This window comes from Pistacia vera, unplaced genomic scaffold, assembly GCF_008641045.1.
Source record: "Pistacia vera cultivar Batoury unplaced genomic scaffold, PisVer_v2 Contig186, whole genome shotgun sequence".
Taxonomy (NCBI): Eukaryota; Viridiplantae; Streptophyta; class Magnoliopsida; order Sapindales; family Anacardiaceae; genus Pistacia; species Pistacia vera.
This window is the reverse complement of record NW_022195959.1, coordinates 94,405-166,493: the sequence shown is the minus strand read 5'-3', so window position 1 is coordinate 166,493 and position 72,089 is coordinate 94,405. Positions and strand designations below refer to the sequence as shown.

The 72,089-nt window shown below is 35.4% G+C and overlaps 5 protein-coding genes and 1 pseudogene across 7 annotated transcripts; 2 read left to right on the top strand and 4 right to left on the bottom strand.

The window, feature by feature from the left end:
- Positions 1-17,652: 17,652 nt before the first annotated feature.
- On the bottom strand, positions 17,653-19,367 carry LOC116126909 (GDSL esterase/lipase At4g18970-like; the record flags this gene model as incomplete). Its single annotated transcript, XM_031412588.1, has 4 exons — positions 17,653-17,687; positions 18,474-18,714; positions 18,798-19,043; positions 19,260-19,367. Coding segments are annotated over 4 exons (630 nt in total), but the record flags the coding sequence as incomplete, so codon positions are not given.
- A 1,006-nt stretch (positions 19,368-20,373) lies between these two features.
- LOC116126907 lies at positions 20,374-29,183 on the top strand (annotated as a pseudogene).
- A 1,971-nt stretch (positions 29,184-31,154) lies between these two features.
- On the bottom strand, positions 31,155-35,649 carry LOC116126906. The gene is made up of 3 exons (XM_031412586.1): positions 35,404-35,649; positions 34,601-34,976; positions 31,155-32,283 (listed from the first exon to the last, which is right to left on the bottom strand). Exons 1-3 carry the CDS (start codon positions 35,647-35,649, stop codon positions 32,012-32,014), a joined length of 894 nt encoding a protein of 297 aa, XP_031268446.1. The 3' UTR covers positions 31,155-32,011.
- A 7,547-nt stretch (positions 35,650-43,196) lies between these two features.
- Positions 43,197-48,439, top strand: LOC116126914 (U4/U6 small nuclear ribonucleoprotein PRP4-like protein). Its single transcript, XM_031412592.1, has 7 exons — positions 43,197-43,362; positions 43,880-43,940; positions 44,331-45,249; positions 45,777-46,230; positions 46,346-46,543; positions 46,650-46,731; positions 47,959-48,439. The coding sequence occupies exons 3-7, from the start codon at positions 44,336-44,338 to the stop codon at positions 48,045-48,047; spliced, it is 1,737 nt and encodes a 578-aa protein (XP_031268452.1). The 5' UTR covers positions 43,197-43,362; positions 43,880-43,940; positions 44,331-44,335; the 3' UTR covers positions 48,048-48,439.
- Positions 48,440-51,590: 3,151 nt separating this feature from the next.
- On the bottom strand, positions 51,591-57,064 carry LOC116126910 (UDP-N-acetylglucosamine--dolichyl-phosphate N-acetylglucosaminephosphotransferase). The gene is made up of 11 exons (XM_031412589.1): positions 56,640-57,064; positions 56,068-56,155; positions 54,539-54,630; positions 54,278-54,396; positions 53,992-54,107; positions 53,791-53,918; positions 53,614-53,700; positions 52,736-52,796; positions 52,605-52,645; positions 52,380-52,500; positions 51,591-51,897 (listed from the first exon to the last, which is right to left on the bottom strand). The coding sequence occupies exons 1-11, from the start codon at positions 56,993-56,995 to the stop codon at positions 51,838-51,840; spliced, it is 1,269 nt and encodes a 422-aa protein (XP_031268449.1). The 5' UTR covers positions 56,996-57,064; the 3' UTR covers positions 51,591-51,837.
- Positions 57,065-57,862: 798 nt separating this feature from the next.
- Positions 57,863-70,447, bottom strand: LOC116126904 (DNA-(apurinic or apyrimidinic site) lyase, chloroplastic). Of its 3 annotated transcripts, XM_031412584.1 has the most exons (14): positions 70,184-70,447; positions 69,843-70,038; positions 69,548-69,580; positions 69,485-69,496; positions 69,288-69,388; positions 68,949-69,028; positions 68,511-68,762; positions 68,030-68,286; positions 67,697-67,807; positions 66,843-66,980; positions 66,704-66,751; positions 58,776-58,856; positions 58,440-58,599; positions 57,864-58,247 (listed from the first exon to the last, which is right to left on the bottom strand). In XM_031412584.1, the coding sequence occupies exons 1-14, from the start codon at positions 70,231-70,233 to the stop codon at positions 58,126-58,128; spliced, it is 1,641 nt and encodes a 546-aa protein (XP_031268444.1). In that variant the 5' UTR covers positions 70,234-70,447; the 3' UTR covers positions 57,864-58,125. The 3 variants fall into 3 exon arrangements, with proteins under 3 accessions (XP_031268442.1, XP_031268443.1, XP_031268444.1); XM_031412582.1 differs by having other exon boundaries at positions 57,863-58,247; positions 69,485-69,580; XM_031412583.1 differs by having other exon boundaries at positions 57,863-58,247; positions 68,030-68,265; positions 69,485-69,580.
- Positions 70,448-72,089: the final 1,642 nt, after the last annotated feature.

Sequence of the window (72,089 nt, the reverse complement as noted above, 5' to 3'; positions counted from 1 at the left end):
CCAAAGGATTCCATATGGTTGGTAACCCCAGTGTCTATGGAACAATCCTCTAACGAATGGTGGTGCATGTGATCCATAGACTTGAGATCACCAGAGCGCCTTGTGCACCGATTGGTGTAGTTTGACACTAGCCTAACGCAGTTCTATTCAGGTAGTGATTGGCTGCATCAAGGATTGTATCAAACTATGTGGATTGACAAGGATTCATCACTCCCCATCAGGAGAAGTTATCTCATGGCCCAATTCAATAAATGGCATTGACACTAAAACTGTGGCCATAGTGGCATTGAGTTTTTGCTCGATCCAGTTTATAATTCAAGTCATTGGTCCATAACTAATACATAATATCGAGAGTAACTGAGGTTGACACTATTTATATGCCTCGGTCTCGTCGAGATAATGAATGATGAAGGATTGGATTGTACAGTAACCATATCATTGACAGGTAGCTGCTTCGCTGAATCCGAATCTATCGGGTGCCATGATGCCTTGCTGGAGGCCAATCTTGGTATGTGTGTAGTGAGACGATTAATTGGTGTTAATCGCGATACTACACACTACCGATATAGTGAGAAGCCTACGGGTCACACACATAGAAGATATTTGAGAACTGTTTATAAAAGGGTGTTTTCGTCATTTTAGGCGAAAAGGTATTTGGTACTTTCACAGTGCAATTAATTTGTTGAGGTCATAGCCTTTATTCAATTTGTTAATAAAATTAAATAAGTAAATTTAAATATTTGTTCGCATATATTTAAATGAATTATTGTTATTGTTAAATGTTAATATATGAAAATATATTAATTGAATTAATTGAAATAATAATAATAAAAATATCTAAATGGGGCGGTTTGGACATAGGGGTTGTTTGAGTTGGTGCCTAAGCCTATTCCTGATGGAATAGGGAAAAGTGTGCACTATATAGTGCAACACTTTGTGAAATTAAAATGAATTTCATTTCAATCATTTTTTAGAAAAACCCTAGCCCATTTCCTCCCTTCCACCCCAGATTACTTTGGTTGTTGAATCAAAATACTTTTGATTTTGTTCTTGGTTCTTAAGGTAAAGAGGATCTAGCAAATCTATCTTTAGTTCCTTGGGGTTATCTTCATGGGGACTAATGGTGGTTCGATCCTACCCTTGGATCGGTAGCGAAACCCATTCGGTGTTAAAGTTAGAGGAGCCTCCAAACGTGGGTATGGTTTCTTAACTTTAAATGATTTTCTGCAGATTCTAATATATGTTGTATAAACTGTAAATTTGTGCCCTAATCTTGGTTCTAAGAAACGATCCTTTGTTTTAGTTTTTTGTTTCTGCTACCATAACTTGATCGTTTCCTAACACCTACTAATACTTTGTCAGGGCATATGCACAAGTACTAATCATTCATTCACATGAGTTCTTCAAGACTAAAACATAACATATGTCTAATCTCAACACATACAACCTAATAATTCACACTAAGGCCGTCACCCAATAATGAAAATTAAAGATTAAGTTAATGACATGAATGAATCAAGGTTTCCAAAATTGATAACAATAATTGATGTTCAACATAGACCTTCCAATTTGGCTACATTGGATCCCTAGAGAAATTTAGTTACACATTGACATAGAAAACAAACCTCAATTCCCCCAAAAGCATGAAATCCAAAACCCTAGGAAGAATCTCCTTCTCTTTCTTGCCACAAGTGTTTCTCAATTTAGGTTAAAAAGAATCCCTAAAATAAATTCAAGTCTTATTTATACAAAGACAGAAAGAGTAAGGTTGTCATCAACTTGGTAGTTCAGATTTTGTCAGTGAGTGGCTGGAGTCGCCCACTTTTCCAAGCCTTGCGCGATTTAAGGATATCTCTGTAAGTAAGTGAACAGATTTGCGCATCGGAAAAAGACGATCCTTTCATCATACTAACCACCCACATCAGGCAAAGATTAAACATCTTTGCATATTATAATCAAAAACATTGTAAACAAAAATCTATATAAATCTAAACAAATCCATACAAGGATTCAGATACATTACCAACTTTGGAGGCTCCTTCAATATCTCTGATTGATCTTGCTCCCGATTCAAAGTAGAATTGCACTCACATCGTCCATGAAGATAATCCTAGAACCATCAAGGGATTTGCTGATCTTCTTGATGGCTCCAAGAATTCAAGAACAAGATTTTCCCTCCACCAAGTCAAAACGTGAGAGGGAGAGAAGGGTGGCTAGGGTTTTATTTCTTGAATGAATTGTTCTATTTTTTTAATTTTAAGTTGCACTTATATAGTGCAACAATTAAAAACCTATTCACTTAGGAATAGCCATGGCTCCAACCCTAATTCACCATTGCACCAACACCCTTTAATTGGTATTTTAAAAATTAATTAATGATTATTATAATTAAAATCAATTAATATATATAATAATATATTAACATTTAATTAATTAATAATAATCCATTTAAATATATGCACACATATATTTAAATATAATCTCACTAATTTTTAATTTTAATATTAAAATTAAATACAGGCAACTACCTCAGCAAATTTAATTGCATTGTGAGATTACCAAAATACCCTTTCGTCCTAAAAGACAAAAATACCCCTTTCACAAAAAACGATTCTTAAATTATCTTCTAAGTGTACCCATAGGCTCCTTATCATATCGGCAATGAGTAGTATTGCGATTAACACCAATTAATTGTCGCACTACTCATAGACCAATATTGGCCCCTAGCAAGGCATCATGGCTACCCGATAATTCGGATTAAGCGAAGTAGCTACCTATCAACGATATGGTTACCGTACAATCAAATCCTTTCATCATCTATTATCTCATCGAGGTTGAGGTACAAAAATAGTGTCAACCTCAGTTATCCTTGATATCTTTGTAATTAGTTACTGGACCAATGACCGGAATAATAAATTAGATTGAGCAACAACTCGATCTCATTGTGGCCATAACTTTAGTGTCATTGCCATTCACTGAATTACGCTATGAGATAACTTCTCCCAGACCTAAGAGTGATGAATCATTGTCCATCCACCATAGTCTTGATACACTACTTGATTCAGCCAATCACTACCGTATTGATAGCTCTGAATAGAACTACATTGGGCTAGTGTCAAACTACACCAATCGGTGCACAAGGCACTCCGGTGATCTCGAGTCTAGAGATCACATGCACTACCATTCGTTAGAGGATTTATTCCATAGACACTAGGGTTACCATCCATATGGAATCCTCTGGTGGGTCTGTCTAGTGAACTTGCCTACAACAAGCACCCATGTGTTGCACTCGGTTGTCGGCAAACAACCTTGACAAGTGAGATCAGTCACTGCCTTTCGACAGGGTTATTAAACACTATAATAGCTTTACCATATTATCTATGTCCTTGGTCAGAATAATAATGGGGCTATGCACATTTCTATAATGGCCACCATATGTGATCATAGGGTTCTCACTATCAAGATTTGAAACACTTGATACCCTCATCACGATTTTACCATCCTAAGGACATATATCAATACATATAATATGATTTACGTGATATAGTGGATAATGCCTTTTATTGATTAATAAACATTACTACAAAGAGTCAATTCCACAATAATTGATTGGCTTTAGGGCACATACTCTAACAATCTCCTATACAATCAGCCAATGGGAAGCATGGTAGGAACTGTATAGCACCTGCTCACTTGTAGATTTGTAATCATTACCTTGAACTCCTGTAATCTCTCACTAGGCAAGTATTCACTGAGTATCCTATAGAGAGAATCCAGAGAATTGCTAGCTTAAAAAGGGTGTTCGTCTAATTTTTTTATCCTTAATCCAGTTATAAAATACTATTACACAATGACTATTTCTCACATATATAAAAATAATAAGAATCATTTTCTAATGAACCGTAAAGCGTGAAGATGTTCTCTAAATATTATTACTACTAAAATACATACATAAATCCACATTAATTCCTTCACTAAGATAGCATGTGCAACCTTCTCGCCAGCTTAACATCTCCCAACCCACTACAATCTAATACTTGCAAAAATAAAGAAAGCAACGGGGTGAACTATAAATGCTCAGTAAATAAATCAAATCTAACTATGCTCTTACTTTGCTGTCCCCGTTTTTGCTGTACTGCTTCTAAATTTCTGCTCGCTTTCTCCCTTTATTCTCAAGCGTACTACTTAGCAGTCTTCTATTTTTCTCAAATCTTTCTTAATCTTTCTAGTGCTATGCTATTCTTTATCTTATTTCTCTTATCTACTAGATTATATCTTTTTTTTTTTTTTTTTTTTTAACAGATCGCTAAGTTTCCTTATTATTTGTCATGTTTCTAATTTCTATTCTTTTCTAGCATATATATAATTTCTGTTCCTTTCTCGTATATCTCTAATTTCTTTTCTATTCTCATAGGCTTCTATTTTCTTTTCTTCTCTATTTTCGTGGGCTTCTATTTTCTTTTCTTCTCTATTTTCGTGGGCTTTTATTTTCTTTTCTTCTCTATTTTTGTGGGCTTCTATTTTCTTTTCTTCTCTATTTTTATGGGCTTTTTTTCTTAGCTAGTCAGACACGCAATAATAAAATAAAGTCTTTAATCTATGCATAAATGCATAAAATGCAATGCACATAAAATGTGTGATGCATATGCAAATGATCATGTTTATATTCTTTCTAAAAATTCTTTTCTAATTATTTCTGAAATTCTTTCTGTTTTCTATTTCTTATTCTATTTTTCTCTTTTTGTATTCTGTTCTGGTTTGCTGATCGGACTAGGTTGAGGCATGGATTTGGAACCCTAGCCGTGTGAGCGTATTCTAAAATTCTTTCTAGGTACAATCCTCATCCACATGTACTTCTATCAGACTGTACGATTCTGTTTTCTATTCTGAGGCCGCTCACTGATGGTGGCGTGCATGTGCGAAACTTCTACATCTTTGTCGCCACTAACTAACATATCAAATGCTCATAGGTTCCCCATCACAACAACCCTCTAAAAACATGCTCTGTAGATCTGAAAAATAACTAGCTTGGCATTTTCCAATAATTTTAAAATTTATGAAATACATGCTATGCTATGCCATGTATTTATATGTTGTCTATGCATGATCCCAAAATACGTGTCTGACTCTGGCATGTATTCTATTAATTCTAAAGCTTTTATTTCTATACTTTTCTAGAAAGCTCAAGGTTCTATTCTAGCAACACGCTTAACTTAAACATTTTCTATTTTATTCTTTATTTCTGAATTCTATGCATCGTGTGTACGTACGCGATTCTATAATTTCTACATAATTCTATAATTCTTCAATTCTATCATGCTATGTAAAATGTACACGTACACCATTACATTATCTCTCACAAACTCTACTCTTCTATAATTCTATTAGTGAGATACTAAAACGGCACAATTCAACTAGGGAATGAATTCTACATTTTGGGCAATCTAATTTCTTCTATAAAAATCTGTGCAACAACTTAGGTATTAAGTCTACTAACTTGCCCAATTATGCTACTATATTTTCTCAAATATATATATATATATATATATATCACATAACCATGTCATTAAACTACTCTTTAATATTTTCTAATGTTACAAACATGCCTTGTACAACTTTCTAAATACAAATTTTAATGCCATAAATTTGCATTCTCTTAACATGACCATCAACGTTGTTATACATGCCCTTCTTTCTTCTTTTCTTTTGGCTACATTCTATACATTAATCTATATTGCCATATTAATCACTGTAAATACAATCTAACATATAGCACAACATGTATATTTTGGCTAAATTCTAATTTCTTTCTAACATTCTTAACTAAACTTTTGGCCAATACAACATATTCTGAAGATCTTCTAGCATAATTCTATAGCTTGTAATATATAATAAGGCATGAAAACTATACTCATACCAATCAATTTCTAAAATGGTCACGTATTTAATACATAAACCAAACTTCTATTTCTTTGATGTTTCTTTTGATATCTATACTTGGGAAAGCTTTTCTATTCTTTATACAATAAAATCACTTATTACATATTGTTTATAACCAATCTCAAAATAAGAAACAACAATATCCTCATTTGGCCAAGCCATTCTTGGAATAATCTTTCTAATTTCAAGCATACAAGCTTGACAATTTATTGTGGCATATTGTAATATTATAATATAATCATCTATCTTTTACTACCATCAATACTACACTATTGCAACAATTTAATATGCAATTCTTGCCATCACTTTTCTAAAGTCATAAGTTTCAAAACTCATAATTCAATGACTAAATACAATATGCCATTCAAACTAATAAAAGTTCAAGCAACTTGAACCATGCACTAAAGGCCATTCATTTCATTGAACTAACATAACCAAGTACTATTCTAAATTTTGGCATAACAAAATGCACTCTTAAACACTTATACTTGGTCAAGTCTAATACAACCTTTTAACATCAGTTCTTTCCTTTATCAAACAATATATTTAACAGTATTTGATAAATTCATGCATGAATTTCTTTTTGAAATTTCACCAAACACTTTACATGCACATATAAGTACATGGCTGGCCACATCTCTCCAAATACCTTAAAGTTGAAAGAAAATTCAACAAAAACTCAGCCCCTATTCTGGCCGAATTCAACACTTCCAAATTCCAACATCAACTCTTCAAAATTTCATCATGCCTATTCTCTTGTGGTTGCATTGCCTAAGACCCAAAGGGGAAAAGATTCCATCATGGTAGTGGTTGATAGGTTCTAAAAAATGGCCGATTTCATATCATGCCATACCACACATGATGCCTCCAAAATTGCCGAATTGTTCTTTAGAGAAGTGGTGAGACTTCATGGCATTCCAAGGACCATTGTCTCGGATAGGGATACAAAATTCTTGAGTCATTTTTGGGGTAGATTAGGGACAAAATTAATGTTTAGCACCTCACACCACCCTCAAACCGATGGTCAAACCGAAGTGGTGAATAAGGTGTTGGGTAATGTCCTAAGGAGTTTAGTGAGTAAGCATTTAAAGGATTGGGATTTGCAATTGGCACATGCTGAATTTACCTACAATAGGAGTCTTAGTTGTACTACGTGTCACACTCCTTTTGAGGTGTTGTATGGAGTAAACCCACTTATCCCTTTTGATTTCACTTCCCTACCCCTTGATTTTGAGCCAAGTGTGAATGCTAACGAGAAGTTGAAGCAAATGAAGAAACTCCATGAAATCGTGAGAGCTCAAATAGAAAAATCAAATGAAAAGATCAAGAATAAGGCAAACAAGCATAGAAAGCCCAAGCTTTTCCAACCGGGGGATTTAGTTTGGATTCACTTGAGAAGGGAGAGGTTTCCAAGTAAGAGAAAGAGTAAATTAGCTCCTAGGGTTGATTGACCTTTTGAGATTGTTGAGAGGGTAAATGATAATGCTTATAAAGTGAAGTTGCCTAGTGAGTATGGGGGAGTCTCGGCCACCTTCAATGTGGGGGATCTAAGCCCATACTTGGAGGATGATTTGGATTTGAGGGCAAATCCTTCTCAACCCGGGGAGGATAATATGTTTACAAGTCCTAAAACACTTGTAAACATGAGTGGACAAGGAATTACAAGTCCTAAAAGACTTGCTAATTCGGTTGAATCAAAAAGTTTCATTCCAAGTCCTAAAACACTTAGATTGTGGAATGTGGAAAACGATGGAGGAAATTTGGCCCAAGCAAGATCCAAGGGGGGAGAGAGCCCAAGCATTTCGGCCCAAACCATTCCAAGTCCAAGCCCAACAAAGGAAGCTCAAGCCTACCAAGAAAGAAGCCCAAGTGTTGAAGTGAACCCATTCGGCCCAAGTCTCATTCCAAAAGGGAAAGCCCCCATGAACCCTTATTGGATCCATTTGCAAGATCCTCAAGGCCCAAACTCTTACACCCTTATTAGTAGACTTGATTAGGATCATTGATCAAACTTTAAGCTAATAAAGTGAGCTTTTTCAACTAATGGGGTGGTTAAAGACATGGATCCTAGAATTAGGGAATCATGTCCCTTGTGCATTAAATAGGTATTGTCTTGATTTTTGAATGAATGGCTTGTAATTATTTGTGTAATATTTGTTAATTTTATTTCTTGTATTGTATTTGTGGATTATTGTAACGACTCCATTCTATTCATATTCTTTTAAAATATACATGGTAAAAATACATGTAAAATAGCATAAAAAGTTGGGCCCAAATTTTTCTTTCATTAAACATATACATTCTTTATACAAAATTCGTATCATGTACAAAACTATCAAAAACAAGGTGGACAGTGTAGCCATTTCCCTTCGCTTGCCGACGCCCATCCGACCGTGTCCTCACCTAGATCTTGTAAAACATACGAAACAACGGGGTGAGCACTAAAATAATGCTTAGTAAGCAAATCCTCTATTCATCTAACCCCGTAACGCTCTCTCTAATTCTTTCCTTACAATGCTCATTTACTCTTTCTCTTATACTTCTCTCTATTTTATCTTTCTCATAACCCAAGTCATGGCCTCATCTTACCGGAGGCACGGCTGGGACTCGCTCTTGCTCTACGTGACTGCTACTCATGTTAGCTGATCGGACTCGGTTATGCATGGATTCGGAACCCTTGGCCATGTGAGTATATAATCTCTCTCTCTCGGGTACTCTTGGGTATAGCCCTCATCCGTATGCACTCTCACAGGCTACATCACTTCTCTCTCACATACTCATGCCGCTCTCTCAATCCGGCGTACATGCGGGAATATTCTACTCATTACTGACAGGTTCCCCATCGCACAACGTACTCAAACCTTTCGTTTAGCGCTACTTTCTCTTAATTCTCTAGTGCTCCTTCTCTCTTTCTCTTTACTCTTAAAGTAGCTTATACTCAAATCCTCTACTATTTCTCTACTCTCTTTTGCTAATACAATTAATGCATATGGATGACTCATGCTCATTAATGCAATTATGCCATGTAGCAATAATTAAGATTCTCTACTCTTACTCATGCCTTACTCAAGCATTTTATCATACAACTCATGAGCATATAAAACTCTATTGTAACAATAACTCTTCTCTTCTCTTGAACCTTCCCAATATGGGAGAAAACTCCCTCATAAACTCTAAATTCCTGTCAATGAAAGAAACACTTCTATAGGGTTTACTCAAACTCCCTTCAACTTCATTCAAAACTCAACTCAATACCATAAAATCTCAACACTTCTCATATTCCAATACATTCCATACTCATCACCCTTTTTTAGCTCATATTATAACCATCCTTTCCCATTTTGCCCTTGCTTTTCCTTGGAAATTCCATCTATATCCTTTGATTCATTACACTCACACCCCCACACTAACCTATTCTCCATGAAATTTTCTTACATTTAACTCCCCACTTTCCTACTAATTAGGGGTAGAATGGTCATTTTGCCCTTATGGAGAATTCTCTAGAAACCTCATTAAACTTTTCAACTGGCTCGTCACCGCGGTAAAGAAACTTCTGTCACCCTGGCGAAAAGTTACAGAGTCGACACCGCCTTACTCAAAGCCAACGTCGTCGCAACAAAGACTAGTCTTCGCCCCGACGAAGACTGTTCTTCCAAAATTCCTCAAATCTCCACCAAATTCAAGGCAAACACTCAACCAACTTAACATACAAACTCAATTAAAGCTGAATCAAAGAACATTTAAGCAATACAACAAATCTTAAGTATGTACCTCAAGTGGGGCGTTACAATTACCTAGTTAGCCTTGTAATTGCCTATATAAAGGCAACTATTCTCCTTTGTAATACTTAGTTTTATGAAATATAAAAAATTTGGTTTAACCATTGAGAGAACTTTGTGTTCTTGTTGTGTTTTCTTTATCCAAGTCTTGGCAAGGAGATTTGGTGGTGAATCAATTCAAGTTGGTGGTGAATCAATTCAAGTTGGTGGAGAATTCCTTTATGCTTGAAGTGTTTTCTACTTGTCTTAACCCAAAATTGCAAGTAAGTGTGACAAATTCCTTTATGATCTGGATACATTGCTCCTCTAGTGTATTTGGCCAAATTTAAGCTTGAATTTACAGCTTTTTTTGTTGTGTTTTGTTGTTGCAAATTGGTTGGAATTGGATCACAAGGATGGGAAGCTTCTCGAAGCTGAAATAGTCCTCAGGGATATGAAAGGCAGAGGGATTTTTTCTAATGCTCAAATATATAATATGCTTATTGATGGTAGCTGCATAGTGGGGAGGATTAAAGATGCTTTCAGGTTTCTTGATGAGATGGTGAAAAGTAAAATGGGTCCAACACTTGTAAATTGTAATACCCTAATTAATGGCCTTTGTAAAATGGGAAGGTTAATGGAAGCTGAAGACTTGCTTCTCCAAATAACTAAAAGTGGTCTTAGTCTGAATGTGATTACGTATAACACACTGATCTCAGGGTATTCTAAGACAGGAAATGCTTAGAAATGTCTTGAGCTATACGAAAATATGAAGAAGTTGGGCATTGAGCCTACTCTAAAGACTTATCATCCTCTTATTATTGTATGTAGCAAAGAGGGAATTGTAGCTGTAGAGAAACTATGAAGTGAAATGTTATAGACTAATTTGGCTCCTGATCTGCCTGTGTATAATGCACTTATTCACTGTTATGTACTGCATCAAGATCTTCAAAAGGTATTGGCATTGCATAGTGAAATGGTGGACCGAGGAATTCGTCCAGACAAGGTGACTAATAATAGTTTGATTTTTGGGTTCTTAGAAGAGGGAAAAGTATCCGAAGTAAAAGATCTTGTCAATTCCATGAAGGCCAAAGGATTGATCCCTAAAGCTGACACATACAACATACTGATTAAGGGCATTGTGAACTTAAGGATTTTGGTGGAGCATACATTTGGTACAGAGAGACGCTTGAAAATGGTTTCCTCCCCAGTTTTAGTATATGCAATGAACTTATCACTGGTCTTAAACGGGATGGGAGGTTGGAAGAGGTCCAGATTATATGCACTGAAATGAGTGCTAAAGGAATAGATGATTGGAACATTACTGAGGATAAAGCACTGTGATTACTTGGCAATTTTTTATGCTTCTGCCCAACCTGGCCCTGATATTCTCTTGTACACCATCTCTCTTGTTCTCAATCCATAATTTGCTCTGGTTCAGACTTAGCTGGAAATTTTGGTATGAACATTCTTGCTTAATTCACACTCAAGTATTTTGTGTTTTCAAAATCATTGGAATTGTTTATATTGTTGCACATACCTGAATCAATGTTTAGTCATCAACAATTCTTTCTTTTCTTTTTGTGGTTTGTATGGTAAATATGTACTGCATCAGTCAATCTATTGAGGGCAAAGTGGATCCAATCTCATGGATCTATCATGTCCAAACCTTGCTGTCTGTAACAACTACTGAAAACTAGTACAATGCATGCATAAATACAATATAAAATTGGGCCCAAAAAATTTCTTTTCATTAGAAATCATATGTCTTTTATACACAAAGATTACTGTTTACAAAAGTGCAGTTTAAAAGACAAAATAGGGGAAACAGTGTAGCTATTCCTCTTCGCTTGCCGACGCCCCTCCGACTGCGTCATCACCTAGAACCTGCATCCACAAAGGAAAATAANAAGAGTGTTTGAGTTCTTAGTAGGATTGAATAAGGAGTTAGATGAGGTGAGGGGTAGAGTTTTGGGAAAAGAGAATTTACCCGCCATCTAGGAAGTCTTTGTTGAAGTGCTAAGAGAAAAGAGCAGAAGAAGAGTGATGATGGGAGAATCGGCAGGTATAGGTAGCCAAAATATGCAATCAAAGTCTGAGTCTTCAGCCCTTGTTTCAAAGGGTTGTAAGACATCTAATAGTTCTAGTGGAGATCAACAAATGATGCGGAAAGGAGAGAAAGTGTGGTGTGAATTTTGCCGTAAGTCGTGGCATACCAAAGCAACCTGTTGGAAGCTGCAGGGTAAACCTGGAAATTGGAAGCCTAATAAATTGGGTGCTAAGGGGATGTATGTGGATGTAGAAAAGGGTGTACCTACGAAATCTGATGAACATTCAGGGGCTATGCCGTTTAGCAATGAGCAGCTTGAGCACCTGTATGAGTTAATTAATCAGTCCAGAGATGGTTCTTCAGTCATTCTTATTCCATTGCAGAACCAGGTAATTGCCAAACAGCTTTACGCACGAGTTTGGATGCACACAAATCTTGGGTTTTAGACTTAGGTGCATCACACCATATGTGAAGTAATTATGAGGTTTTCATATTTTATAGTCCATGTTACAATAATATCCGGGTTAAGACTGCTGATGGTTCTTTGGCAAATTTGGCTGGTAAAAGGACGGTTCGAATTTCCAAGGATCTTATATTGCATTCTGTACTTCATGTTCCTAGTTTAGCTTGCAATCTTCTGTCTATCAGAAAGTTAACGAAGGAAGTGTGTGGCTAAATTTTTCTCCTCATTCTGAATTTCAGACTTTCTTCTTGGGGAGATGATTGACAATGTTAGAGAAAAAGGAGGACTTTACTTCTTTGATGAATTGGATACCGAGAAGAACTGGGATATTGAGAATGTTGGAAGTTGACTCTAATTCTCTAATCAATCTCACATTCAATTCACCACAACAGCCAATAAACAGCAAACAAACATACCAACACTCGATATTCAATCAAATAAACTGATATTTGTATTAAGAGATTAATAAACTGTATTACAAATGGAAAAGAACGTAAAAGGACATCAAAGAAACAGATAGCAGGCTGATCTTCAAGGGTCAGCTCCTCCTTTACAATTACCCACTTAATTCCATGATATCACACTTATCCAGCCTTCTCTCTTTTATTCTACTCGGTTCCCACTCCAACTAACTCTTCACACTCATTGTACTTATGTGCCACCTGTCAATCCTTGCTTTTCCCTTTCTGCCCTTTTCAGTTATACCATTTGGTTATCGAGGGTCCATCAGAGAAGAACTCTGTTTTAGCTCCTAAGTGTAATTCTGTATCTGTTTCGAGTAATGTAGAAGTAAGAGTTCTGAGAGTACCAGGCTAGAAAAAGGGCTGACACTTGGTTTGATAATCCCTGAGGCCATCATCTCTCGAACAATCTAATCTATCTCGTTCTTCTGGTAGTATGGGTACCGGTAGGGTCTGACATTAGGGACTGGAGCTTCCTGTTCTAGCCTGATGGCATGATCATGCGCCCTTGCTGGCGGGAGCCCTGGTAATGGTTCAAACAAAGCTTCATACTCTCTCAGCAATTCAGAAATGCTACTGTCCACCACTGTTTCACCCACTTCCTACAGCTACAGATTTCCCAATTCTAGCAAATACCTTGGTCCCTTTGTCTGCAGTGTTTTAATCATCTTCTTCAACGACACCCTTGTCTTACTCGTTGAGGGATCCTTAACCAAAGCTACTATTTCCCTGGATTGGTTAAACTTCATCATTGACTCCTTCTAGTTCGTTGTGGTCTCACCCAAAGTTTCAAGCCATGCAATGCCCAAAATGAAATCGACGCTGTTCATGTTGAAAGGGTAGAAGTTCTGAATCATGGTGATGTTCTGCAGCTTCAAACTCACCTCACGACATTCCCCTTGACAACTCACTCTGTAACCATCCCCAACTCTGACTCCAAAAGGTTTGGTTTAGACCACTAAGATTTTTAATTCTTCTACCACCTTTCGATTGATGAAGTTGTGAGAAACCCCGTTGTCAATCAATACTATAACACTCTTCCCTCCAATCTCACCTTTTGGTTTCAAGGTTTTGGGCCCATTTATGCCTTCCACCGAACTGATTGAAAGTTCAAGGGTCCTTGGTACTTCTTCCTCAACTTTATCTTCCACTGAAAACATTTTGTTCATCTCTGGATCGTCATCTTCCCCTAACAACATTTGGATTTTCTTGTCCCCACATCGGTGACCTGGTGAGTATTTGGCGTCACACTGGTAGCATATACCCTTCTCCCTTTTTCTTTGGATCTCAGCTTCGGTCATTTTCTTGTAAGGAGACTCTCGTTGGAATGGATTTGGTTGGAAGTTGACCGATGAGGATGAGTTGGGACTGGAATGAGCATTGCTCTGGTTTCGTCGTAGGGATGGATTTGGGGTTGAATATCGGGTTGGATCATTTGGGGTTTGGGTCTTATTAATTTCTTCGGGTCGAGTTGGGTAGCTATAAGTTTGTGGCCGTATAGATGATTGAGCCCATTTGTTCTGCTTGCCTGGTCCAAGTTTGGCCTCATCCACAAGTTGGTCCTCTCTTCCACCCTTTGGGCCAGCTGGGTCACATAAGTTAGAGAGTTGGGCCGAGCTATTATATTGGGCTGCTGAAGCTTTATTTCAGCTTTTTTTTCTTGCCTGAGCCCATTAAAAAACACATCAATCATCACCTTTTCCCTTTCATCGATAGTTAGTGCCGCCACCTCCTCAAATCGGCGGCGATACTCCAACACCATACCATTTTGCTTCGTNTTTTGAACCACGGTGATGTTCTGTAGCTTCAAGCTCACCTCTCGACATTCTCCTTAACAACTCACTTTGTAACCATCCCCAACTCTTATTCGAAAAGGTTTGGTTAGGACCACTGGGATTTTTAATTCTTCTACCACCTTCCGATTGATGGAATTGTGAGAGGCCCTGTTGTCAATTAACACTATAATGCCCTTACCTCCAATCTCACCTTTTAGTTTCAAGGTTTTGGGTCCATTTATGCATTCCACCGAACTGATTGAAAGTTCAAGGGTCCTTGGTACTTCTTCCTCAAGTGTGTCTTCCCTCGTGGACATCTCGTTTATCTCTGGATCATCATCTTCCACTAACAGCACTTGGAATTGCTTGTCCCCACATCGGTGGCTTGGCGAGTATTTGGCGTCACATCAGTAGCATAAACCCTTCTCCCTTTTTGTTTGGAACTCGGCTTTGGTCATTTTCTTGTAAGGAAACTCTCGCCGTAATGGATTTGGTCGGAAGTTGACCGATGAGGATAAGTTGGGACTAGAATAAGCCTCACTCTAATTTCTTAATAGGGGTGGATTTGGGGTTAAATATCTGGTTGGATCGTTTGGGGTTTGGGTCTTATTGATTTCTTTGGGTTGGGTCAGGTAGCTATAAGTTTGTGGCCTAATAGATGATTGAGCCAATTTGTTCTGCCAGCCTGATCCAAGTCTGGCCTCATCCACGATTTGGTTTCTCTCTTCCACCCTTTGGGCTAGCTAGGTCACATAAGTTAGAGAGTTGGGCCGAGTAATTATATTGGGTTGTTGAAGCTTTATTTCAGCTTTTATTTCTGGCCTAAGCCTATTAAAAAATGCAGTATTCATCACCTTTTCCATTTTTCCAACAGTTTATGCCTCCACCTCCTTAAATCTGCGACAATACTCCAGCATCTTGCCATTCTACTTCGTTGCCATCAACATCTCCAAAGGACTCACCTCCTAAGTTCCATTAAATATTTAAGAGAAGGCTACCTTGAATTCTTGCCAATTGGTCATCGCCAATCGGGTCTTCATCCATTGGTACTAATGGAGGGTTTCTCCCTCCATACACAGCGCTGTCACCGACACTCGATGCTTGTCGGCTATTTGGTTGAATGTGAAATAGAGTTCTACCTTGAAAATCCACCCATACGGGTCTTCGTGGGAAAAGATAGGCGACTCCAGCTTTCGACCACTCCAGTCACGCCGATACCACCCCTTTCCACCTTGATTCCATCTATCCCCTGATGGGTTCTCTCCTTGATGTCCCTAGTTTCCGTGAAGCCCATTTTCTGGTTGACCTCCTCCATTGGCTCTGCCCTGATTTCCCAAATTTTCGTGGAGTTCTGGCTCGTTGTGACTTTCCCTACCACGACTCGAGTTCCCAGTTAAGTTTCTTCTACGTTCCTCCTCTTCTTCATCTTTTTTACGCATCCAATTCTACATATCCATCAATATCTCCTTCATTGCATTCACCGTCTTTGTTACCTTTGCAACATCTTTCTCAATGTTGTCTAATCTATTTACCATCCTTGTACCAACTATACCCTGAATTCGTCTAGCTTTGATACCAATTTGTTGGAACCTGACTCTAATTCTTCAATCAATCACACATTAAGTTCACTACAACGGCCAATAAACAACAAACAAGCATGCCAACACTCAATATTCAATCAAATAAACTGATATTTGTATTAAGAGAATAATAGACTGTATTACAAATGGAGAAGAACATAAAAGAATAGTAAAGAAACAGATAGCAGGTTGATCTTCGAGGGTCAAATCCTCCTTTACCATTTCCCATAAATTCCATGATATCACACTTATCCAGCCTCCTCTCTTTTAGTCTACTAGGTTCCCACTCTAACTAACTCTTTACACTCACTGTATTGATGTGCCACCTGTCAATCCTTGCTTTTCCTGTTCTGCCCTTTTCGGTTATACCATTTGGTTATTGAGAGTCCATCAAGTTCCAAGGTGGAGAGCTGCTTGCTAAAAAGTCCTTGAGTTTCTTTCACCTTTCTGGGATATGTTTTTCAGTGTTCTTGCTGGTAATTCAACTGTCATTTCTTCGTCAGACAAACTTACCTTTGCTGGCTAGAGGCTGGTAGAATAATTAAAGGATCTTCACTGAGAAACTAGTAGACTCTCACGAGGTTAAAGATGCCATCTGAGCATCTGAGAATCTTCAGATTGAAGGCTGGATTCTGGTATTGATCCTCAACTATAACTGACACCATTGTTTTATATCATGTTTTTGTGTTGGCAGACTTCCACTGCTATTGTTAAGGTTTAACTCCTCTTCTATGACTATGCATTGCCTCTGGAAGAAAAATACCAATACCCTTAATGGGCAAGTGATCCATTTTCTCTGCTGGAGTTGTGTTTTGTTGGCACATCTGACCCATAGTCTTAGGGGAGTTCAGTTTACAGGAGGGAGTTTTCTTTAATTTAATTTAATGAGATTTGAGTTTCCTTTGCCAAAGTTTCCATGGTGGTTTTTACTTCTTGTCCGGTTACGAGATGAACATGAACTTGCGGTCGATTGAAGAATGTTTGCGCTTTGAGTGTCTATAGTTGCTTTATTGGTGATACGGTTAATCTATATTAGATGTGGTCAAAACTGGTGTAGTGTATGGGTTTGGAGAATTGACCTTTGGCCATTAGAATTTGACGGTGTTGGATGCTGGAACTGTTATTGGGATGGTTGCTGGTACTGTGTTGGGTGTGTATGAGTTTTGTTAACTTTAATTTACAAAAATTTACATAATTTACTAGGTTTGAGATGATTTTTTTTTTTTTTTTAAATAAAACTAAATTATGTTGATTGGTATATTACTATATTATATCTTGTGGTTGCAGCCTGGGTGAGCCTATTTCTCCCTCCACCCCTGAGAGAGAGAAAAGCTGATATGGTAACCAACATGAACTCGATGAAAATCCTACTCTTATATAAGATAATGAAAATAAAATTGGGTGAACCTCGAACTTTATTCGTTAAAATTTAAAATTGAGCAAGGTGATGAATATCATATGGGTAGCAATCTGAAGGAGATTGAGCTTCGTATGCTCTTTCTGCCATAAAGACTTGAGTAATTTCAGTTGGATGCACTCCATCCCAAAATGCGTGGTTAGCTCTATTAGGACATGAAGCACCAAACTGAGTGCATGTCAAAACCCCACGTTCATCTTTGAATTTTCTATTCATAGCATAGAGTCTTTATCACCGTAACTCCTGAAATAATGAACACCCAGAAGATTAAAAAAAAAAACATTGATGCAGCCAAGAAATTGTATTTCTTAAACTGAAGTTTAAAGTTTGATAAAAAACGGCTACATTTTATCATATGCTTAGGGGGAGTGGGGACTACATTTTTACGGGGTGAAATTGATATGCTTATATGCATATTTCATAGACTGTTTTTTTCCCACCCAAATAATGGTTTAATGACACATTCTCACCCATAAACTTTTAAAATATCATTTTACTTCTCAAATTTATATCATGTTTTCAATTCCGATATCGTTGCACCTCACATTACCACCATTCTCTTCTCTGATCATCACTTGTCAAAACCCCTCAAACTCTACTCTTATCGATCCTGCCAATTGCCAACAATCGAGCAATTAGGGTTTATGTAGCCGTTCCTCCCAAGTCAAATTCTAATCAATCCCAACCACTAAAATCTAATATTCCACCATCAAAAGACTCATTAACCTCCCATTTTCAAAAGTCTCAATAGCTTAAACCAAGTTTGCTCTCTGTTTACTGTTGAAATATAAATTTGGATAGTAAAATAGTATTTTAAAAGTCTGTGAGTGAGAAAATATTATTAAACTATTATTTGGGTAGGAAAAGCCGTTAACTCTTATGAATGTTAACAAAACACAATTAATACAACCGTTAAAGAACCTGAGTCCTATGTGTTCCATTTACTTTATGGTTGAATACGCCGAGCATTAAAATTAAAAAAACAAAACTACATAACAAAGCTAAAACCATTAAAAATTATGTTCATACCAGGTATAGGGGTAGAAGAAATCCCAAACATGTTGACACAGATAAATTTGGCACCCGGAAGATTGTTATTGAGTTCATCAACTAGCCGTATGAGGTTATCGTTAAATATTTTGACTACCAAGTTCTTGGAGTCTACACATTTAATTTCATCTGTGTTATCCATTTCAAAACTTCCTGGAGTACAACCAATTAAACCTGATCCGAATATGGCTATCTTCCTCGCTCCATAGTTGTATAAATCCTGGTAATTTTGAAAACATGACTTGAGAAAACATTAATCAAACTTGTATTTTAAAAACATTAGAGAAATGACGACAAACACACCTTTAGATGTTGTGAATATTGCTGAACAAGAACTGTGGCGTATTGCTCAGGTGTATATTGGTTCTTTGTAGTATAAAAGACAGGCAAGAAGTAATTGTTCATGTAATCGCTACTGCCCGTTCCGATTGTATATATGCACTGTCCTAGATGATCTGCTGCTGATTTCTTGTCTCCTTTTATTCTCATAATTTCTGAGACAATTTTTCCGTGATTCTGTAACTGCTGGGCCAAGCTAATTACTTCTCCCTACAATGCATGAATATGGGTAAAAAGTTGATGAAAGAACAAAGAGAATGTGTTATTCCATTCCTAATTAAATTCAAGATTAGTTATGTAAAGAACATGGTTAATTAACATTATCTGAAAATTGGTCATTTTATGCCAATTAATATTGATAATTTTGGCAATGTCATAATAAATAGTTTTTACATAATGGAAAAGGGCAGTGAATGTTTGTATTACAAGGTGGTTTTTGGAAGTTTCATTAAGAATTCCAGATCCTGCAGATGCATAATTTAGGCCTCTGAGAATGTCTTGTTGACCTTTTTCAGTACTTGCAAAAGATGCATATAGCCGTCAAATCCTAGAAGTTCAGCTGCAAGAACAATGCTTCAATGAATTAGGTTGATACTAATTAACTCCATAAATGAGAAATTAATATGNGAACCCACCGTCGGTTGGACCAGTGACATCATCACACATCATGATGACGTCAACACATTTTTAAAACACACAATAATATGTTTTCTTTGTTTCCTTATTCATGAACCCCTTTTATATCTAACATATTCCTTTTCTAGTTCTCTTTTTAATCCATTTGTACGTATGCTTATAAGTAAGATCAATCACAGCCCTCCATTTCAGTATCTTTTTTCCTTTGTTTTTCCCACATCAACTTTGGCTTTTAGTGTTCTTTTTTAAGATTTCGATGGTGGTTAAACCAAAGTATATAATGTAGTGGATATGGTTGATGAGATCGATTGATAAAGAAAGAAAGAAAGGCCAACTGCATGAGAAACCAAAGTATATAATCGATTGATCATGCAACATACGGTCATCATAAGTCTTTATTCCATCCACAAACATACAATAGAAGTAAAACATAAACATTCAAGTACGGAATTCAAATACATAATCTGGGTTATCTACATGATGATTTTGGTTAAAGCAATATTGCACATACAAACTTCAAATACATAATCTGGATTATCTGCATGATGATTTTGGTTAAAGCAATATTGCACATACAAACTTCAAATACATAATCTAGATTATCTACGTGATGATAATTTTACTTCTATCAATTTCGTCCCGATCTCACTGCTTCCAAAACCAAACTTCAAATGGGCATGCAAACTTCAAATGAAAGGATTATCTACATGATAATTTTGGTTAAAGCAATATTTGATAATATGGAAAAGAAAAACAAAATCAAGAGTAGGAGCAGGGTGAATTCAAATACATAATCTGGAAATACATGCACATACACATTGCTCCAGATAAAGTTTGCAATTAAATCATTATTGATTATTGAAGCTGGATTGAGGAATGACGTGTTTATTACCTGGATCGAGGAATGGAGTTGTCGTCAACGAATGGAGCTATCGCCGTTGATTTCCAACGAGGAACGGAGCTGTCATCGTCGATTTCCGACGAGGGAGGAAGACGTCGTCGTCAATTTCAGAGAGTTCAGATGCGGTTTGGGTGGGATTTCAGAGAGAACAGAAGACAGAGGTGAAACCGTGAGAATTTTCGCAGAGAACAGACAACAGAGACGAAGCTAATAAATTTTCGCAGAGAACAGAGTGTTTGCTGAGAAATTTTCGTAAGAAAAACTGAGAAAGACTGAAAGAGAAGAAGATGAGAAAGGGCTACGTCGCGTCGCGTATTAGGGATTTTTAATATTTGGACTGGTTTATCCGCCAGTCCGGTTGGACCGGCGGTTCACTAATATTATTCGGTTTTCAAACGGTTTGAAGTAGCTCAATATCTAATAATGGTTTTGGGGTTGACTTGAACCGGACACGTGACCGGTTCCCGGTCCAACCGGTTGGACCGGCCGGTCTGATCTGGTTTTTAAAATAGTGACTCCAGCAGGAATAGATCCTTCTCCATATAACATTTGTTCCAACTCCTCATAATTAAGTTCACTGACCTCCTCTTCATTGTCAACTATCCAACCTTCAGTTTTATCAATACTTTCATAATCAATAGGATCAAAACTTATTCTAAACCCCACAAATCACAAACTCAATTAACCCCACAAATTGCTGAACCGTAGAAACAACAAACATCATTCAACCCAAAAGAATAAATAAAACCCATACGAAAACCAGGAACTTAACCACTTCAATACAAATTCAAAACGCAATAAAACCCAAATAGCAGCCCTAAAAGTAAAATAAAAAATCGAACCAAACTGAATGTAAACTGATCCCAAAAACTAGTTTTTCGAAGTAATTGGTTCGGTTTCAATTTTCAAAATTGACCAGACCGGATAACTAGTTCGGGTAATGGTTCAAAGGTAATTTTAAACCAGTTAACCAAACCGATTTTGTAAACAAGTTTTCCTAAAAGTAAAAACCTTAATATCTCTAAAAATCCTAAATGTAAAATCTATCGACATTTCAAATCCCGTTTGCTTTGAATCCTCTCCGTCTCCAACTCCTAAAGGCTGAACCACTACCGTGACACCGTCTAATCTGTCTCGGCATCTCCATAACTCCATTTTCTGGCCTAATCACCACCATGACATTTCAAATTCCATTTAAATCCTCTATCTCTACTCTCCAATTCCCTATTCATTTTCGATTCAATATTATGCAGTAGCTAAGCACGACTCCACTTTAGTCCAGTCGATCACCGATTCAACTACCCTAGGTAAGAGAAATCTTAAAATCGTTTGTGTATTGTGTTGATCGATTTCCGGCGAGGGAGGAAGGTGTCGTCGTGATTTCAGAGGCTTGAGTTACGATCGATTTCAAAAACGATTTCAGACTCAGAGAGTGGATTTCGTTGAGATTGAGTGGCGATTTGTGTGGGATTTCAGATGTTCATATTTGTGTTAACATTTTTTCAGAGGATTTTATGTAGAGAAAGGTGAAATCAGAGAAACTGAGAAATTATGGATGTTTTCCCCTTTTCAGATGCTGGACCGATTTTTCAATCGGTCTGGTCCAACCGACGGTTTACATTGTTCAGGTGGTTTATTAATGGTTTATAACAATTCATTTATTAATGTCGGGTTTTATGTTGGCTCGAACTGGATACGTGACCGGGTCCAGGTCCAACAGGTTGGACCGGCCAGTCCGGTCCGATCCGACTTTTAAAACAATGGTTTAGAGATGTTGTAAGCAGAGTGGGAGTAGTCATTTTCAAATAAGCCAACATATGTTTGGTGGGTGTAAGGATTATGATAATTGAGTGATGGAAGTAAGCAACTTAATGGTAATGGTATTGGAGAATGCCATGTAATCTTTTTATCCAAACAAATAATGGACCTCCTTAGTGTTCCACATTGTTATCACTTATCATTACTATTGATTCTTTCTCAAATGCCAAAAACATCGCATCACCATTAAAGATCCTTCCTGGATCACCCTTTGCCTAGTAAGTTTTTCAAATTTAGACAACTTTCACATTTTTTATTATAGACTACTCTCAAAATTTGAAAATTTATCATGGAGACCCCCATTGCACTATCAAATATTCAAATGTACCCTCAAAGTTCAATTATCATGGATATCCCTGTGCAGTTAAATTGGTAAATGGCGTTAGTTGAAAAAAAACTTTCTCTAAGACTAAAGCTACTTTTCACTCATCTTACCATACACGACAACGTAATGGAGTTAGGGTAAAGGAGTATCCAGATAGAGTTCCAAACTTGAGGTTAAGGGGTTAGTCTATGATAAAAAGTGCAAAAATTGGCATCAAAATAATAAATTAGAAACCTTAAAGGTACTCTATGATTATCTCCCATATTTCAATTGGAATCAAAACAACACTTATAAATTATTATCAAACTTTTTTTTTTTTTTGGATTTATGAAACATTCCTTTTATGTGTCTAATCCTCAAAAAAGATGCATTATATGGAGAAATAGTGGCCAAATTTAAAATAAAACATTAAATCAGAAAGAAATTAAAAGTTGGCCAATTGTGTCAGTAAAGGAGAGATCTATTTCTTTATCTGCAAATTTTTTTATTATTAAAAAAAGGACATATATCTCCATCTAGAAATAACAAGGTAACAATACTCTCTGAAAATGAGTTATCTCAATTCCATCAAAATTATCTTATTTAATTTATAAAATCATATTTATGCATGAGTTAGTTTTAACAAATTAGACAATTTTGAAAGATCCATCTATAGAACAGTATAAATAAAAAATTAATGTTTACTATATTCTAGTAATGCAATAAATTTTGAATTTGAGGAGGATGCATGAATTGACTTCATCTGTATTGAATATATGGGAATATAAATTACTTTAACCATCTTATGAATAAATGTTTTGACAAATTAGTAAGTAGCCTTTTAACATTTAAATAATTAATATATAATTTTGCCAGATAAATTTAGAAATATTTAACTATTAAATTTGTAAATTTTAGATATCGATGAGTAGAAATATTATAAATATTGAAAATCCTGTGATATTTGGAAGTGTTAGTTATTTAGGCATTAAAACAAATAGTAAGAAGTAATACAGTGTTACTAATTCACAAATATTAAGGATTTATTAAGAAAGGGGGAAATTCTTATTATTTCAGAAATTTAGGGGGTTTTGTCAATAATAAATCAGACTAAGGGGTCGTTTGATTATAATAGAAAACGAAGACGGCAATCCAACGAAACAAAACAAAACGGTTCTTAGTATCATTCTCCACTCTGTTTTCATTTTCAATTTTTTCTCAACATTTTTTGATTTAAATAACTTTGATACACAATTCCATTCCTTTCATTATGCATTTCTTCTCTGCAACCTCTCATCATGGGGGTCTTACTCTTCTTTAAGACCCATTGCCTCTTTTCTTCTTCTTCTTCTCCTTTCTTACCCGCTTTCAATTTCGTCTTCTCTGCTCTTAACGCTCCTTCCTCTCACTCTCGTTCTTTGCTTTGTTCTTCAATGGCGGGGCGAATTGACCGACCGGTTGCCGATGGTCCCGATCACCATGAGTCCCCGGTATGGCCAACACTTTTCTGACTTGTCGTCCGGAATTCCAGGTGGGTTGTCTCGATCCTCTGGGTCGGAGCAACATCCCTCGTTCCCTTATTTAGGGACTTGGAATTTGATTCGGGTCGGGATCTGAAGCCTAAGGTGATTTCCCTCTTTTTGGGGTTTGAATTGGGTTCCTTGGGTTTGGGAGGTTATTATTAATGATTATGTTTTAGTTTTTGATCCGTTGATTAATCATTTTTGTTTCTGAATTGTTTTATTGCCTTTATGGATTCCATGATATCATTATTGAGAGTTAATAACTGAATATTCTATTTATTCTTATTTTCCAATATATTCTGTTTGATTAGTGTGGGTGGGCATTGAGGTTGATGCAGAGTTTTTGCATTTGGATGAATTATGCTTTTGATTCGGACTAATTGTTATTATTTAATTTCGTTTTGGAATTTGGAGTTGGCTTTAACAGGAATCTAAGCATTAATTACAAGTGAAGGGTTCTGTTTCTTATTAAAAAAACAAGAAAGAAGAAAGCATATACCAGTTACTGAAGGCTACGATTTTGAATCTTTATTATTTAATTTATTTTTTAAATAGGTATATTAAACAAGCTTAGCCTCAATTATTTCTGAAATTTGCAAAAGCCGGATAAGGCTCGGTTTGACATGAATTTCCATTGATGATTCATATATTTAATTTATTAAGAGTTTTTTTTTTTTTTTTTTTTTTTGTATTTAATGTGGGTGGGAAGTTTCAAATTTCAATTGTTTGCACAAGCAGAGTAAAAAATAATACGGTTTAAATTAGGCTTTCATTAACGGCTTGGTTTTTAAGTGAGATAATCTTGATTTGATAAACATTTAGTGTGCTTGTAGAATTCTTTCAAATGATATTTCTGATTCTTTATCTCTGACACCAGATATGTATTACATCAATATACTTCTGCTGGGCTAGAACAGACTTTACCATGGATCTTTATCACAAGCTTATTGGTGTTTCAAATTTTTTCTTTTGTGGAGGGGAAGGCTGCCTCTGCTAAGTATCGAAAGTCTTGGAATCAATTCCTGTGTGAGTTCAGATTTCTTGCTTTTGTACATGAAATATTTAAGACCTTTCTAGCACTTTACTGTCAGCCACTCACTTTTCTGTATTTATCCTCAAATTTGTTTGCATGGGCTATAACATGTTATTTCAGGGGGTGAAAGTGTATTCAGAACAAGAGAATTAGAGGGACAACAAGCTATAAAGGTCAGTTGATGATGATTTTTTTTTATCTGTTTCTATTTTATCCAGTATTATTTGAAAAGCAAAATTACTTTATTCAAGCTTCTCTTGTCATTTACAAACTTTTTGAAAGATGGATACTAAAAATGCTAATGTGATCGATGGGTAGTTAGGTGCACTGCCACAAATATTATGTCTTTTTCTGCTGTTTAAGCTGCTATTCTCCTGGATTGTTTTATCACATTTTGACAAATCCATAGTAGAAGATTCTAACAGATGAATTATCAGTATTGGCGGGGGCTTATTAAAAAAAAAAAAATTGATATTGGGCAGAAGTAGCAAATAAAGTGTCCACTGTGGAGAGACCATGTGCATGGGAATAAAGGTTTGGTTTTTTATTGGGGTTGATTGAATGGAGAACCTCTGCCTGCTATATGTCATTGATATCACAATCTATTTTCCTTTATATTTAGAATAGTTTTAGTTTTGCTCCTTTTCATTCTGATGACATTGGGATGTTTTTTATGTTGTTTTGAATCTAATGCTACACATTATGATGATTTATTCTTCAACTTGTTTTTGAATGTATTTGGGCTTTAGCGCATCTGGAATGAGAGTTGGTTGGAAGCTTCTTCTACAAACCATGTAATTATGAATTATTTGTGAAGCAATCCCTGAATATGGAGATGGCTATTGTCATGGCAAGGGTATGTGTTTACATTTTCCATCTAGGACAATTCAGAATCCGTATGTGTATGTATATGGATCGTGACAATGATAATTCTTTTGTCCATATTGATTTAGGAAGCGGGCATGGATTGGATTTTTCATCTTGACACCGATGAAACTAACATCCAGCGGGAACTCGAGAATACTCCTTGAGACAATTGCTGTTAGATGTACCTGCCAATATTGATATGGTCGTCTTCCCTAATTATGTGAGTGGATCAGCAATTATTACTAGATCCAGTGAATATTTTTAGTTTATATTCTGTATATCTTTGCGCTTCTTTTGCAATCAGAGGTGATGATGAAATATAATGTTTCAGGAGAGTAGTGTTGAGCGAGATGATTCAAGGAACCTTTCAGTGAGGTATAATCTTTTTATGTGGTTTATATGTCACCTGGGTTCAATGGAGATGGATAAAATTAATATAACTGAAAATTTGAACATTATATTCTACTTCTTGAGACTTTGTTTTTCCTTGATAGGCTAGTCGCCAGGCAATTTGAACTTCTAGGCTATTTTACTTGTTTTGCTGTTTGGGTTTGGAAATGTATGGCTAGTTTAAACTACTGTAAAAATGCAGTCTTGAAAAGCAACATAAATTATTTGTTCAATTGTTAGTGCATCATGCAACATTGTTACTTAAAATTATCTTTTTTATAATGTTGCCATAGGTTTTATGTTCAAGAAGAACTATGACCATCTTCCCAAAGACGATATTTTGGCAATATAAAGATGCAACACGTGGGAAATCCAAAAACTACTCTAACATATGGAAAGGGAAATCAGCCGCTCGTATTCAAGATCATCTTCGTCCTAATGGTGCTCACAGATGGCACAATACATGAAGAACCCAAGTGTGGTGATTTATCTTATGTAGTAACCATTAGTGTATGTATGTATGTGTTATATATAATATTATAGGATGCTTGTTTCATGCTTGCTACCTTTCTATTTACCAATAAGTTCTTGTGTCTTATCAAGAAACAAACTATAATGTTAAGAGTTATGTGTTAATATTGGACCTTTACCTGATAATTTAATTTTTATTCTAGCGGTTACTTAACAAGGAAGTAGTGTAATGGTGTCAAGTATGAATTCCTCATTTCTCTTTCACTTGATCAAATATATCAGTTCAGCAGTCTTTGAGATCCTTATGAATAAAATCATCTATGTTTCACAAGGTGCCTATTAGACTTGAGCTTATAGGAGCTTTACCTGATATCTTTAATTTTTTGATTAACCATTACTTAAGATAGTAAACTGTATAAAAAAAGGGAAGACCTTTTGAGAACGGGGTCATATTGGATTATCTGTATCAAATGCTTGTCTGTATCTAATTGTAGTCGATATTATGAAATTTAGTGTTAAAGAACATAATTATTTTTCGCTATCTATAGACTTGTATGACTATGTTATTTGATAGTGAGATCAAATTGGATGAGGCTGCTGTCCTGCATTACACATATCCCAAGTTTTGATTTGACTTCAAGACGTGACACGGGGTGTGGCTGCAAGCCTACAAAGGAGGATGTTAAAAGATGCTTCATGCTGGAATTTGACAGAGCTGTGGGTTTTGTCTATTCTCTTTTTTATGTGCTTTACCCTTTTCCTTGTGAAAATTTTTGTTTTGTTGATTAAGTTTCTGCTGCTATGATTTCTTTTTTTTCTTTTTCCCTTTTATACCACTTAATTTTAATGATTTTTCCACTTTATGTAAATCAGTTTCAAAGTCGGTGGTGTTGGACCATATGTCCAAGATAAATAAATAAGAACTGTGTCTAACTCATGCAGTATGCTAAGGACAAAACTGTACTCAACAAAATTTGGAAATATAAATGAAATCATTCTTTGCTAAAGCATAAGCTCTATAATTTTCTAGGCTAGCTAATTGGAATGTCCTTGGCCAAACTAGATAAGCTATGAACCGTTAATCATGGATGCTTATTTGTGACAAGAAGGTTTCTATAATCAATCTTTTGGCAGTCTTTTTTTCTTGTCTCTTTCCTTTTATTTATCTTTAAGTGCACTTGTTATTCAGGCTTATTGATAATATTAGCTCTTTCTTGTTATATTCTGTGCAGGCATTTATAATTGCCTCAACTGCAACAGAGGAGGAGATGTTGCACTGGTAAAATTAAATTAAAAAATCTATACAGAACTATATCGAAGAACTAATTTTAAGGGTTTTAATGTGTTACAAGAGGACCTATAGGTGCTTTTGGGTGTCGTACAGATTGATATGCTGCTTTATAGAATTAGCTGTAGGATTTCTTATTTTAATAGTACTTTAGATACTAAAATAACAAATGATTGCTCCCCCTAATGCCTGTTATCTGTTTATATAGGTATCGCGAACACATTGTGTGGACTGATAAAACCCTGAATCTCAAACTTCTGAAGAAGGGCATCTTGACTCGTATTTATGCTCCCATGGTAAGTTCAAATGCCATTTTTTCCCGGCAGGCTGCATTGCTATGGTTCTTAGAGCTGATCAATTAAAGATTGTGTGCACGTATGTACCCTTTGTTGTCAGTTTTCTTGACATTACAGTGTTGCTCTGTTCACAGGCCATTATTCAAGCAATGAGGGAATCTGGGGTTTTCAGTTCAGTAATTGCTTCAGCAGAGACGGGCCTTTCAAAGGAAAAGTTTTTATCATCCATTGAAAGTAGTAACACTACTAGAGGAGTTAAATCCGGAATAGTCTCATCAAGAAAGGTTGGCAATAACAGTGAATCTCAGGCAACTGCAAGAAGGGTCTTGGAGTTTTCTAATGATGCAACTTATACTTCTGCAATTCCACCACAATCTCTTCCCGGCCTGGATGACATTGACTTTGATAAAAAATTACAGACTACAGTCGAGTGATGCCTAAATCTTACCTGGCTTCAGTGTTGAAGAAGGATCTAATTTTGAAATGTTAGCAAAAGAGAACTGAAGGGAGTGTTGTGATGTGGCATCATTGTTCAGTTTTGTGGAGCTCTTCCCGATCATTACCCAAGCGCTGGTGTACATTTCAGGTTTAGATTATAGGTTTTATAGAGTTAGAGATGTAGAGCGGGATTCAATTCCATTGCTGGAGCTGTTTTTCTTCTTATTATTTTAGTAAATGGTAGTATTTCTGAGAATGCTTTGGGTTACAACCTTGGTTTGTAATCTGAAGTTACATTTTGTCATATTAGTTTAACCACATTGGAGTGGTAATATTACATTACATTGTTTAGGCCCCATTCTTCATATAAAAATGGTCTTATTCATTGCATTTGGTATATTACATTTTCATACCTGCCTTAAAATTTTGCCGTTTTCTAGTATTTGAGGAGAGACAGTGTGTCAATGTGTAATATTACAAAACCATAGGGACTAAAATGTTTTCATGACCCTGCTTAATACACATACAAGCTTGGGTTGGGTTATAATCTTAGGGGTGTAATCAAGCTGAGGCGAGTATTGAGAAGCCCGAGCTCGGCTCGGCTGGAATAATCGGAGCTTGAGCTCGAGTTTGAACGAACTTCAATTGTTGAGATTGAGCTCGAGCTTGATAGATTTATGGTGGGCTCAAGCTCGAATAACCTGTGCAAAAATACACGGTAAAGCAGATGCAAACTAATGTTAGCACATAGCAAAGCCAGCTTAGCAAGATGAGAGATGTCCAATAGAAGCTAATACTTTTCTAACAGTTGACTCGCAATCTCCCTGGTGGGTATAGATTCTGGATTTCAAACAACGTGCTGGTCAAGTCAAGGCTGACCCATCGACAACGACAAAAGGCCAAAAAGCATCAACTCTGTCCACAGATATGCCAACAACATATTGAAAAAATCCGTCTCTTTGATCTTATCCAGAGCAGCAAGTAGAGATTTTCTCTTAGTCTATGAAAAGACAGATTGCATCAATTACAACACCAATTCATGACGAAATAGATAAACAAAGAAGCATGTAACTAAATCAACAAGCTGTGACTTTTACCATGCTCGAACTGGTTTGTTATTTAAATGCTTTAAGACTTTAAAAAGAACACTTAAAACCAACTTAACACATAATTCTAACTTCCAAATGAAGAAATTTCCTGCCTAGCTTTACAAGCGGAACAAAGTAACCCAATTCAGATAAAAAAATATATCACACTATTTCTGCATTCAGAAAGCAACTCCAAAAATAGAAAAATAATTGAACGTTGATGATAATCTGACCACCCACTTCAACCAAACTACAAAAACTTATCAACCATACACACAAATAAATCCTACCGACAAATAGAGGCTAGAGCCTGCTTTTCTCTGAGGTTCTAAGAAACTTGTAAAGATTTCACCTCCACTCTAACCTGGAATTCCCACAAACAGACATTTCTTCTCTTTGTCTTTTTTATAACACCATAATTGTGTATGTAGTAAAACTAATGGCCTTTTCTTTTTTCCGAAATGCACATACCTGACGCAAGCTGTAAGGATTTGCATATAGACTTCCTTCATAAACATGATCAAATAATCTCCTGAATTCCATCAAATGAAGGGATAGGAAGCATAATCTCCACTCGCTTCTTCTCTTCCAAGAATACAATAAGGAAAAAAAAAAGTTTAAGTTAGACTAAAATAAAATTAACTACTAAATAAAAGTGTCAAAATATTTTTATAATTTTAGTAAATGGAATTTACTTTTTTCCTTTTCTTCACTCAACTGAAATTGCGACATCAACCACCTCTACATGCTAGCATTTGCACTGTTTCCAAAGACAATTCAATAATTATCAATAACTCTACTTCCAAAAATAAAAATAGCCTTGGAAATCACCGATTATAGAAATGACTAGTATGTTACGAGTCATATTAGATAAGATACTATACTTCAAATTATTAACCTTTCACCAGTCTAAAGTATCAAACGCATCTAGATTCTCTCACAAATATAACATCCCTCTTCCAGAAAATAATCTAATTCAAATTTTTGCTGTTGAACAGTTTCAACCGCCCTCAAAAACTGCGCAAATTCTGATCAACCAGAAGTTCCGTTTTGTACATTCACTTGATCAAACACTTCAGTTTTAGCAATACAGTCATTGGTAGAAGATTGATTGTTAGCCACATATTCCCCATAAAGCTCATACAAGGTATTAGAAACGTGTTTGGAGAGAATGACGAAATTGATTTTGCTGTTTTGTATATTTCTCAATCAAAGATACAGCTATATATGTAGATAAAGACAAATGCCCTTAAGCCAAAATACACAAATGCCGAGAAGACGAAATTGATTTTGTTGTTCTGTATATTTTCTCAATCAAAGATACAACTATATATGTAGATAAAGACAAATGCCCTTAAGCCAAAATACACAAATGCCCTTAAGTTTACACCGACACAGATTACTTAATATCCCCCCCTCAAGTTGGTATATGATACAAATTAATCATTCCCAACCTGCCAATTAAGTAGTCATGTTGTTTCTGACCTAGTGGTTTTGTCATCAAGTCAACAACCTGCTCAGCCGTGGAGATATGATGAATCTTGATGATACCTTCTAAAATATTTTTTCTTGTAATGTGACAATCGATCTTGATTTGTTTTGTTCGCTCATGAAACACAGGATTGACCAAGATATGAATGATGACAATGATATCACAATACATACTAGTTAGGGTCAATGAATCAACGTCCAAGTCTCTGAATAAACCAATGATCCATGAAAGCTCACAAGAAAGTACTGCCATTGATCTATATTCTGCTTCAGCAGATGATTTGGACACAATCTTCTGCTTTTTAGATTTCCAAGATACCAATGAGTTGCCTAAAAAAGCACAAAATCATGTCGTAGATCGTCTACTCATTAAGCATGAAGGCCAATCACTATCACAAAAAGCTTGTAACTCCAATTCACTGGAAGAGGGAAACAATAAACTAGAGCCAGGATTCAACTTTACGTATCTGATTACCTTCATGGCAACATCAAGATGTGACCTTCTAGGTTTGTGCATGTGCTGACCGAGGAGTTGTACCACATAGCTAACATCAGGCCCTGTCATAGTTAAATAGATCAAATGACCTATTAACCTTTGATACACATTAGGATCTTCAAGGGGAGGATCAACTTTCTACTCATCATTGTTGTCATATTCAAAACTAGTTAGCTTTGTGTTTTGCTCCATGGGTATGCTAGTTGGTTTTGTTGAGCTTAGGCCAGCTTCGGATATAAATTCCAATGCATATTTGTGTTGATCAATGCAAATTCCTTGATCAGATCGAGCTATCTCAAGTCCAAGGAAAAACTTTAGTGTGCCAAGGTCTTTAATATGGAATTTTGAAGCAGGATAAGGCTTTGTGTGTTCAATGCCTACCAAGTCATCTCTAGTCAACAATATATCATCTACATACAGAAGTAAAACTATTAGTAGACCATTGTTCTTTTTGATAAAAAGAGAGTAATCATATTTGGATTGCTAAGAGGCTTGTTTCAAGCCATATAGTGACTTTTGTAATTTGCAAACTTCATGTTCCTTATCTTTAGATGGAAAACCAGGAGGCATTTTCATGTAAACATCCTCATAAAGGTCACCCTGCAAAAATGCGTTATATAAATCCAGCTGATTTAAAGACCAACCCTTAATAGAAGCTAAAGCTAAACAGATCTTACTGTCACCATTTTTGCAATTGGAGAAAAAGTCTCCTTAAAATAAATCCCCTCCTTTTGATTGAATCCCTTGGCTACTAATCTAGCTTTGTACCTTTCTACAGTTCCATCAGACTTATATTTTATCTTATAAACTCATTTACAACCAATTGGCTTGTGATTCTTAGACAAATCTACCACCAACCATGTATGATTTTTTTTCTAAAGCTAGAATCTCATTTTTCATAGCCTCTAACCATAATGGATCTTTAGAAGCTTCAGAAAATGAAGTAGGTGCAATCAAGGAAGAAAAAGAAGAAATTAGAGCCAAATAATTGGGAGAAATATTACCATAAGAGACATGATTAGAGATAGGATATTTGAAGGAACAAGAAGATTTGTTTGACTTGATGGTAGGACATATGTAGTCCTTGGACCAAATGGAAGGCTTGGACACTCGAGTAGAATGTCTGGAGGAGATTGATGGGGCTGCTTGGCTCAATGTTGGAACATGCTCAGTATGATCAGATATAGTGTCTGATGTAGCAGAATCTGTTTGGGCAATATTTTGGGATACTGGTTGTGTGGTATGTGGGGAAGCATTATTGTCCATTGGTGTATCAATGAGGATTTTGTCATTTGCATTAGGTAAGGGATAAATCGGTTTATCGAAATCCACAACAACTGATTCTGTAATTGTGCACTAATTAGTAGATGTAGATAATCCAAATGGGAATGTAGACTCATAAAAAATGACATCCCGTGACACAAATTTTTTTTGTGAATCAAGATCATATAAAATGTATGCCTTTACAAGCAATTGACCGAGATGAAAATTTATCATGATTATTGAGCTTTGTGGCATAAGCAAGACATCCAAAAACCTTAAGATGATCTAATGAAGGAGATGTGCCAAATAAAATTTCATATGGTGTTTTGCTTTTGAGAATGGGAGTTGGAATTCTATTAATAAGATATGAGGCCGTTTTAATACATTCTCCCCAAAACCTTGAAGGAATGGAAGCTTGATGCATAAGTGCTCTAGCAATATTCAACATGTGTCTATGTTTTCTTTCCACCAAATCATTTTGTTGTGGTGTGTACACACAAGATGTTTTATGAATTATTCCTAGAGATTCAAAGAAATTTTTTGTGTCACTATTAAGAAATTCCAAACCATTATCAGATCTGACTCTTGCAACATGAGTTTTAATTTGATTTTCAACCATTTTAATAAATTTTTGTAACAAATTGGCTGCTTCAGATTTGTAAGACATCAAAAAAGTCCAAGTGGCACGAAAAAAATCATCGACGATAGTTAAAAAATATCTAGCACCATTATGAGTTGGTTGTTTATATGGGCCCCATAAATCTATATGAATGAGTTCAAAAACACCCTTTGTAACTGAGTGACTATGTGTAAAAGGCAATCTTGTTTGTTTTGCTAAAGGACAAATCATGCATTCAGTTATATTACAATCAGGCAAATGTGGAACGAATTTCATTCTTGAATTTGAAATATGACCAAGTCTTTTGTGCCAAAGATTGGACTCAGTATATGATGAAGAAAAAGTTAACATTTTATTCATGAGAAAAGAAACGCATTACATGAATCTGCATAATTACAATCAGAATAAAAAACAAAACCATTTGAAGTAGTGTGCAAGATTACAAATTTCGTTAGGAAAAGCTGCACGTTGATACAGACCATGTTTGACCTTACCAATCCCCTTCAATACTCCACTCTAGAAGTCCTAAAAAGTGCACAATTAAGTATAAAAAGTGATACTACAATGGTTTTCATTTGTGAATTTTGACACTGAAAAAAGATTATACTTGAAATTTGGGAGATAAAATACTTTATCTAAACGTGAGTGGGAATTTAACGGAACTGAACCTATGTGAGTAATACGAGTCTATTTGCCATTTGGTATAGAGACTAAGGAGTCAGAATCAGGAGGAAGAGATACACATGATTCAAGAAGATTTTTGTTTGATGTCATATGATGACTTTCCCCAGAATCAATAATCCAATTATTATTATTAAATGAGCTCAAAAGACTAGTATAAGTACCTGCTAGATTTGCAGAAGGTTGAGTGTTTTCTTTGCCAAGTAACTTGAAAAGATTATTGTATTGCTCTATAGTTAAAACAGGAGCTTGTATCTGCATTTGCTCTTGAGAGTTGTTGGATGTTGAAATGTTTGCGGAAGCTGGATTTGTTGTCTTGTTCCCTTTGGTGCCAAATTGTCCTTTGGGTTTGTAGAATTTATGTCCTTCTGGATATCCATAAAGGTTCCAACATTTGTTCTTCTTGTGACCTGGATTATTGCAATGCTCACGGATTATCAATAACTTCTTGCCCTTGTAATTTCCCCCTTTGTTTGCATTATTTGTGGAAATTAATGCAGTAGTAACCTCATTGTTGGATTGTCTAGAGACAATTTGTCTCTATGATTCATCTAGAATGACTATTGAATAAGCTTGATTTACTGTGGGCAATGGATTCATCATCAATATTGCACTCCTACACACATTGAAGTTCTCATTGAGACCCATCAAGAACTGAAGAAGCTTCTATTGTTCTTGAAGACCTTGATAAGTCTTTGATCCCTCACAAGCACAATTAGGCAAATTGACCATGGATTGATTCATCCCAAAGGACCTTTAGACGCGAATAATAGGCATAAACACTTTGAGTACCTTGATAAACAGAGACTATTTCAATGTGTATAGCATATATCCTCTTTCCATTGATCTTATTGAATCATTCTTTGAGATATGCCCATATAATGCTTGCATTTGTCTCATAAACAACCCCACCAAAAATTTCTTTGGATGCTGAATTAAAGATCCATGATAATACGATGACATTTACCGTTTCCCAAAGACTGTGTAAAGACGAATCAAGATTGGATTTGGTACAAGATCCATTGATGAAGCCAATCTTGTTCTTGCCTGTGAGCGTGACAATCATTGCTCTGCTCGAATGTGAATAATTCTCAATTCCTGTTAATTGTTGAGAAACAATCACTGCACCAGGAGTATCACTTGGATGAAGATAGAGCGAATTCTGAAAATCAATTTGACTCAATGACATCATAGTTTGCCCTTGTTGCTCCATTTATGCAAATCACTTTGATTTTGGTTTTGAAGATGAATTGGAAGAATTAGGGCTAAGATGTGATTTAGGGCTATGAAATAGAGGGGAGATTAGGATCGATTACTTGCGATTATTGAAGAATCGCATAACTGCTCTGATACCATATTAGAAACGTGTTTGGAGAGAAGACGAAATTGATTTTGTTGTTCTATATATTTCTCAATCAAAGATACAACTATATATGTAGATAAAGACAAATGCCCTTAAGCCAAAATACACAAATGCCCCTAAGCTTACACTGACACAAATTACTTAATACAAGGTCTCTCGAATTCTCATAATATTTTTCTTATGCTTCATGCTCAGGACACATTTCAGGGAAGCAAAATTCAATCACCCTCATTTCGCACCTAGGGTCCAAGATAGAAACTACAACCAAGGTTTAAAACTCAGCTCGAGTAGTGACCCAATCAGGTGATCGGGGTCCAGGCCGAGTGGTCGAACCGGTGATGTTAGCTAAAGTTGAACCCAAAAAATAAGTTTAATAAAAAAATCAGTTTATTTAAAAAATAAAATAAAAAGAAAAAGAAAAAATTAGGTTTATGAAAAAACTTAACATAGCAACCTAAAACTATGACCTTGCCCCCCACCCATTGCCCGCCATAGCTAACCCCTAAAATCACAGCAGCCCACTCACAACCTACCCCTTTAACCATAACCACCAACTACCATTCTTTAAATCACCTCTACCTATTCTTTCATTTATGCAGCCTTACCACTCTCAACCCCCACCAATAGCTCCCAAAGTTTACCCAAATCGTAGTCCATCTCCACTGCAACCACACAACATCCCAACCATACAACCACCACTACATTAGCATTGTCAAAGTTTAGAAGCCAGATAAGAGAAGGAAGAAAAGCATCATCAAAGTACAGTTTCGCTTAGTGTTGAAGTTGCTTTTTTGAAAGAAGTGCAATTCTAATCGGGTTTCAAAACCTTGGTTTAAAGTGAAGAAGAAGATGCAAATTTGGGATGTTGTAGTGTAAGAGATTACAGATAAGCTGATTGAAATGAAGAATGAAAGGGGTTGGATTTTTTAGGGATTACATTTACTTAGAATTAGTGAACCGGTTTATGCCTTGAGCTGATTGGACCAGCGGTCTGGAACTATTTTTTCGTTTGTTATCGGTCCAAAGTGATTTTTAGTAATTTTTGGGTTTTTAAGTGAACCGAACCGGAGTCACGGTCGGTTCCTAGTTGAACCGGCCTGTCCGATCCAAGTTTCAAAACAGTGGCTACAACCATCAACAAATTATATTCCTCTCAATACTTATCAAAATCTTCTTCACCATGTCTCGAATAGATTCATTTTCATCTTGTGACTTTTTAATCAACAATACTTTCACCCGATAAACTGCGTTAAGAAATAAATTTGACGTTGGATAGTCACTCCTAGATATGATATTAGTTGTAGAACTGGCGTTTGACTAATCTAGATATAAGAGCATATTTGGTAGGTTATTTGAGAAAATGTTATTTAGAAAAACTGTTTGAATAGGATAGGATATGATTAAATCAAATAGGATAGGATTCTCAGAATGTGTTTGGTATAATATCTGAAAATTATATCTAAGTTGGGTTTGGTACTTTTTTTGGAAAACATTTTTTTGAAAATATTTAAACTAATTTTAACCTCTTACATTTGTTAATTTAGCTAACCCTCCCCCCAACACAATAAAAGTTATAAATTAACAAAAACACTCCCATCCCCCAAAAACTATTGGCAGCCAACCATCACCGTCAGATGGAAGCTGACAGTCGTCGGAATGGCATACAATCGACTGGATCTGGCTAATCATGCACCGATTGGCCTTTTTTGGCCAGATCCAATGTGGACCTGGCCCAATACGACCATATCTACGACTAGAATTTGGTCGTTATTGATGGCCAGATATGGCCGTCGTCAACGACTAGATAGATTTAGCCATCAACGGCCAGTCGTGTGTCGTCATGGCGCCGGCTGACAATGGCTTGGGTGAGTAAGAGTGTTTTTATTAATTTATAAACTTTTATTGTGAAATATAATTGTTTTTAGTTGAATATGGTTGGAAAAATGTTAGAATAGGATAATAGAAAACAAGTCCCGCCCATTTTTCATTTTCAGTAGAAAAATCTTATTTGATTAAGATTGATTTTTAAAATAATGATCTCAATAAGTAAACAAACACATATCTGTTTTTTTAATCCGAATGATTGAAAAGAGTGAAACAAACCGGGGGTAAAATATTTGGGTAGATTTTGTGTGCAACGGGAAATAATTAAAATATTGGGGAGTAGATTTATTTTGTTGTATTAAAGATTGGATTAATTTTGTTATGAATCGGAAAGAATTCAATTAATCTAAAGGGGTTTATAGATTTTGAATTATTTTGGGTTACTGAAAATTTTGTTAGTATTTTTATACATATATTTTTATTGGGACGTATGATTTTTGTTCTTACTAATTCTTTAATTTGTTTTATATTATTTTTTTACAAAGAATTTTATTAATATTAATATTTTAAGCTTTCTTTTATTAATTTCTATGATTCAAAATTCAGAAATGAATGCTTCAAGGGCAATTTAGTCTTTGTATTCATATGTACCAATGTTAAATGATAAAATTCATTAATGGAACCTAACGGAGGGTGGGCTTCGTGTGTTTCGAAACCAAGGGTGGCAAATATATTCAATAAAGTTAGGGTGGGAAAATGATATTTGGCCTAAATTAAATACCAAAACCTTTATAGAACAATGATCGGAGGAAATTGTTACTCTAGAAAGTAAAAATTTTATTATAAATTTTATGAAATATATCTTATTTTCATTTTTACTTTTTATTGATTATTAATATGAAGAATTGTTTAATTAATTATTTGTTGTGGAATTTTTTTAGATGAATTGAATATTATGATGGAATAAAGTAAGCAAATAGCATAGGGGTACAATATATTAGCCCATCCACGTAAAATTTGTCCATTAGATTTATAATAATTTCTCCAGTAGATTGAATCATAATCATAATACAAGGATTATCATTTAATTAATTAATTTTTTAATTTCATTCATTCTAATATTGTATATAAAAAGTTTAATTAGATTTGTTTTTTTCTAGTACAATGATGCTATTGGCCCCCCATATTTTATCTCCCATAACCCAATTATTATTAAATTTTTAATTATAATTTTAGCCTTTATTAAAATTACTAAATAAGACACAAAAGACTACAAAAGAGTTATACGTATCTACAAATTTTATTTCTTCTTTTAATCATAACTCTAATTCTATTTTCAAATAACAAAAACATAATTTATGCAATTGAAAGAGTTCGATAAACTTAATTAAAAAAAAAAAAAAAAAAGAGTTTGATAAAGATCAAGTAAATAGAAACGTGGTGGATATTATGCTTTGCAATTGTAAGTTGCTTTGTAATTTTTCTTTTATTTTTTCTTCTTATGCACTTCTCTAAAATTTATAAATTAGTTTGATATGTGTATAAGGTTACATTCAAAACAAGAAACATAAAAATATTAAAAATATAAATAAAGGGTATTTTAGGAAGTAGATGGGTTTATAGAGACATTTACATATGCAATAAAGATGGGCTGACAAACCTTTCTCACTAATTTTCTTTCACAAATGCGACGTAACAACTCATAATTGGTCAGATAAGACCCATTGTTGGGCAGACACGACCCATTGAGAGCTGACCAATTGCTAGATGTCACATCACATTTGTAAGAAAAAGTTAGTGAAAATGGTTTGTGAGCGTAGTATTACTCACATGTTAAAACATTTTAATGGGGTAAATTTAAAAGTCGGGTGTGGGAGCCAATAGCATCACTCATATAATTACAATTATGGGGCGTTTGGATCATATAATGTCTTATTATGGGGGAATATTATATTAACGGAAAGAAATATCATCTTGAAGATCACTGGGAATGTTTAGAAAATATGTTTGATTGGTTTGAATAAATTAATGAATAATATGTTTGGTTGGAAGGATAAATGGGTGGATATGTTAGATAGATTACTAAATTGCTCTCTTTTTTACATATTAATATAATAGTATTTTTTATTATTATTTTTTTAATCATTTTTTTAACCCCCTACATTTGAAATTTTGCTAAAACACCCCAGCCATATAAAACTTTAATTTATAGCAAAATCACCCCCACCCACCCCAAGCCATTGCCAACAGCCAAACACCACCACTAGTTGACGTCAACAGTCGACAAAATGGTGCACGATTGGCCGTATATGGTCGATCGTGCACCGACAAAGTCGAAAATGACCATGGATCACAAATCTATGGCCGAAAAATAGCCAGATCTATGGCCATTTCACGACCAAAGATGTGACCATGAAACAGCCACAAATTTGGCCGTGAAAAGGCTAGATCTTTGGCCGTGCCATTTCACGGCCACATCTTTGGTTGTGAAACGGCCATAGAAACGCTATATCTGGCCGTTTCTAGCCATGGTTATGTGGCTGGAAAAGGCCTTATCGGCGCACGACCGGCCAAATCCTGTTGGTCGTGCACCATTACGATGACTGAAGCCGTCGACCAGCGGTGGTGAGTCACGGCCGGCGATGGTCTTGGGTGATTGTATGTATTTTGTTAACTTTTAAACTTTTTTGTAGCTGGCGTGTTTTAGCTAATTTCTCAAATGTAGGGGGGTTGGGTAATTGATATTTGATAGATATTTGAGGGCAATTGTGTCTAAAATAGTTTTTAATTAAGAGCAAAATGTTTAGAAAAATCAAATTACTCTGATAATTTTTTAATAACACCCTTAGCAAGGTAAAAAGATTAACCTCTACATTGCCAACAGTAAACACTATTTACAATAAAAGATTATCGTAATATTTTCTTATTTGTAAACTAAATACCAGAATCTTGCAAAATAAACGAAGATTACCCCCGTTATCTTATATACTCCCGATCCAAACGACCCCTTAGAGTTAATTACCCCCTAAGTTTTATACAAATTAAATATTTCCCCTCAATTATCGAAAATAACAAATTACCTCCTAATGACTATGAGCCGTTAGTAAGTGCAATTATAGTTAATAACCCTAGTAACAGTCCCCATTGCCAAGACCCATTTTACTATCTTTGATTCAGGGTATTGGTATGGTCATGAGGGATGTAGCCGGGTTTTTTAGTAAATGGGTTCAAAACATCTAACTTGATAAATTTACAATAAAATATATATTAAAGTCCCAAATCTTATAACTTAGGCTTTTCAAAATCTAAGAATTTAATATTCCAATTTCAAACACATTTCATTAAACTCAACAAAATTCATGATCTTTCATCAAGCGAAAAAAAAAAAACCCAAATCTTATAACTTAGGTTTTTTAAAAAAAATTTCTATTATCCTATTAAAATTCAACTTATAAACCAATGAAAACTCATCAAATCCGACTCTAAATATCAAGCAATTAACCAATATATCAAAATTAACTCAAATTCTCAAATCTCTACAACTTAGGGTTTCATCAATTCTTTAAACTCATTCAAAATTAACTTAATAACTAACTAAAATTTATCAAACCCAATTTAAAACAAAAATTAATTAACCCATACCTCAACATAAACAAAATTAAATCAAAATATACATCAAAATCTGTGAATTTAATCTTCCAAATTCAAACCCATTTATTAAACTCAACAAAAACCCATAGGTCATGATCTTTCATCAATTAAAAAAGCTAAAAGAAAATATTTTTAAACAAAAAAAAGAAAAAGAAAAAATGAGCATCATCTTACCTTGTAATCTCCAAATGAATAGTTTTTTTTTTTAGTAATCCAATCAAAGGAAGAAGAAAGTATGAGAGATAAAGAGAGGAAATAAAAAAGAGAGAAAATGTATTAATTAATTCAAATTATTGTGGGGTCAAAATTGTAAATTCCATAATATATAACGACATTATTATTATTTTTTTTTTCGAAAAGTTGAGTGGGTTCAATTGAACCCACAATTATGTATGTGGCTATGTGCCAGGTAATGGTTGGGGGTATGGCTTGGCTTAGGGTGTGGGTTTACTCCTTTGGCTTGGGGGGGGGGGGGGTGGGGGGTGGGGGGGGGGGGGGGGGGGTGGGGTGGGGGGGGGGGGGGGGGGGGGGGGGGGGGGGGGGTGGGGGGGGGTGGGGGGTGGGGGGTGTTGGGGGTTGGGTTTACTATATTTTTTTGGTTTAGAAAATGAGGTAAAGACTTAGGGTGTGTTTGGTTGGGATAATATCAGATTACTGAGATAATAACTTCTTATATTACTTTATTACCACGTTTAATTGTCAAGTAATATAAGATTTCGACAATCTTCCAAAACCAATAGTAATTATTGTTAATAATATAAGAGGTAATCAGATTACCTTCATTTTCTTAAGTACTTTAAGACTACTTGGCAATCTTATTTTTGTTACAATTTTACCCCCAACTATTAAAATTTTTGGATAATAATGCCCTTGTTTTAAAAATAATTTACAAAAATACTAATGACTATTTTATCCTTATTTATATTTTTTTAGGACATAAATACCCCTGGATATTAAAAAAATTACCCAAGGTGGCCATTGTTGTCGATGCCAGAACGGTGCACGATCGGTTTGATCTGGCTGGCTGTGTGCCAATCTGATTGTTTCTAGCCATATCTTTGACCAAATACTTCTAGTTTGTCGTAGATCTGGTTGTTTCTGGCCAGATCTACGGCCAAACGACTTGATCTATTTAGCCGTCAATGGCGACTAGATCTTTGGCTGTTAACAACGGTTAGATCTTTGGCCATCAACGGCCAGATGTTTGGTTGTTAATGATAGCCAGATCTCTGGTTGTTAACGACGGCCAGTTCTGGTCGTAGATTTGGCTATTTTTGGCCAGATCCATGATGGATCCGACTGGAAAAGGCCATATTGGCGCACGACCGGCCATATCATACTGGTCGTGGGCCGTTCAGGCCATCGTCGTCATCAACGACGGTGGTGGCAGGCGGCCGACAGTGGCTTGGAGTGGGTGGGGGTGTTTTTGTTAAGTTTTAAAACTTTTTTGGTTATTGGGGTGTTTTAGCAGTATTTTAAATGTAGCGAGTTAAAAAAAAATTCAAAAAATAACAATAAAAATAATATTATATTAATATTTAAAAAGGAGGGTAATTTAGTAAATTATATAACATACCTACAATTTATTAATTCCAACCAAATATATTAATATAATATACTCACCAATTAATTCCAGCGAACTAAATACATTTTTCTAAACATTCCTAGTAATCTTCAAGGTAATCCTCTTTCTATTAATATAACATTTCCAATAATACAACATTCCCTGAACCAAACACACCCTTAGAGTTAGATTAGTCATTTCGTTTGTTTGACTTAGTCAATTGATGAAAAATAAATGGCTGTGTAACACTAAGGGGTAAATTGTTATTTCCAATACGTCAGGGGGAAAACTAATATTCACGAAACCTCAGGGGAAAAAAAATCTCTTAAAATTTATTAACTCGAAAAAACCAACCCTCCTCCTTCATCTCCGTCTTGCGCAAACCGTTAGAGCCTCCTGCCCACCTCCACTATACTCCCCTCCCCCTGCGCAACCCATACAAACCCACACTATCCTTCCTATAATCTCTTCTCACTTTTAATTTACCAACTCCTGACAGAGATTGTGGTGTCAAGTGTTGAAAGGTATATAGTGATTTGCGTTTTCGTTGTTAGACAGATTAAGGGTATATGGTGATATTGGTGGTGGTTTTGGTGTTGGCGTCAATGGTTGGATGTTTTGATGCTAGTGGCGGCAGTATATATCTTGGTTTTTGGAGATTTTCTAGGTGTATGGAAATTGTGTAAATTGATATAATTACCGTTCATCTATTTCATTTGAAGTAGCTTAATAATTAGGCTTCCAACTTCATTTCCAAGATTTAGGGTTCTAAATTTTTTTTGCCTGCTTTTTGGGTTTGGTTAGTGGTAATTAGTTCACAACTTGTTTCGAGGGTTTAGACTTGAGGTTTATGGTGTTTATTATTATTATTATTATTGTTGTTGTTGTTGTTGTTATTATTATTATTATTATTATTATTTTAAATAACTTACTTTTGGGGAATTTTTGTATAAGAGTAGTTACTTTGAGTTTGTTTTTGTTTTTAGATAATTTAAGTTAAGGAATTTATTGGGTTTTAATATTTTCATTTTTGTTTTTCAGCTAGCAAATAGAAACGAGCATTGGAGCTGAGAGAAGGAATAAAGATCAATTGCTCTTGCTGGTATGCTCTTCTACACTACCTGTTTGTTTGATGCGTTCTTCTATTTGATAAAGCTTGTTTTTGTTCTGTCATTGTTGTCTCCGCAGTAAAGCTTCTGTTTAATGGAAATGGGTTTGCTTTGACTGATGGAATCTACATGTAATAACTAAATTCATTAGTTTCATGTTACGCTTTTCTGTCATTGGGGCTTGAGGTTTTGTTTCTTTGTATTGTTTATTGGAACCTATGTGTTGAGCACGTACTAAGAATTTTAATTATACTTTTAATTAAACTGCGATTTTGTTAACTCTTAGTATAAGAAATCCTAATTGCAGTTGACAACAGCAGTATTAAATTTTTATTTTTCAGCCATATATCTATATATGTTAACTTTTGAGTTTGTTTGGCTAGGTGTCATGGAAGCTGAAGAAGAAAATCCTGCATCAACTTCAGTGTTGGAGTCTTCTCCAGCAGTCCCTGATAATCAAACTCTGATGCTTACTGTTGAAACAATTCCACCTCATCCTGTCCAACCTATTATTCCACCAGTGGTCCCAGCAGCAATACCACCAGTGGTTGTGCCACCTATAGCTCCAATACCCACAATTCCTCCTCCCCAAGTTCCTGCTCCATTAGCACCTCTACCAGTCCGACCTCCTATCTTTAAGCCCGCTATGCCACCACAAAATGGGGAGGTGAGAAGCAGTGACTCGGATTCTGATCATGATGACTTGGGTCCAACACGGGCTGCCACAGGTGAATATGAGATTTCAGAGGAGAGCAGACAAGTAAGGGAACGCCAGGAAAAGGCAATTCAGGATCTTCTCATGAAGCGACGTGCTTCTGCTCTTGCGGTGCCTACTAATGATATGGCTGTCCGGGCTCGTCTTCGCCGGCTTGGTGAACCCATAACACTTTTTGGGGAAAGAGAGATGGAAAGACGGGATAGATTGCGGATGCTTATGGCAAAGCTGGATGCTGAAGGGCAGTTGGAGAAGCTGATGAAAGCTCATGAGGAAGAGGAGGCTGCAGCTACTGCTACTGCAGATGATGCTGAAGAAGAAATGATCCAATACCCTTTTTATACTGAGGGTTCAAAGGAACTCTTGGATGCTAGAATTGATATTGCAAAATATTCTATTGTTAGAGCAGCATCTCGTCTTCAACGTGCATGTAGGAAAAGGGATGATCCGGATGAAAACATTGATGCAGAAATTGATTGGGCTCTGAGGCAGGCAGAGAGTTTGTTTCTTGATTGCAGTGAGTTTGGGGATGATCGGCCACTCTCTGGTTGCTCCTTCTCACATGATGGGAATCTGCTCGCTACATGGTATCCATCCTTTTGTCTTTCTCAAGATAACATACAAGCATCAATAGAGTTTCATTTTTTATGATTTGGATGCCATTTTTTCTTGCAACGGCTAGTTAATGGATTAATATTTCAGGGGCCTAGCAATTTTTTTTTTTTTTTTCAAATAGAATGTCAGGTCACAGCTGGCTATAAAACCATAAAAATTTCCCACCTTTTAAAGAATGAATTAATGATATGTGCTCCTTGTTAGGAAAACTATTTGTATTCTGTATTTGAAACATTACACATGATAGGTCCTTCAAATTTGGTCATCTTGGTCCTTTCCCTTTTTGTGGAGCTGAGTATAAATATTCACATCATTCATGGGAAGTTCAGCTGAGAATTTTGACTTACATTTCTACCTTATTCAATTTGTTAATAGGTTTAATAGGGTGGAAATGAACTATGGCTTTGCATGTCCCTCATGATTAAATGATTCTCCTACAATGCTAATTAGAATTAATAGAATTCTTGCCTTGTTTTTTTTTTTTTTTCTTTTTCCCCAGTGCCTTAAGTGGAGTTGCTAAGATATGGAGCATGCCAAAAGTGGAAAAGGTTTCTGCCTTGAAGGGACACACTGAACGTTTGACTGATGTTGCATTTTCTCCTGTGCAAAACCATTTGGCTACTGCTTCTGCTGACCAGACTGCAAGGTTGTGGAACTCTGATGGATCTCTCCTGAATACTTTTGGAGGCCATCTGGATCGTCTTGCACGAATTTCTTTCCATCCATCAGGAAAATACTTGGGCACAACCAGCTTTGACAAGACATGGAGACTGTGGGACATAGATACAGGAGTAGAGTTGCTTCTTCAAGAAGGTCACAGTAGGAGTGTCTATGGAATTGCCTTCCACCATGATGGATCTTTGGCAGCTTCTTGTGGACTGGATTCGTTGGCACGTGTTTGGGACCTCCGTACAGGAAGAAGTATTCTTGCCTTTGAAGGTCATGTTAAGCCGGTGAGACTTTAAACTTGTGTGGTCCTGTTCTTTTTGCTATTAAATTGATTGTATTTTGCCTTTCTTTAAATATAATATTTCACTAAATTACATTTTATCTCTGCTCTTTTTTTAGGTCCTCGGCGTTAGTTTTTCACCCAATGGATACCATCTAGCGACTGGTGGTGAGGACAATACTTGTCGCATATGGGACTTGAGGAAGAAAAAATCTTTATACGTTATTCCAGCACACTCTAATCTTATATCACAAGTGAAGTTTGAGCCTCAAGAAGGGTACTTCCTAGTGACAGGGTCATATGACATGACAGCTAAGGTGCATTTTCTTTGTACAGTTTTTGTTTCGTTGAATATATGTCATCATTATTTCAGATTACTGTAGCAAATTTTTGCTTGACTCATTTAATTTTATGTGTTCGCAGGTTTGGTCTGGCCGAGACTTTAAGCTTGTAAAAACCTTGTCAGGGCATGAGGCAAAAGTTACTTCTTTGGATGTCGGTGCAGGTAACCTCTCTGGCTATTGGAAAACTAAAGCATATATCTGAAATTTTTATTTCTTTCTGTTCTTTTATTGAGATCAATTTGCATCGTTGAGAAATTCTGTGCTGCAATATATCCTGCTTCACACTCTTGAAGTGTAATATCCAGATGTATGCATTATAGCTCAACTTTTTTGGTGTTACTACTAAAGTTTTTCTTTCAAGTATATAATCCAAGTTTTCCAAAAATCTTATGCTATGTAAACTTTTCCAGTCCTAAAATTTCTTATTGCACCTGGAGTAACTTTTTGGAAAACTTATGAATATCAAAATATCTTTAAGAGTTTGACGTCACGTTGCAACTGTCAGAAACTTCCGAAATTGTTTTTTTTTTAATTGGTGCAAGATATATACTTAAGGTACTGAGTAATTTTTTTTAAGCTCCACAAATCCTGTTACTGGTTTTTTTTTTTTTTTTTTTCACTTTCTGTGTTTCTGCCACATAGCTTCATTTTTGAAGTAGATTTGCGCTTTTCTGGCTCTAAATAACCATTCCAGGATATGAAGAGAAGAGAAAAGATAAAGCAATATTAATAAGTTTCTTAATACAACTTCTATTTGGTTTGGATCTTCACAAGAAACTTAGGGCTGTTCATTTTGTGGCATAAGCATGTTCAACTATGAAAGTTACATGCCATAGTAAAACATTGGATTATTGCTTAAAACAAATTTGAACAATAATATGTACATATGAGGAAAGTGATTGATGATGAAATTAGAAGCTAATAGCTTCATATATGGTGCCAAAATCAAGACCATATAGTAATATTACTTTTGAGAAGTTATGCTGTATTCAGAATAACAGAGTGCAAGAACTTTAATATGTAAGTTTTCGGTGACAAATTTGGCCTAAGAGATCTTGCAGAAGCATGGCTGTTACTGTTTTTTGCAGCACTTTTAACTCATGTCTTGTTTAGCAGGTGGAAAAACTGGTTTGAACCTTGTATTCATCATACCCTAAATTTTACAGTTTATATCTTCTGGCTTTGCCGGAAAGCTCAATTTATGCTTCTACTGTCTAGATTTCTGTTTCAGACTGGAATGTGTATGTTTTTACTAGTTTGGTAATTTATAAAGTTGGTTTAATATAGCCTTATCTTTAGTCTTCGTAATCAATATAATACAATTTTAGCTTAGTCTAGAAGGTGTTCGTTTTAAATGGCTAAGTATTGTTTCTGTTGGTTGATTGCAGATGGGTGTTCCATTGCGACCGTCTCACATGATAGGTGGATCAAGCTGTGGTCGGTCAATAGAAAGGAGCAGGCTATGGATGTTGACTGAGTTGCCATTTAGCTTCATGGGTTCTCTATTTAGCTCTCTCCCAGTTTCACTTTTCAAATCTTTTTAGACAAAATGGTTTTCAGAGTACTAGTTTTTCTCAGAAACATTTTTTCTGTGAGAGATGAAAGCATCTTGCATCTGAAAGGATTTTGAAGCCACTTGTATTCGGTCTGCTTGTTCAATGATCTAACTCTGCCTTTATTTAAATTTTGTTTATATTACTGATCAAATTAGGTAAAATTGCTTGTTAATAGGAAATCTGTAACAGATTTACATTGAAAGTTATGGAATAGTGTTTTGGCAGATTCAATGTAGTTCATATTTTTATTGACAGTTGAAATGATAGAAGACAATTTTTTAGACTTGGAAAAGTTAGTAGTTTCTTCTGGATTTTACTGATCATTGGTTCCACACTAATGCAGATGTTTTTAGTTTCATTCATTCTGTTTCACTGTTGTGGTAATATTATTCTTATCTAAACTAACATAAAAATACATCATTGCCTCAATTTCTTATTGTTGTGATTTTCAGTAGTTAGGAGAGGGGTGATTTTCAAGGTGTTGTTATACTTTGTGTTTAATGTCTGAAATGGATATTTTATTTTATAGCTAAGGGGGCGTTTGGTTTAGGAATGTTAGATTACTGGGAATGTTGGATTATTGGAAAGATAGATTATCTTGGAAGATTATTGGGAATCTTTAAGAAAATATGTTTTGTTAGTTGGTAGGTATGTTATATTAATATGTTTGGTTATAGGAATAAATTGGTAGGTATATTTTTTAAATTACTAAATTGTCCCACTTTTAAATATTAATATAATATTATTTTTATTATTAATTTTTGAATAATTTTTTAACCTCCAATATTTCAGATTTAGCTAAAACACCCTTGCTTATATAAAACTTTAATTTATGACAAAATCACCTCCACCTCCTGTCGTCGCCTGTCGCCACCGCGAACCACCGTCGAAAAATCGTCGGAGTCCCTAAAAAAGAAGGAAATTCTATGGGATGCTCCAGGAGGCTTTGATATGGTCGGAAACGGCCATATCAGGCTAGATTTGGCTGAAAATCTGGCCATTTTCTACCAGATCGATGGATTTGGCCGTTAACGGCCAGATCTCTAGCCATTATCGATCAGATCCCTAGCCATTATCGGCCAGATCTGGACCAGATCTGGCCGTTATTCTGGCCAGAATAGATTTGGCCGTTAACGACCATGTCCGTGACCGTTAACGGCCAGATCTGGCCCAGACTTGGCCGTTAATGGCCAAGGATCTGGTCGAAAATAGCCAGAATAGATCTAGCCATTTCCTGCCAGATCTGGCCTGATATGGCCGTTTTTAGCCATCAATATGGCTGGAAACGGCCATAGCGAAGCTTCCCGAAGCCTCCCACATAATTTTCTTCTTTATTAGGGACTCCAGCGATTTTTCGGCGGTGGTCCGTGGTGGTTGGCCTGCTGTCGGCGGTGGTGGCTAGGTGGCAGTGGTGGTGGTGGCTGGGTGGTAGTGGTGGTTCGTAAATAATTTTAAATATAAGGGCATTATTGTCCAAAATTTTAATTAAACAGGGGTAAAATTGAAATAGGATATTAATGTAAATTTGTTTTAAAATAGGGGTATTATTGTCCAAAATTTTTATTAATACGGGATAAAATTGTAACAAAAAAATAACCATGGTAATCTCAGAATAGTAATTACTATTGGTATTTGAAGATTACCGGTATCTTATATTACTTGACAATCAAATATGATAATCAAGTAATATAAGATGACATTACCTCAGTAATCTCACTTAATCCCCAATCAAACGTCCCCTAAATAAATTATATTAATAATAAGTTAAAGTTGGTTCTTGACCACTGTTTTCAATCGATGCTGGCAGAGCGGAGCAACGTTTTTTTAGAATTTATATAAAAAGCTCTTTTTTTAGTCCCTATCAATTAAACTTTTTATTAATCCTCTTAGTTTTTGAATTGACACTTTGGCCCTCATAAATATAACTTCGTATATGGCCTCATTCGTTGAGTATTATTTTGGCCACCCTACCACTGGTAACACATACATTACATAGAAAATACACAACAATCGCATCCCTATACAAAGTCGATAAATGTCCCATCCCTTTAACCAATTTTGTACTTTGAATTAGCATGCCACTAAAGAATTTCCCCTGCCTTTATTCAATGACTGTCCTTATAACTAAAACAATATTGTTTCCAATTCACACAAAACATAACAATTAATCAAAGTCAATCAATGAACATTAAATAATGCAATTGAAATCAAGCAATCACAACGAATTTTTAATGTGGAAGGTGAAAAGAAAAACCATGAGGTGATGGTAAACCAACTTCCAATAAACAGTAAATATGTAACAAGAAAGTTCTTTCCCATAATGTGTTAGGGACACATCTGTTTGTTTTATTGTTCACACCTTATCCTACCCAAAATACATATTTGTTTCCACCGTAAAACAATAACTCATTATTTCTATGTTCACCAGGTACGATGACTCCCTTTGTTCATCTCTACTTTCCACAAGGTAAGATATGCCATTTACATCACAACCACCATATGTTTTCCAATTTATGTATGATTGACAGGCAATATTGTTAAGTAATAACTTTTTAAATAGTATCAGCTACCGTCCCTGCGGTTTAACAAAAATCCAATTTCTCACCAACTTTGGATAAACCCTCAAGCCTCAAGGGAGGTGGCTAAGGGTTTCTCAAATAACTGGGATTTTTGTTAAACCTCAAGGGATTTTTTAATAACCAATCCGGGGTGAAACCCCGTAAAGTGGTTGGGTCTTGAGTTGATCAGTGCCCAAATGTTTAAAATACAACAAAAACACTCCTAAAAATAACATATAAGTCCCTACAAACACCACCTCCGACGTACAAAAACCAAGGCAAATATGACTTGTTTCCGACAACAACAACACTCCTCCCTCACCACGAAAACACTCCCTGATTGCCTTGCCAATCGACGACAACATCCAACTTTGTGCTGATTTAGTTTTGCATTTCTAGTGATTACTCACCAAAATCACTTCCTCACCACCATTGCACTCACCGACCTTCCTCTTCAAAACCCCCAACACACCAACCTTCAATTTTCGCTTCGTTGTCCTAATTTATTTTTTTTCGTGAATAGAAAATTGAACCCGACCATAAGATCAGAGTCTGATTGAACCAATTCAACCGACTAAGCCGGATCGGGTTTTAAAACACTGCTATAATAGCCCTGTCAATATGTATAGTTGTTTTTTGTGTTCTTATTTTGAAAAATAACAACAAATTTGAATTTTGTACTTCTAAAAATTAAGAATCTATTCATCTCAAAAAGTGTGTACATCATTTTCATATGGTAAGTATGAAACATTGCAATATAATAGGGAATGTTAACATAATAAACATTGCTTTTTACATTGTGTATTTATAGATTTCTAGTTATACCTGTGATTCTTATGCTTTAAAAAACAAAAAATAATCAAGTAATAATACCCATCTTGTAAGATACAAGTAGAGAACGAAAAGAAGAAAATGAATGCGATTTCACTTCTCCAAACAAGTATTATGCTTTCATATTCTATATTGCGTTAGCAACATCTGTGTGGATATCAAAATGCCAAAAAATGTACTTGGGAATTGCTGGCTTAAACTTACTCTTTTTTCTACACCGAAAACTCATATCATATGCCACAACATTCTCAATTTTTGTAAGCAAAAGTTAAAAACTATAACAAGAAGATAATTTCTTGGACACTACACTGCTGCCTCAGCCTCATTTGTACCAACCAGTGAGGAAGTACCTCAGCACAAAACATAGTGCGCATGCGATAGCCTGTTCATGTTCAAACATAAACTGTTGATGTTCAAACATAATCATACATACAATCAACATATGCAATATGACAACCCTAATTAAACTGCCTTGGCATCTCATCAACTTAAACTCCATTGGTAGTATCTATGAAAATGATGTTCTCAAACGACTAAAAACTCGACAACTTCAGAAAATTCTTAATTTAAGTTACAGTGGTACTTTTGGTTGGGTTACTAAACTAGACTGCATGTTTGAAATTATATCAACTGATTACTTATTTACAAAACAGCAGGACCCAAAACATAGCAAGTTCAGGTAGATCTTCTCACTTCTAGCCCAAGTAAAAGGGAAATATGCTGGTTCAGAAAGGATTTAGTCATCTATTGCATACCCAGGCTTTGATTACATGGTCAAGGGGGCTTGGAAGCGGATTCAAAAGACTAAAGATGAAAAAGTAAACTAGTTAAAAGGAAAATGAACATAGACAAGAAATAGTTCACCTGGAAAACAAGAAGTGCAGTGCAAAGTCTATTTTCTGACATCTTGCCAAATATTCTTAAGAAGAAGTTAACAAGTGTCCCGTCATTCGTCCCAGTCAACAATCCAGTCTGAGGGTCAAACCTGACAATTGAGAAGTACGAAAAAGTATCCATAAGAAAATTTGCATAGGATGCCAACAGAATTGCCTCAGTATAAAACTCAAGCAAAAGTGCAAAGAAAGCTACCTAGGCAAACGATGCCGTGGGCATTTGACGAAGCCAAAAAGCTGATAAAATTAACTTCAAATTAGATGCCTTGCATATCTAGAGATCTACAAAGAATTGGAAGTTGAGATAGAGAGTTTATTGGATCAAACCTGGGGGACTGACAAGAGAAAGTTTATCACTTGAGGGGCAAAGAAAATCAGCAGTGTCTCACTGAATGAGGGAAAAAGAAGTCAAATTACTTACCAGGTAATGATATGCATATTAATCCATGTAGATTACAGCTTAGTAAACACAAATATATTAATATAGAGGCAAAATAAGGCAGCAAAAATGCACAATTGACAAATTGTAAGTACTAAATATTGATAAACAGTAGTACATTGAATTCAGTAGCAATGGAGTATGAGATTGCCTAATGAGTATAAAGTTCTAGTTAAGGTTGCAATTTACGCAGGCAGGAAGAAATAACTAGTTTGTTTTCAAATATCTTTCTTTTATAAATGAGAATGAATTAGAGTCTAAGTCAGGTAAACCTGTTTATAAATAGAGCTTGGTTTCATGAAGGATACACATTCCAAAGAAAATCAGGGATACAAATTCCAAGTCTTAGTGTGGCTGAAGATTATATATGTACATACATACTTGCTCATTTAAAAAAAGATATACACATACATATGGCGACTGAGGTGGAAGGCTTGATCTCCAATTCAATTATTCACCAACACATTATTCTCTCATGCTGAAACAGTAAAGAACTTCTTATAAACGAAGAGCATGCAGGTGTATTTCTTCAATCTCTTTCTATTAGCATTAGAAAAATAATGGCCAATTTCCAACATACATGTTTTAAAAGGAACCTTTGCAATTTGATTCTACAGAAAATTCTAACCATAAATTTCTCAGGTATGTTGAACAGATTTGTCCAAATATTATTGTTATTATTATTATTAATTTTTTTTTTAATTATTTTTTTTAATGATAATTAAAACTTACAAAATAGTGAAATGAGTAAATACAAGAAACACACCTGAAATGGCCTAGAATCCCAATTACAGCCATAGCCATACCAGCGAAGTACGTGTAAGTGTCTCCAACAAAAACTGAAGAGGGATACCTAAGGAAACAAGAAAAATAGTAAAGTGTTATTAAGACTTTATTATATGGTCAAGCAATTAAACTCAGTAAAAAAAATAAGTGCTATTACCAGTTGTAAGAAAACAAAGCCAATGATGTGGCTAATAAGGGTTGAACCAGATAAATAGAGAATGCGTGTGCCTGTTTATACTCAGGATCCACAGACGCTCCAATTTGCATGATATTATGTATCAAAATCTGTAAATTGCTAAGAATTGTCAGATTCGAAATAAAAAATGGATTGAACCTATTTCACCATAAGTGTGCTTACAGCAGATGCAATCACAACAGTTTGCCCCACTTCAAGGCCATTCAAACCAGCATGAATATTAATGGAGTTTGTACAAAAAACTGCCAAAAGCCCCATATATAGTTTATATATCCATCCTGTACCATCAAAAAACAATCTTAAGTTGCAGTAGAAAGATAACCAATATAGAGGAGTATGATGAAGAATCTAAAAAAAATCATGAGAAAAAGAGAGAAAATGCCATAATGATATTTTAGTGATTCTCATTCTACTATTTCATATTGTCTCAAATTATTCAAAACCATACCTAGATCCAAAATCTTGAAGCCAACATAAGGAACAAGAGGTTTTGGTATAATAATAGTGGTATGTCCAGCATATGCCATCAACAAGGGAAGAGCAGCAAATGACGGCAGTAATAACTTCCTGCGCTTCACAATTTCAATAAAGCATAAAAAGATTTAATAAGCATTAATTTACAAGGCTGATGGGAAGAAAACAACTTCTTCCAACAAATTAACATGTTTTTAATAGTGCTGAAAATCTTATGAAGAGACAGGATACTCACACTCTCCAAGGGACATCGAGGACATCATCTACAAATCCAAGCAAAAGCATGAAGCATATGGATGCTAATGCTGCATTGTACTCAACAAGCCACTGCATGAATGAAAGATATGAAACTTAAATATTACAAATTCAGAACATGCATAAAACTCAGTTTGAAACTGAAGTCTCCGTTTTAGTTTTGTATTAATTAAAGGGGGTTCCCCATCTAATCATATGCAAGAGACATTTTTACTATCTTATACCTGAAAATTGAAGAGACAAATGGGAGGGAAAAAGTCAGAAACTAAATCCTTCCAAAGGAAACCAGCTAAAGGCAAAGAAATCTCCTGATACGTCAATGTCACTTGGACTAGATAAAGCTTAATATAAAAAAATCTTATTCCGATAGGACATTTACATGCTAGTCATATGAATTATTATATCTTTTTCTGTTGAGGCTGCTCAGCCTGCTAAAAGTCAAAAGCTTCAGAACCAATTGTTTCTTATGGAAAACTAGTTTAACATTTTATCCTAATTCTTTTGTGATAGGCCAGATCTTAATGAAAATACCAACAACTTAAGTTAACTAACCTTGACTGTATTGCTTTATTGATCATGTATTATCATAGATCATAAGCCATAACATCTATTTTGTAACCTCAATCAATTATCTTTTCATCCTTCCCCTAGTCATTGCAGCTCCTTCAACCTCTTCCTCTTGAAGAGTTCTATAAGTGTAGTGACAAGTCTTTTAGCTAACACAGTAAAACCATCTTTGCTTTTGATGTAGGACAGGAAGTAGAATGAAAAATGAAAGAGAAAATAAATGGGGGAAATTAGGAGAGAAATACAGATAGAGGCAGTAGAGAAACAATATGTTATTCAATTCATTCAAGTCTGCATTCTTTTGTGTTAGGTTACATATTAGGCAAAATACAAACAAATTAAGTCAATTGACCTTCAGTGTATTGGTTTATCGATATGAATTATCATAGACTATAAGTCTTAATATCTTTTCTTGTAAACTCATCCAATAATCTTTTAACCCTCCCCCTAGCCATTGTAGCTCCTTCAACGTCTTACTCTTGAAAAGTTTCAACTCCCACTTTTCCCACAATCACAATCATTTATTTCCTATACAACAAAATGAACATCTGTATGCATTCATTGTCCATCATTTTGTTGACACAAGTTTCTAACTTCCAAGTTTCTTACAATCACAATCAATATTGTCCTATATGCTTTCTTATCCAGAAAACTACATACTCCAAAGTCTTTTATGTAGATCTGACTTAGGAATATTCTGGTGCCTATTTAGAGGTCTTAGAATTGAATCAATGACTACGCCAAAGTTGACAAGTATAAAGTCATAGAGCAACTGGCTTAGAAAGCAAAATATGCTTCAAGTTTTATCAAAAGGTCAACTAATAATTACTAAAGCAAAGATTTTAGAGATTTTGGGATTTTCTCTGTATTTATTTATATAAATAAATCCGCAATAAATTAATAAAAAGATGAACTACAAACTTAAGAGAGATACGGACTTACATTTGAGTCTGCAGTAAAGTTAAAATACTGAAACAATATGGCCAAGACCATGAATACAATCCCAACAACAATACCCAATGACTCTGGTCTGAAAAACAAAAGTTAAGCATCAGTAACTAAATCACATCCAATGAACTAGTCAAAAGAGATATTAGATGCTATATTTGTCAAAAACGAAAAAAAAAAAAAAATACTTGCTCCTTGCTTGGACAATATACAGTATGTGCAAATTGAGGACCTCAATTTAGATTTTGAATAAAATCAAAGACCAATAATACATTGAATGAAATAACACAAACTTAAGTTTTATAGAACCTTATAAATCAGGAAATAGAAAAAATGCAAAGGCTTATGCATTGAATTAACCCTAAAGCGCAAATTTTCTATTCAATACACGAATAAAAATAAAATAAAATAACGCATCCTTTGGTCAAAAAAACCGAATCAAACACATGAACGCTTCATAATTCGATCAAACAAACAAAGCCCACTTCATTAACTAAACCAAATTGAAAACCCAATACATACCTACTTAACCAAATCACCCAAACAAAAAAAAGAAAAAAACTCACACTTTAACAGTGCCTTGCGGGGTGCCCTTCTTGTTGATATCAAAACCAAACAAGTTCCTCCTCAAAACGTATGTAGAAGCGACGGGTATCATCTTCTGGGTGACAAAGAAGCCAGCGAGACTGAGTCCAGCATTGATAAGAATGGATCTCCGGAGCTCAGATTCAAGCTGGTAGTGGTAAAAAATGAGGTAAAAGTAAGGCAATGACAATATGAAAAAAAGCTTCAAAATTAAACCCGATTTAGGAGGGGCGATTGGTGGGTCATCGGTTTTTGGAGGGACTGATACTGGGGTTGTTGGTTTGGAGGTGTCTGTTGCCGTTGAATTTGTGGCTGAGGGTCTCTTGCGAGCTGCCATCCTCAATTCTCTTCTCCGTCGTCTCGCTCAAGTTTGAAGTTTGAAGTCTGGTTGGTAGGCTTTCAGTAGTCGAGTTTTGCCAGCTTCCTACGTGTTGGTGTCATCTTGCCAATGAATTTGTGCCACGTGAGCATGATTGACACATGGCTGGACTAAATTTTAACGAGTTAAGTAGATGAGTAATGCTATACGTGCATTATCTTTTACACCATTTTTATATACACACAAATCTTTTATTTTTAATATTATAATAAAATTATTATTAGTAAAATAATTACGATAAAAATGGTGTAAAGGATGATGTAAATATAATATTATTTTAAATAGATGAATAATAGTACATATATAAACAAATATTATAAATATTTGTATATAAACTAATATGGTATAAAATAAATAAAAGAGTTAATATATTAATTTTGACTTTTTGTATTCACTTTTCTATTTAACTTGTGTCACATCAGTTTATTCGTAAATTTTTGTATGTAGATCTAGGATTATTGTAAATAGATTACCAAATTTTCTTTGCAATGATTGAAATAACGATATTATTCCCATAACGATATTTGTGCCTAATCTTACCCCACCCCAATGCTATTAGTATTAGGAGGAGAGGGTTTAGTTACGATGGATGTCTTCAACAAGTCTATGACATTTGCCTTTAAAATGTTCAACTTTACTAGGCAATTTAAATTACCTTTTTTAGGGTATCAAATGAAAACTAGCCCTTTCAAATGTTCAACTATCCAATAGTGCACCAATCATAATCTTTATATAAATTGCTTGAGATGATATAAGATTACCAACTAAAATGGTGTCCTTTCTGATGCTGGTATTATAAAGAGTCAAATATTTGCACAATGGATCAAAAACCAATCTAATGAAATATTAAAATAATATTTTTAATATTACAAATCGCAACTCTCACACACAAAACTTTCTTAAATCAAATTTCTAATTCCCAAAATCAGCACATGTTTTACTTTTACATGACAACAAAATTTCCATCTGTACAGTCAGAGCTTCCCATATCTCCAAAATTTTATAATAAAATAAGCAACCAAGGAGGAAAGTTAAAAATAGCTCTGGGATCATTGTACTTCCCTTTCCATCCAGAGGCATTGGAAGAACTAGTGCTTGAGTACAAGCCCAATTGGACAATGATCACTACCGCCAATATCAGGAAGAATGTACGAATCATGAACTTGGTCGGCTATGGATTCTGAGACAAGAAAGTAGTCAAGTCTCCATCCTGTTTCAGAATCCAATCTTAACCATATAAGCAAACAAAACATCAAATTATAGAAAGAAGAATACGATAAAGATTTAACACTAAGATCATATTGTCGGCACAAGAATTATCCTGAAATCTTGCAAATTTGGACATATTACAGTATTTTGAAAATATACAAACAAAATGCAGTAAGTCAAAACACTCATCTACCTTTATTGGTTTTTCTCGCACCATGCCGATAACCCCAATATGTATAGCCAACAACGCCAGGATGTTGTGCTCTGAAGGTATCCACAAATCCCTGAGATAAGAAATTCTTGCCAAATGATTGCCTTTCTTCATCTGTAAAGCCAGCACTTCTTTTGTTTCCCTATGAAAAGATGCAGATATTACAGAACATAAAAATTAAACTGTGGTGACAATATCACTATGTTATTATACATATAACAGATGGCACAATGTTGGTTTTACTATATTTGCAAATGATGGTATTGATGTCAGAGCAAAAAGAATCAAAACAAAGCGCCAAGATTTTAAAACACTTACAGCAGGGTTATAAATGTCTATCTCTTGATGAGCACAATTTAGATCGCCTGTCAAAATGACAGGCTTCTTCTTTTCCAGCTCCTGGATCATTCATGCAAAACATCATAAGCATTAACTTATACAATATGAATGACACACATCAAATAGCTAATAAACTTATTTTATGGAGGGAAAAAATCCAACTAACATACACTACACCTAAAAAAAATAGATGGAACGTATACAATTGCACACTAAATTCAATAATTAAGAGTAATACTACACTTACAAAGAGCTCTATACAAAGTGATGTGACAAGTGGTGTGGCAATGCCACATCATCACTTACCAACTCAGTCTTTTGTAAAACATTTAATAATTAATTAATTGTGTTAATTAAAATATTTTAGTTAACCCAAATTCAGAAAAAAACAAAAAAAAAAATGGATTCTAAAATACTTCTCACCACCACTAGATCAGAAAACCCCAATTCCCTTTCAAATAACAAAAAATAAAAAATAAAAAAATTCCTGTAGCCATTCACCGGCTACCGGTCGTGGTTAAGGCCAAGCCGCGCGGCTTACCCTCATAACGAGGTCTATCTGAATTAGGCCTTTGCTTCACCGACGATTATAAGCCCTGCGGCTTCACCAGTGAAAGGCCAGATCTAGGCCTTAGCTTCCGAGAGACCAGACCAGATCTGGTCTCAATCGCCGGCGAATCCCATCGGTTTCTAATCGCCAACGAAGCCGCACTGCTTCTCTCTCCCCTACTATCTCTCACCTCGCTATCATTCATTGTCGAGACTTTGCAACCCGATTTTGCTCAACGTTAATTTGATTTGGGCTGAAGATTTAATTTGATTTGGGTTATATAGGTTTAATTTTTGTAATTTTGTTTTTTTTTTTTTAAAGATCTAGTGGAGATGAGATGTGTTTTTGTATTAGTTACTTGATGGGTTTTATTTTGTTGTAATGGATGTTTTGTTGGTGAAAAATGAGAAGGATCAATGAATAACGTGAACGAAAGACTAACAAATTTTGTTCATTTTGTTGTAATGGAGGTGATTGATGAATTAATGAAGATTAATCTGTAAAATGATCTAGTATTAACTATTCTGGTTAAGTTTTTATTTGATTTTTTTTATTAGTTTGCTGTTAATTTAGTATTGAAGATTGGTGGTGGTGGGTAGGGTTTATTATTTGAAAGGGAATTAGGTATTTCTGATTTAATGGTGGTGAGAAGTATTTTAGAATCCAACTTTTTTTTTTGAGTTTGGGTTAACTAAAATATTTTAATTAATTAATTATTAAATGTTTTACAAAAGCCTGAGTTGACAAGTAATGCCACATAACTTTGTATGTGACTCTTTTTAAAACTCTTTGTAAATACAGTATTACTCAATAAATAATTAAGACCTCTGTTTCTTGAAAAGCAAAAGGCTAGCAGACATGGACAAAAAGATCACTCTCTACCGTACAAAGACATAGGAGATGACATGGCTTCTAACAGCTTACATATACTGCATGTAGATTAAGTATAAAGAGAAGAAGCCTGCTTACTTTCATGTGCCTGCCAAGAGATGGATCCCAATCTGTAATCCTGTATGACTAGAATTAAAAGAAAAGCCATCAGTCCAAGAAAAAATCTTGAAAAATAGCATAAACTAGCAATATAACACAAGATGGTTAAGGTCATTACCAGTCTTCTCAAGCCATCCCCAGAGTTAGGAACATAGGTGTTTAGTAAATAAAATGAATCGAACTCAGCTGTCACAAGCCGTCCCTCATTATCATGATCTTCTATACCAAGGCCATATGTGACTGAAAGTGGTTTTATCTGTCCAAAAAGTGCTACGCTTTTAAACAAAAATTAATCATAAGCAAAACCACTACCAAAGTGACCACTTGCTTGCAATTTAAAAACCATTAGCAGGTAGTCAGATACTTGGTAGTAGGAACCAAATAAAAAAGTCAACATAAATGCTTGCAATTTATTAAAACTTACAAAATTAAAAGGAAACTCATTATCAAAATTTGCAAAGAGGACAAAAGTTCTGTTTTTAGCATTAAAAAGATTAATCATATACAAGCAAGTTTTTACCATAATTATACATATTTATATTAGATAACACACTGTTATTCTCAAAATCATTATACATCTCAAACTCAATGTAAGAAATTTGATAGCTATAACTTAATTCAATGATGTCATTTGTGAAACTATTGTGCTGCTTATTTCATCCAGAATACTATAAGAATTAAAAGGGGAAGAAAGAAAGAAAAACCAACGACATTATAATATTTATTAGGAACTGATTGATTGGTTTATAAAACTGAAGATTTTAAAGTGATAATCTAAAATAACTAAATATAAGGTGAGCAGATATAATCATTCAGTTGAAATTATTAGCGTTTGTACAAGAAATAGCCTCCCCACTGATGAACAGAGATGAAGAGCATGTCTTTTTCCCAAACAAAGCAAGAGAATACTTGATTTTGTGAACAATAAAATAGACTGCTTATTTTCAAAATTGATTAAAAGAATAAACATACCCGCGAGATAATTGCTGCACCAGAATAACCAAGTTTAGAAACACTACATGTCCAGAAGCTATTCTCATATCCTTCTATGAGAGATTGTTTGATTGATTTAACATCTTTTTCCTGTGCCCAAAATTAAGATGCATTAAACCCAAAAGAGACAACTCTAAAAAAATAAACAAAAAAAGTACATCAGCTAAAGCAAAATGTTCACAACTTTTACCATGGTAGAATGAAAAAAGAATATTGTTAGTCTCTATATTTCACTTATATCAACAGTACAACCTGACTCAAATATATACACACTCAACAATTACAAATATACCCTTTACACTATATATATACATAGTTTCCAACACTCCCCCTCAAGCTGGAGCATACATATATCTATCATGCCCAACTTATTACAAATATAGGTTACCCGTTTACCAACTAGAGACTTCGTGAAGATGTCAACTAGTCGTTCCCCTGTTCTAACATGAGTAGTAGCAATTAACTTTTGTTCAAGTTTCTCTCTTACAAAGTGACAATTCACTTCTATATGCTTAGTCCTCTCGTGAAAGACTAGATTGTTTGCTATATGTATGGCTGCTTGGTTGTCACACCACAAGTCCATAGTCCTTATGTCACCAAACCCAATTTCTCAAAGAAGATGTCTTGTCCATACGAGTTCACACGTAACTTGTGCCATAGCCCGATACTCAGACTCTATGCTTGACCTAGCTACAACCGGTTGCTTCTTACTTTTCCAAGAAACAAGATTTCCTCCAACAAAAACACAAAACCCAATCACAGACCATCTATCCACAGAGGATCCTGCCTAATCTGCATCTAAAAAACCTTCTACCTTATTATGACCATGATCACTGTAAAGAATCCCACGTCCAGGGGCTCTTTTTAGATACTTCAAAATATGGAGGACCGCATCCCAATGAGATGTCCTAGGAGATGACATAAACTGACTCACCACACTCATTGAAAAAGCAATATCTAGACGGGTTACTGTAAGGTAGTTTAACTTTCCAACTATCCGTTTGTACCTCTCTGGATCACCAAACATCTCTCCATCCTTAGCATTCAATCTCACATTAGGAACCATAGGAGTGTCACAAGGCTTAGCCTCACTTAGACCCATTTCGGTCAACACATCTAACACATACTTGCGTTGAGAGAGAAAAATCCCTTTCTTACTCCGAGAAACCTCGACTCCCAGAAAATACCTTAAAGTGGCCAAGTCTTTTGTGTGAAATTTGGAAGCCAAATTTTTTTTCAAACTCTAAATGCCAACATCATCACTGCCAGTGATTACAATGTCATCAACATAAACAACCAAAAGAATGATGCCAGAACTAGATTGCTTATAAAAGACAAAGTGATCATAAGCACTCCTATGTAAACTAGACTGAGTCACCACTTCGCTAAACCTCCCAAACCACGCCTGTGGAGATTGCTTTAAGCCATATAAAAATTTCCTCAGTTTGCATACCTTTCCTGACTCCCCTTAAGCAACAAACCCTGGAGGTTGCTCCATGTAAACCTCTTCAAGAAGATCACCATGTAAAAAGGCATTTTTTACATCAAGTTGGTGAAGAGGCCAACAATATGAAGCTGCAAGAGAGATGACTAGTCGGACAGAGGTCATTTTAGCCACTGGGGAGAATGTCTCAGAATAATCAATACCATACGTTTGGGCATAACCTTTAGCAATCAACCGAGCCACAGTCCTATCGGGATTAGCCTTCACTGTGAAAACCCATTTGCACTCAATAACCTTTTTATTTTTAGGCAACCTCATTAGAACCCATGTATCATTATGTTCTAGAGCCAACATCTCTTCTTCCATAGCCCTTCGCCACCCATCATGAGCAATTGCTTTAGACACAGAGTTGGAAACAGACACGGAGTCTAAAGAGGCAATAAAAGACTTGGAAGATGAAGACAAAGAGTGATAGGAAACAAATGAGGAGATAAGATAGGTACAAGAGCGCTTACCTTTATGAAGAGCAATGGGAAGATCATGATCATGGTCAGAGGAAGGAGGAACCGGATCCGAGGGCGAGGCAGTTGATAGAGGCAGTGGATCAGATGTTGCTGCAGGTGTCTCATGGTGCTGGTGAACCCTGCGAGAGTATACTTGGGTGATAGGAGGACGAGATGGTAGAGGACTATGATGGGTAATGTTGTAAACAAGAAGAACATCAGGGGGTGCTTCAAGAGAAGTAGATGAAGTGGAAGACTCAACATATAGAGTGGTTTCAAAAAAGGAAACATCAGCTGAGATAAGGTACTTACCTAGGACAGGAGAAAAATAGTGATAACCCTTCTGATATCGGGAATAACCCAAGAATATGCACTTGAGGGACCTAGGTTCAAATTTGGATGCATGAGGTCTAACATCTTGAACAAAACACGTGCACCCAAACACTTTAGGAGGAAGAGAGAATAAAGGCTGTAATGGAAAAAGGATGGAGAATGGGATTTGACCACCCAAAACAGAAGAAGGCATGCGATTGATCAAGTGACATGCTGTAGAGATAGCATCTGCCCAAAATTCTGTAGAGACTTTCATGTGAAAAAGGAGAGTACAAGCGACTTCTAATAGATGACGATTTTTGTGTTCAGCAACTCCATTTTGTTGAGGTGTGTAAACACATGATGACTGATGAATAATACCTCTAGTAGACAGAAAGGAGGAGAAAGTGGCAAAAAAGTATTCTTTGGCATTATCACTTCTGAGAATTTTAATAGATGAAGTAAATTGATTTTGTATTTCAACATAAAAGGTACAAAATATGGAGAATAATTCAGAACGATTTTTCATAAAGTACAACCAAGTTACACGTGAAAAATCATCCACAAAATAACAAAATATCGATATCTAGACTTAGACAACACAGGGCAAGGACCCCAAACATCAGAGTGTATAACATCAAAAGGGGCTGTGGCTCTTTTGTTTATCCTAGGGCTATAGGACACTCTATGGTGTTTTCCAAACTAACACGCCTCACACTCAAGGTGTGACACTGACCCTACACTAGGACACAACCTTTTCAAAATGGGAAGGGAAGGATGACCAAGGTGACCATGTAGTATAGGTAGAGATGAATCACTAGTACACGCAACAGGTTGAGAGACAGGAGTGGAGACATCATCGAGCATATACAGGCTACCTGATACACGACCCTTACAAATAATCCGCCTTGTCCCAAGATCCTGAAATATACAATGAGTAAGAAAAAAGTAAACACCACAATTAAATGCATTAGTAATTTGACTAACTGATAAAAGATTAAAGGGAAAATGAGGAAGGCACAAGACAGAGGAAAGAGACATAGATTTGTTGAGATGGGCAGTACCACATCCAATAGTAGGTGCAGTAGACCCGTTAGCTAAGGTAACCGAAGACAAATTTGGAGAAGGTGTAAATGAGGAGAGAATACTTGTATCGCCTTTCATATGGTGGGTAGCACCAGAATCAATGACCCAGTTACTACTAGAAGTGGACAAACAGGCTGTAGGATTACCTAACTGGGTTAAAGTAGTGGTAGTCGATGGGATGGATGACCGGGAGCAAGAATTCTGAGTGAGACGAGCATATTCTGCTGCAGAGATAGTAACCTGTGATGGGGTAGGTAAGAGACCATCTTGAGTTACAACATGAGCAAACTTCTGAGTGTCTTGCATATTCGGGGGCTTGCCATAGAGCTTCCAACAATTTTTTTTTACGTGACCCTCGGCACCACAGTGAAAGCAAGTACGAGGGCCATTACCACGATTGTTCCTGGTATCACGACTTGTCCCTTTGTTACCTTTGCCAGACTTCTTGCTAGCTAGGGCCGCATGATCAACATTAGGATCCTTAAGGGTTTCTTTGTCCTTAGACACTCCTCGATCTTCCCCCTTACTAACTCTGAGAAGTCGAGCAAAGACATCCGTAAGAGAGGAAAGTGTCTCACCGGTAAGAAGTTGTGTACGAGCTATCTCATATTTCGGTCTCAACCTAGCCAGAAAACATTGCATTACCACTTGTTCTTCTTGTGCTTACATCATCTTCACATCAGTAGGGACAGGAAACATAGCCCTTTTTTCTTCAAAGGCTTGTTTTATCTCTGTATAATATTTGAGCAATGTCTTCTCTTGCATATTTGCTCGATAGATCTTCAATAACAATTCGTGCGCATGAGACAAGTCTTGTTTACCAGCATACAAGAACTCTAGATACTCCCATAACTTCTTGACTGTATCACAATGACCAATCACATCATCCACGGACGAATCGAGAGTGTTCTGAATCTGATTGAAGAGCTTATCATCTTCCCTGAGCCATCTTTTTTGAGTTTTATTATCATTTTCTGTTTTCTCAGGTGGATCCTCGATTAAATGGTCTCCCATATCAATGCTGGACACATATCATCAGATAATCCGCTTCCATTGAATATAATTCCTTTTTCCCAATAATTTTTTATCAGTAATTTTGGTGGAGGAAGTGACAATTTCATTCACCATCTTCTTACCGTCCTCTACCATACTGTCCAGCAAATAACTCTTAACTCCACAAATTCACAACAATCTCAACACCACACAACCCAAGCAAACACAACAACTCAAACAACCAGGATTCACAACAACTCTAGTATCACATTTTCCAACTCCAAGACAACACAAAAGTATAGAGGATTACGAGTGGCTTACCGAATGATCAAACTTGTGGACTTTTGTTGTATAGATACAACTTTACCTTCCTTCAACTTGAGGTTCCTCAGAATATTCTGATCAAAGCATGTCACAAAGCATTCCCATTTTGACTAAAAAAAAAGATTTACTGCACCAAACTAACAATCAGAGAAGAGAGAATTTACTGTACCAAACCAACAATCAGAGAAGAGAGAAATGATTTACTGCACCAAACCAACAACAGAGAAGAAAGAAGATTGGAGCAGAATCAGCACTTGCCAGAAAAAGTGAGGCTAAGAGCAGACGTCGCTGGAAAACAGAAACACGTCGCAAGAAAACAGAAACAAAGGTCAAACCTCGCCAGAAAACAGAGGGAAGAGGTCAGACGTCGCCGAAAAACAGAGGGAAGAGCAGACGTCACCGGAAAACAGAAACACGTCGCCGGAAAACANTAACTAAAATATTTTAATTAATTAATTATTAAATGTTTTACAAAAGCCTGAGTTGACAAGTAATGCCACATAACTTTGTATGTGACTCTTTTTAAAACTCTTTGTAAATACAGTATTACTCAATAAATAATTAAGACCTCTGTTTCTTGAAAAGCAAAAGGCTAGCAGACATGGACAAAAAGATCACTCTCTACCGTACAAAGACATAGGAGATGACATGGCTTCTAACAGCTTACATATACTGCATGTAGATTAAGTATAAAGAGAAGAAGCATGCTTACTTTCATGTGCCTGCCAAGAGATGGATCCCAATCTGTAATCCTGGATGACTAGAATTAAAAGAAAAGCCATCAGTCCAAGAAAAAATCTTGAAAAATGGAATAAACTAGCAATATAACACAAGATGGTTAAGATCATTACCAATCTTCTCAAGCCATCCCCAGAGTTAGGAACATAGGTGTTTAGTAAATAAAATGAATCGAACTCAGCTGTCACAAGCCGTCCCTCATTATCATGATTTTCTATACCAAGGCCATATGTGACTGAAAGTGGTTTTATCTGTCCAAAAAGTGCTACGCTTTTAAACAAAAATTAATCATAAGCAAAACCACTACCAAAGTGACCACTTGCTTGCAATTTAAAAACCATTAGCAGGTAGTCAGATACTTGGTAGTAGGAACCAAATAAAAAAGTCAACATAAATGCTTGCAATTTATTAAAACTTACAAAATTAAAAGGAAACTCATTATCAAAATTTGCAAAGAGGACAAAAGTTCTGTTTTTAGCATTAAAAAGATTAATCATATACAAGCAAGTTTTTACCATAATTATACATATTTATATTAGATAACACACTGTTATTCTCAAAATCATTATACATCTCAAACTCAATGTAAGAAATTTGATAGCTATAACTTAATTCAATGATGTCATTTGTGAAACTATTGTGCTGCTTATTTCATCCAGAATACTATAAGAATTAAAAGGGGAAGAAAGAAAGAAAAACCAACGACATTATAATATTTATTAGGAACTGATTGATTGGTTTATAAAACTGAAGATTTTAAAGTGATAATCTAAAATAACTAAATATAAGGTGAGCAGATATAATCATTCAGTTGAAATTATTAGCGTTTGTACAAGAAATAGCCTCCCCACTGATGAACAGAGATGAAGAGCATGTCTTTTTCCCAAACAAAGAAAGAGAATACTTGATTTTGTGAACAATAAAATAGACTGCTTATTTTCAAAATTGATTAAAAGAATAAAAATACCCGCGAGATAATTGCTGCACCAGAATAACCAAGTTTAGAAACACTACATGTCCAGAAGCTATTCTCATATCCTTCTATGAGAGATTGTTTGATTGATTCAACATCTTTTTCCTGTGCCCAAAATTAAGATGCATTAAACCCAAAAGAGACAACTCTAAAAAAATAAACAAAAAAAGAACATCAGCTAAAGCAAAATGTTCACAACTTTTAGCATGGTAGAATGAAAAAAGAATATTAACCGTCAAATAAATTTAACAATAAGAGCAATATGTGTGCTCAAACATGATTACCAAGTTTGAAGCAATACAAGTCCGGATGTATTGACATACTTACCTGCAGTTTAGTCTCTTGCAAGCATAGTACATCAAAATTTTCCCTTTGAGCAAGTTGCAATGCGGAGAATCCCTCTTGTTTCAGTAATGCTCTTAATCCATTAACATTCCATGACATAAGCTTCACAGATTTAGTATCCTCTGGAGGGGGTGGAGGCCTCATATTTCTAGGATTGTAGGGAACCCAACCTTTCTGGGGCTTCTTATGGGCAAGAACGGTCCAAGGTTCACTTTGAATTTCATTACCAGCAGTAACAACTTCAACATGAAATACAAATAAAATTACTCTTTATTCAAGAGGGGTTCTTGCCTGGAAACATTAACCATAGTGCAGTCTGTGCTCTCAGTAAATTCAAATGAACTCAGAAAGCACATGTGTAAGAGAGAAAGGGAACAGTTCCATAAATGAAAATGATGGCAAATGAATATCATTAGCAGTGAAAATAAATCGATGATAGCTATGTACTTATATTTTAGAGTACCTGAAATCCCATCAGTTTTGATTGACATCTTCCGTTTGGTTGTGATTACTGTAGTATTAACTTCAACTTGTTTATCCTCAACCGGTGATTGTTTAACCTTTCTCTTATTCCGTTTAAGCACAGAAACCTCCGAAACAGAGTCAATTTCTTGAACATGGTCCTGATCAGATATATTCTTACCCTTCCTTTTTAAAGATATTCTTTCTGAAGAAATGGAGGATACATGTTCTACTTCTACATGAGAACTTTCCTCTGCACATGCAAGAAATTTCTCAACTTAGGAAATGAGCAACCTAGCATCAAAGTCCATTAGGTTGTGGAGAATAAGGAAACTACCATCAATTGTTATGAAAAATCATTCTTTTCGTTAATCTTATCAGCAACAATAAAATATTTCTAAAGAATAATAAACTTTGCTTCTGCAGTAATATTTTTTACCTCCTATCTTTTTCTCTACATAACCCTTCAAGGCAGACATAAGAGCAAGTTTACCACCTTTGAGAGGGACCCCAATACTCCTGACCATTCAAATTTAAAATATCAAATCACTTTTCAGATTTAAAAGTCAACTGTCATGAATTGAAAAGACCAGTTTACTCATAAGGCATATAAAAGTACGTTGACTAAAGCAATAACTCAAAAAGATCTATAACACGAAGCACATAGGCTTTTAAGTACATAGAAATATCACATGTATTATTCATGAAGACAATGTTTATATTTATGGAGAAGAATACAAGTATAGGAAATAGTGAATTTCTGTATGTTAAGCCATACCTCAATGTAGTTCTGAGTTCTTGAACTGTCATGAACTCAATTCTCCCGGGATCATCCCTGATACTCTGAATATTGACTAAATTACTTTCCACACCATTTCCCTAAACAATTTACATTGAAACAACAGAAAGTATCAGCGACTGTTTAGACTAAAAGCAAATAGGCAATGGCTGAAACATGTAAACCCATAAAATAACCTTAATTATCTTCTCAGTATTTGTGCTTGTACCCACTAATCCTTTCAATTTTTTATGTTTCTTTTCTTCAGTCGCTCTACTTATCTCACCATCTTCCTGTACACCAATCATTATCATCAATGAAATCACATAAACCCACAAACCATAAAGCAAACAATTTACTACATACATGTAGAAGGTACAAAGACAGAATTTCCGCAACACACACAACACGAAACGACACAACTACAATGTATACAAGCCACATTACGTCATAAATTCACTAACCTTACAAATACCATGTTCGAAATGTTATAATACACACTGCAAATATTCTGTAATGTAAGCAAATAAAAACACAACGAAAGCAATGAGCCACCTTGACAAAACCCTGATCAGAATTTGGGCTAATACCCATTTCTCCTTTCAGTTTGTTATCTTCCTGCATTGATGACACGGGTTTTGAAGAATACGAAACAAGTGGTTTAGACCTCATTGCTCTTGCCCTCCAAGTGAACAATGTTCCAATTCTCAAATTCCTTGGGGTCGCTTCAAAGCTACTAATGACCTGTTTACTGCAATACTCAACATTTTCATGATAAGAAAGAATTTAATTTTCATTATTCAAACCAAGACAACACGGTCTAGTAAAAGTAATTGGATAAAAGAAAAGAACCCAAAAGGGAAATCATCACAAAAAGAAAAAAAAAATCAAATTACCTGCTGTGAAAGAAGAAACCTTTGTAGCCTAATTGCATTACTTGGTTCATGAATCAACTACTTCGCTAAAAGAGAGAACACTGAGTAGTTCAAAAGGATGAGGCACACTCATAAAGAACCGCCTACCCAAGCGCATGGGAAAGTTGCAAAAGAAAAACTTGCATCAGCTACTATTAACCGGAAAACACAAACCGACCCATCCGCTTGGGTTGAACAGGCCGGTCCAGGCCGGGTTTCAAAACAGAGGTTTTAAGTGGAAATGCGCAAGTAACATTTCCCATTGTGTCCCTTGATCTAACCTTTCATACTTATGGATGTATGTTTTTGTGTGCATTGTAGGTCCACAGCTTCTAATTCAAGGATATTTTGGAAGTGTTTGTCTGAGCTTATGAAAATTAGATTTTAACTTATAAGCATTTGAAATTTTAAGCAATTACGTGTTTGGTTAAAATACTTATAAGTGACTGATAAGTAAAATACTTATAAGTGACTGATAAGTAATTGACGTGTTTGGTAAAATGTGGTTTATAAGTACATTTTATTATAAAATGACTAAAAAAAGTGCTACATTAAATAAGGGTATACTATAGAATTTTAAAATTAAACAAAGATAATGTGGTAATATACTTGGTCAAACTAGCTTATAAGCAAAAAAAAAAAAAAAAGTATCTCCCCCCCAACTTATTTTTTTTGGCTTATAAGCTCAACTCATAAGCTCAAAAAAGTTATAAACAAATAGATCAGCTTAATTTTAGAGCTTATAAGCTAGTTTGACAAGTTTATAAGCTTAGACAAACACCCCTTTGTTTTCCTATCTTATCAATGTCTTACCCAAAATACACGTTTGTTTCCTATTTTAAAAATCTTATTTTATTTTATTCAACTATTTTAAACCCCTTAGGCTTGTTAATTTAACTAAACATCCTTTAAAACAAGTTTAAAATTTGATAAAAACACCCCACCTACCTACATTTGCTAGATTCCGACCACCATTGTTGGATGGTGGCTGAAATTTGGCGTAATATCACACCACCGGCGGGATTTGATTGGTAGTGTGTTGATTTAGCCTTTTTCAGTCAGATCCACCGTGGATTTAGTTGGAAAATACCAGATCTTAAGTCCATATCGATGCATGACCAACTAGATCCAACTAGTCATGTGCCATTATAGTGACTTCCGACCACCCTCCAACTGTGGTGGCTAGCTGTCGACATTTAATGGGTGGGTGGAGGTATTTTTGTTAATTTTCAATATTTTACTGTAAGGGTGTTTAGCTAAATTAACAAACCTAGGAGGTGTTTTTTAATTTTCAAATTCTACCTCGTAATAACCGCCCAACTCAACTTTTTCAAAAATCTTACCCAAAATAATAAAACAAATACAACCTAAATTGTTTGTGGGTAGGAACATTTGTAGCTAAAAATTGTTGAGTCAAACAGTTTTTGGCATATGATATATGAAGATGAGATCTTGACAAAGAGTAATGTTATGCGTACTCACGGATCTTACTAACCATTTTACTAACCTTTGTTAAAATTATATATGGTACCCATACTATGCTTGTGATACCCGTACTATATTTTATATTTACAAAGGTTAATACGATGATTAATACACTCGCCAGTACGCAAATGCATGACTGTGACCCTCAACAAATACACTAACAATATGGGTACCCAATTTTCCCTTCACAGTTGCAACATTTACATTACAACCCTCCCTATTAATTCCTTAATGTCTTTTCATTTCATTGACTTTTCCTTTGGACGTTATTCCTTCTATAGAACACATACTCCTTTCTTACACTTTCATTTGATTTTTTATTCTTGTTGTTGTGCAGGATAAAAATTCAGCTCGAGCTCAGAGAAAGCACAGGGATTCTAGTTTGGGTACCGTACAAAACAAG

Excerpts from the sequence above, each read along its gene's own strand:
- LOC116126906 (XM_031412586.1), bottom strand. The coding sequence starts at position 35,649 with ATGGAGCAACAAGGGCAAACTATGATGTCATTGAGTCAAATTGATTTT. Across the intron at positions 34,977-35,403 it reads TACACAGTCTTTGGGAAACG|AGACAAATTGTCTCTAGACA; the intron begins GTAAATGTCATC and ends GATGAATCATAG. Across the intron at positions 32,284-34,600 it reads ACCTTCTGCAAATCTAGCAG|ATGATATATTGTTGACTAGA; the intron begins GTACTTATACTA and ends TTCTGTATGTAG.
- LOC116126914 (XM_031412592.1), top strand. The coding sequence starts at position 44,336 with ATGGAAGCTGAAGAAGAAAATCCTGCATCAACTTCAGTGTTGGAGTCT. Across the intron at positions 45,250-45,776 it reads GGGAATCTGCTCGCTACATG|TGCCTTAAGTGGAGTTGCTA; the intron begins GTATCCATCCTT and ends CTTTTTCCCCAG. Across the intron at positions 46,544-46,649 it reads CATATGACATGACAGCTAAG|GTTTGGTCTGGCCGAGACTT; the intron begins GTGCATTTTCTT and ends ATGTGTTCGCAG.
- LOC116126910 (XM_031412589.1), bottom strand. The coding sequence starts at position 56,995 with ATGGCAGCTCGCAAGAGACCCTCAGCCACAAATTCAACGGCAACAGAC. Across the intron at positions 53,919-53,991 it reads CTGTTGTGATTGCATCTGCT|ATTTTGATACATAATATCAT; the intron begins GTAAGCACACTT and ends AGCAATTTACAG. Across the intron at positions 52,501-52,604 it reads CCACGGCATCGTTTGCCTAG|GTTTGACCCTCAGACTGGAT; the intron begins GTAGCTTTCTTT and ends CTCAATTGTCAG.
- LOC116126904 (XM_031412582.1), bottom strand. The coding sequence starts at position 70,233 with ATGAACCAAGTAATGCAATTAGGCTACAAAGGTTTCTTCTTTCACAGC. Across the intron at positions 69,389-69,484 it reads ATACTGAGAAGATAATTAAG|GGAAATGGTGTGGAAAGTAA; the intron begins GTTATTTTATGG and ends TAAATTGTTTAG. Across the intron at positions 66,981-67,696 it reads GTGCAGCAATTATCTCGCGG|ATAAAACCACTTTCAGTCAC; the intron begins GTATTTTTATTC and ends CTTTTTGGACAG.